At 47.4% G+C, this 59,091-nt stretch overlaps 1 protein-coding gene across 2 annotated transcripts; it reads right to left on the reverse strand.

Annotated features, from left to right (window-relative positions):
* Positions 1-4,631: 4,631 nt before the first annotated feature.
* Positions 4,632-25,106, reverse strand: LOC138662323 (properdin-like). 2 transcript variants are annotated; one of them, XM_069747817.1, is made up of 11 exons: positions 25,052-25,106; positions 18,006-23,247; positions 17,511-17,661; positions 15,494-15,648; positions 15,139-15,309; positions 13,212-13,409; positions 11,302-11,475; positions 10,236-10,424; positions 7,077-7,185; positions 6,009-6,159; positions 4,632-4,733 (listed from the first exon to the last, which is right to left on the reverse strand). In XM_069747817.1, the coding sequence occupies exons 2-10, from the start codon at positions 18,067-18,069 to the stop codon at positions 6,021-6,023; spliced, it is 1,350 nt and encodes a 449-aa protein (XP_069603918.1). In that variant the 5' UTR covers positions 18,070-23,247; positions 25,052-25,106; the 3' UTR covers positions 4,632-4,733; positions 6,009-6,020. The 2 variants fall into 2 exon arrangements, with proteins under 2 accessions (XP_069603918.1, XP_069603919.1); XM_069747818.1 differs by lacking the exon at positions 25,052-25,106 and having other exon boundaries at positions 6,020-6,159; positions 18,006-18,183.
* Between the last annotated feature and the right edge of the window lie 33,985 nt (positions 25,107-59,091).

The raw sequence follows: 59,091 nt of genomic DNA on the forward strand, positions 1-59,091 counted from the left end.
AACCGGATGTGTTGGGGCACAGGTTTCCAGAGGATGGGGGATATGCGAGAAAAGTCTTGGAGGCGATTGGGTGAGGAGAAAAATAAGTGTCGAGGAGAGAAGGAGGTCTTGGGAGGACCGGAGATTACGTGAGGGAAGATATTGAGAGATTAGTTCGGAAATATACGGTGGAGAAAGGTTATGGATGGCTTTGTAGGTCAGTGTTAGTAGTTTAAACGGGATATGCTGGGAAATTGGGAGCCAGTGAAGGGATTTGCAAAGAGGGGAAGCAAGAGTGCAGCGAGGAGAGAGATTAATTAGTCGGGCAGCAGAGTTATGGATGGACTAGAGGGGTGCGAGAGTGTTAGAAGGTAGGCCACTGAGGAGGATGTTGCAGTAGTCGAGGCGGGAGATGATCAGGGCATGCACAAGCATTTTGGTAGAGTGAGAGTTGAGGAAAGGATGGATTCTGGAAATATTTTTGAGCTGGAGGTGACAGGACGTGGCAAGAGCTTGGATGTGCGGTTTGAAGGACAGGGCAGAGTTGAGGGTTACTCCAAGGCAGCGGATTTCTGGGACAGGGGAAAGTGTGATTTCATTTATTTTGATAGATAGATCAGGTAGGGAAGATATGCGAGATGGAGGAAAGATAATTAGTTCACATTTGTCCATATTGAGCTTGAGGAAGCGAGAGGAAAAGAAGGAGGATATGGCTGATAGACACTCTGGGATTCTGGAGAGCAGAGAGGTGACGTCTGAGCCAGAGAGGTAGATCTGAGTGTCATCAGCATATAGATGGTACTGGAATCCATAGGAGAAGGGGTCCTTGAGGGACACCAACAGAGAGGGGACGAGATGAAGAGGTAGTATGGGAGTAGGAAGAGCTAAAAGTGCGGTTGGTAAGGTATGAGGAGATCCAGGACAGGGCAAGGTCTCAAGGTCTTTGACACCAAAGGAAGAGAGGATCTGTAGTAGGAGGCAGTGGTCAACTGTGTCAAAGGCAGAGGACAGGTCTAGAAGGAGGAGTATAGAGAATTGTCTGTTAGCTTTGGCTGTAAGTAAGTCATTAGTAATTTTGGTCAGGGCAGTCTCAGTGGAATATTGGGGACGGAAGCCAGATTGTAGGTTGTCGAAGAGAGAGTTATATGCAAAGTGAGAGGAAAGTTCAGCATGGACGTGCTGCTCAAGGAGTTTGGAAGCAAATGGGAGCAAAGATATGGGGCGATAGCTGGACATAGCGCTTGGGTCAAGTGATGGGTTTTTGAGGATAGGTGTGATTGTGGCATGTTTCAAAGCAGAGGGGAAGGTACTAGAAGTTAGTGATAGGTTGAAGAGATGGGTTAGGGATGGAATTAGTGTAGTGGTGAGGTTGGGAAGGAGGTGGGATGGGATGGGGTCAAGCGCACAAGTGGTGAGGTGTGATTTGTAGAGAAGATGAGCAAGCTCTCCTTCAGTGATTTTGGAGAGGGAAGTTATGGGGTTAGGGCATTGGTCTGGTATACAAGGGGTTGTGGTGGTTTGACAACAAAGACTTGCCTTGTTTAGTCTATCTTATTTTTGACGTGCATGGCAAAGTTCTCGGCAGAGATTAGGGAACTCGGAGCGGGCAGTGGTGGGTGGATGAGGGAGTTAAAAGTGTTGAACAACTGTTTGGGGTTGTGGGATAAGAAAGATACAAGGGATGTAAAGTAGGCCTGTTTAGCAGAGGGGAGAGCTGATTTGAATGCGAATGTTGCTTGTTTGAGTGCAGTGAAATCATCTTGCGAATGCGTTTTCTTCTAACGCCATTCTGCAATACTGGATACTTGCCGAAGCTTTTTAGTGATGTTATTGTGCCAGGGTTGTCTATTGATTAGTCGCACTCTGCTATGCATGACAGAGGTGACCGAGTCGATGGCTGATACAAGAGTGGCATTGTACAAACTAGTGGCAGTGTCTGTTGTTGTGAATTCTGCTTTTGGGCTCCCTCCGGTGGTTGTAGGTGGTAATGCAGTTGTCCCTGGGTTGCAGTCCTGGTCAGGTGTATCTGCTGATTGCAGTTCTGACTTGGGTATTTTGGTGTGCAGGATTCATTAGTCCTTGCCAGTTGTCCATGGTTGTTGGGAGGTGTTGGACCTCTGTCTGGTTCCTCCTGCCTTGCTGCCAAATCAGCAAAGATAAGTGTCTGGTTTTGTTTCTGTGGCACACATGCTGTGCGCTTGATAATTCAGTGCTATTCATTTGTTTTTTCTTGTCCAGCTTAGATTGTGTCAGTATTTTCTCAGTCTTGTTGGATTCTCAGGAGTTGCAGATATACTTCCACGTCTTTAGTTAGATGGTGGAATTTTTTGTATTATCTGCTGTGGATATTTTTGGAAGGGTTTTAATACTGACCGCTTAGTATTCTGTCCTATCCTTTCCTATTTAGCTAGAGTGGCCTCTTTTGCTAAATCCTGTTTTCTGCCTGCATGTGTCTTTCCTCTCCTACTCACAGTCAATATTCCTGGGGGGCTGCCTATCCTTTGGGGTTCTGCTCTGAGGCAAGGTAGAATTCCTATTTCCATCTATAGGGGTATTTAGTCCTCCGGCTGTGTCGAGGTGTCTAGGGTTTGTTAGGCACACCCCATGGCTACTTCTAGTTGCGGTGTTAGTTCAGGATTTGCGGTCAGTACAGTTTCCACCTACTCCAGAGAAAGTTTCATGCGGCTCCATGGTCACCGGATCATAACAGTCATGCCAGTGGTAGAATAGAGTCAGAGAGCATGTGGGTGTCTAGGTGTGTGAGGTTTCTGCGGTGACAGGTGAGGAGGACAGGGATGAGAAGGTGAGTAGATAGTGGTCAGATAGAGGGAGAGGGCAGGTTGTGAAGTTAGATAGGGGGCAGAGACGGATGAAGACCAGGTCTAATGTATGTCCGTTTCTGTGGGTGGCTGAGGAGGACCACTGAGTAAGTCCAAAAGATGAAGTAAGGGGCAGAAGTTTGTAGGCTGCTGACTGGTGGGTGTCAATGGGATATAACAGAGCAGTGTCCAGATTTGATAGAGTAGTGTTCAGATATAACGCAGCAATGCCCAGATATACAGCATTGTCCAGATATAATAGAGCGCTGTCTAGATATAATAGAGCAGTGCCCAGATATAATACCAGCAGTGCCAAGATATAATAGAGCAGTGTTCAGATATGATAGTGTCAGATATAATAGAGCAGAATCCAGATATAATAGAGCAGAGACCAGATATACATACAGAAGTGCCAGATATAACAGAGCAGTGTCCAGATATAACAGAGCAATGCCCAGATATAATAATAAAGTATCCAGATATAATAGACCAGTGCCCAGATATAATAGAGCAGTGCCCAGATATAATAGAGAAGTATCCATATATAATAGACCAGTGCCCAGATATAATAGAGCAGTGCCCAGATTTAATAGAGCAGTGCCCAGATATAATAGAGCAGTATACAGATATAATACAGCAGTGCCCAGATATAATAGAGCAGTGCCCAGATATAATAGAGCAGTATCCAGATATAATAGAGCAGTGCCCAGATATAATAGAGCAGTGCCCAGATATAATAGAGCAGTATCCAGATATAATAGAGCAGTGCCCAGATATAATAGAGCAGTGCCCAGATATAATAGAGCAGTATCCAGATATAATAGAGCAGTGCCCAGATATAATAGAGCAGTGCCCAGATATAATAGAGCAGTGTCCATATACGATAGAGCAGTGCCGAGTTATAACATAGCAGTGCTCAGATATAATACAGCAGTGCCCAGATGTACAGCATTGTCCAGATATAATAGAGTGGTGTCCTGATATAATAGAGCAGTGTCCATATATGATACAGCAGTGTTCTGATATGATAGAGCAGTGTCCAGATATAATAGAGCAGAGCCCATATACAATAGAGCAATCCTCAGACGTAATAGAGCAGTGTCCAGATATAATAGAGCAGTGCCCAGATATACTAGAGCAGTGTCCTGATATACAGTAATAGAGCAGTGTCCAGATGTGATAGAGCAGTGTCCAGATATAATACAGCAGCGCCAGATATAACAGAGCAGTGCCCAGATATAATAGGAGTGCCATATATAATACAGCAGTGCCCAGATATGATAGGGCAGTGCCCAGATATGACTACTGTGCTCAGATCTTACTTGATCACTAAGCAGATATATATGGTGCCAGCACACAGTTCTTGAGTTATTTCTCCCTTTTCGCTCCTGTGATGTTCACAGTCATTGGCACAGACACAAAGCTTTGTTACCTGATTAGATTATTTGGGTAAACAGACGACCGCAGGGTGCCAAGGACATGTCAGCACCGATGGGAGCAGGGGAGGGAAGTTATGGATGCCCTGAAACAAATGAAAAGTAAATAATACGTGACAACGTCTTTCTGATTTAAGGAGAGATTGTTATAAATTCAGATTTAGTGGCATCCTGCAAGTAGAAAAGGCCGGAAAGCTCAAGTTATAGCTGCAGTCAATGTTAAAGGCCAGGAGTAGTTGTCATGGGCACCATTACAAGTCTTGTACAGCAAAGACTAAAAAAAGACTACAAAAAGAATGAGTAAACTGGATATAATCCATTCGGGCTGACCGACCCCTGACCACCATGACTGGCCTTCAGGACCATTCCTAGTAGATACAAAAGACACAGAGCCGCATTTGTATAGGAAAATTATATTTATTCATCACATGAAGATTCCCGCACGGCTGGCATCCCAGTCACATAGGTATAGTAATGGCTGGAACAGGAAAAGGAAATGCTGAAAACAAAATACAAAAAGTATTAGCATAAGGAAGCTGTAGGACATTGGCCGGTAATTGGCTGAGTGATCGCTCCTGATCACCTCCACAATCAGTGAAGGGGTCTCCTGATTATAAGTGATCATATCCTTTACGTTGATTGGCAGGGAATGTGCAATGACCGTTTCTATGAAATCCGCGCAATTATTGCCTCATGTAAAATTAAGAAACTGAGCTCTGATCAGCACTTCATCACCCTTATACTGTCCCTTGCCCTACCTTTCATTGGTACATACAATTCCACTGCCATGCTGTGCTGAAATGATACAACCAGCTCGCTAAGCAAAAACAGGTTTGGTTGGTTTCACATTTGCGTTTAAAAACGCAGCGTTTTAAACGCATCCGCAAGTAGTGAAAAAAACGCATGTAAACGCGTACAAACGCTGCGTTTTTTCCTGCGTTTGCGCTTTTGGTACGCATGATGAGAAATTTCACAAGCTGGTTTTTGTTCATTCTGCTTCACAAACATCGGAATAAAAAGCGTCTTTATGTGTGTGACAGCTGCCAATCATAAAAATCCACTAGAAAACCCCTTATAAATAGAAATCAAACCCCCTTCATCAACTTTTAGTTACGGAAAAAATTAAAAAATTAAAAAAATATATTTATTTCCATTTTCCCGTTAGGGTTAGGGCTAGGGTTAGGGATAGGGTTAGGGTTAGGGCTAGGGTTAGGGCTAGGGTTAGGGATAGGGTTAGGGTTTGGATCCCTTTATCACCTTGATGGTGGGGGGTGGCTTATCAGTGTCTAGACTTGTTTTTCTCTATTGAAACGCATGCGTTCAAAAACGCAACCAAACGTATGTGCTGAAAAACACATGCGTTTACATAGACAGCAATACGTTATATTGACGCAATCGAACGCATGCGTTTTTTTGCGGGAAAAAAAACGCCTCTAGAAATTACTACATGTTGCATTTCCGCACCAAAACGCAAGCATCAAAAAAACGCATGCGTCGTCAAACGCGGCCAAACGTGTACAAAAAAACGCATGCATTTTTAATGTTAAATATAGGAAAAAAAACGCATGCGTTTATATGCGTTAAAACGCAGCGGCAAAAAACGCAAATGTGAAACCAGCCTTACAAACCCTAAAGACTGGTCCTAGACGTGAAAGGTAAACTGATTGTCCCATGAACTGTCCTCAATGTAACCAGCCAGGTGCCACCATGTCTATACATGTCCCTCAGCTGGTCCTCGTGCCCCATGGCCTATAAGTTATGGGTTCCTCCTCACCTCATATTCACCTCATTTGCACGGTGGAAGGTTTCGACATTCTGTTTTCTCCTCCACTTTCAGTCGTTCTCCCTTGATTGGATCACATTGCACTATGGGCTTGCCTGAGAAGGTCACCTCCACAAGCTCGGTAGCTCCTTGGACCATATCTCTGTAGAAGAAGACATGAGGGTCATCAGAGATAAAACATGAAGCTGCTGGGCCCCTATGAAAAATCTGTAACAGGACCCCAAATATCACACATTCTGGTCTCTACATATGGGGCAGAGGAACCGTTAGGCTAAAGTGGGATCCTAAAACTCTGTCGACCCTATAGTAATGTCCCTGAGAGTGAGGAACCAGCATCATAGAGGGGTAGACATGGTAGCCACCAGCATTATATACTAGCCACCAAATTATAGGACAGCTTTGGGCATGTATGCCAGTCTGGACAATTTTGATTTCTCCATTGTAGTTTCTCCCCCGTATACTGAGGAAGAGACGCCGGAAAATGAATTGCTTGCTTTTCTTCAACTGTGATCTTTTCCAAACTCACAACCTCCAGCACAGCAGGCAGAAACTATAGCACTGAGCCATGGTCTATACTGCATATAGGAGGAATTTCTCTGCCCAAAGATCTAAATAGGCTTCTTCTTTTCCAGTAATATTGTACTGCTATATAGAGATACATACAGTATCTGTATGCACATGCACATCTCTACATGCCTGTATAATAGGGGGAATAAATAGATTGTTTTCTTATAAAATGACTAAAAATAATAAAAAGTAATTACATTCACCTCTTGATACATGTTCTAAAAATAAATGTCATAAACCAGTAAATATTGCAGACATGTTTAATGTTCATTGTGATTGGTAAATGGTATAAAACATGGTATGAATTTTATTTTTCACTATTAAACCCATAAAGAAAGTTAGCAGAATGTAACGCTCCTGGTGTCTGTACTGATGGTGCTGCAGCCAATCACTGCACATACTGTATAGTAGTCATCCTATTAGATGTCTGCTTTATGTACTGCATTGATCACTGTACAATTTCATGGGGCGGATGGGAAGTAGTAAACTTACGGGTAATCAGTAAACTGTGGTAAACACTCCCTGGATCTTATTCGTTCAGACGATCCACATGGACGGGAGCAAAGTCCCCACTGGCTCCACTCCGACCACGCTCCGGGAACTGGAATACAAAAATACGCAAGAAGATACTGTATTAAGGAAATATAGTTTACAGTAAGTTGTGAGACTGCATGACTGACACATGGACCACCAACTACCATGTATGAGACCCAGTGGCGGATTATAATGAGGTCAATCTGAGAGGTAGCCCAGGGCCCAGTGGTGTGGGGGGGCCCTGGGCAACCGCTCAGATTGACCGCCGCCATCAGGGCATTACTGGCTCACTGAGCCCCTACCGGCGCTGCGGCAGTTTAACGCTATTGACGTGGGGGCGTGCGCCCACACGTCAATAGTTAACAGCCGCCAGCCAATTGAAGGCTGGCAGCTGAAGCCAGCTGCAGCGCGCACGTCTCCGATGTCTGATGTCATTGTCAGTCGCCAGCGAGTGCGCACTTCAGCAGCGTGGAGAGAGCTTCGCCGAAGGAGTGCGGACAGCTGAGGATAACTCGTTTTTTTTTTATTATTATTGCGAACGGCAATCCGTGGGGCCTGGGCCAGAATGCTGGACACACTGGGGGCAAGATGCTGGACACATTGGGGGCAATATGCTGGACACACTGGGGGCAATATGCTGGACACACTGGGGGCAATATGCTGGACACACTGGGGGCAGAATGCTGGACACACTGGGGGCAGAATGCTGGACACACTGGGGGCAGAATGCTGGACACACTGGGGCAGATTGCTGGACACACTGGGGGAAATATGCTGGAGACACTGGAGCAGATTGCTGGACACACACACTGAGGGTAGAATGTTGGACAAACTGGGGCAATATGCTGGACACTGGGGCAGAATGCTGGACACACTGAGGGCAATATGCTGGACACTGGGGGCAGATTGCTGGACACACTGGGGGCAGAATGCTGGACAATCTGGGGCAATATGCTGGGGACACTGGGGCAATATGCTGGAGACACTGGGGGCAGAATGCTGGAGACACTGGGGGCAATATGCTGGACACACTGGGGGCAATATGCTGGACACATTGAGGGCAATATGCTGGACACACTGGGGCAGAATGCTGGACACACTGGGGGCAGAATGCTGGACAAACTGGGGGCAATATGCTGGAGACACTGGGGCAGAATGCTGAAGGCACTGGGGCAGATTACTGGACACATTGGGGGCAATATGCTGGAGACCCTGGGGAAAATTCTGGACACACTGGTGGCAGAATGCTGGACAAACTGGGGGCAATATGCTGGACACACTGGGGGCAATATGCTGGACACACTGGGGGCAGATTGCTGGACACACTTGGGGCAGAATGCTGGACAAACTTGGGGCAATATGCTGGAGACACTGGGGCAATATGCTGGAGACACTGGGGGCAATAAGCTGGACACACTGGGGGCAATATGCTGGACACACTGGGGCAATATGCTGGACACACTGGGGCAGAATGCTGGATACACTGGGGGCAGAATGCTGGACAAACTGGGGGCAATATGCTGGAGACACTGAGGCAGAATGCTGGAGACACTGGGGCAGATTACTGGACACTCTGGGGGAATATGCTGGAGACACTGGGGCAGATTGCTGGACACAATGGGGCAGAATGCTGGACAAACTGGGGGCAATATGCTGGACACACTGGAGGCAATATGCTGGACACACTGGGGCAGAATGCTGGACACACTGGGGCAGAATGCTGAACATATTGGGGGCAGAGATGCTGGACACTGGGGGCAGAGATGCTGGACATTGGGGGCAGAGATGCTGGACACTGGGGCAGAGATGCTGGACAATGGGGGCAGAGATGCTGGACACACTGGGGGCAGAGATGCTGAACACACTGGGGGCATGATTGGAGACACGAGGCAGAATGAAAGACATGGGGTAGGATTGAAGACAGATCATGCGGGATCATGGGGCAGGATGGATACAATGGAGACTGATGGGGCAGGATGGGGAGATCATATGGGGCAGGATGGATACTCATGAGGGCAGGATGGGAGAACATATGGCTGGAGCCAGGAATGAGATACACGGGGCCAGGATGGGGGATATTATTTTTACCATAGGGACTAATTAAGGGATATTATTACTGCAGTGATGTATTTATTTTATTTTCTGAGGACACTGTTTTAAATGGGCGGGCGATCCTGTTACTGTGTACAGTGACACTATGTTGCCTTTTTTTTCTTCATGTGGTGTAATGTACAAGTTGGGAAAAATTAAGTAATGTGTTCTGCAAGCGGAGCTCGAGATAACTGTGTTATTTCCTGCAGAGACGAGCCCTGGCTGGAAGAAATGATGGCGGTCTGTGCTGGATGAAAAAAGAAGGACTTCACCTAGAGACGTCACCTATACACTGACACTATACACTGTATACTATATACAGAGTTCCTGTGTATAATGTCACCAGTGATCACTGTATTACCTCTACATGGACACTGCATACTAAGTACAGATCTCCTGTGAATACTGGCACTTATGGTGATAGTATTGTGTTTTGTTTTTCTTCTTCCTAACTGAAGGGTAAATTGACTAGATCAATGGATGTTTCACAGGTTATAGTTTCACACAGCAACTATATTTCTGGAATAATCTGGTTCAGGTATATGATGACCCCGTCGCATGACCCCGTCACATGGCCCCGTCACATGATCGGGGGGCCCACAGTGTCTGAACAGCCCGGGGCCCTGGCTACCCTTTATCCACCCTTGATGAGACCCCTCACACGTGCATATCTTAAAGAGAATGTGTAAAACCTCAATAATATAACTCCTTTTTATAAAATAACATTATATATTATGTTTCCTATTCACTCTTGTCTAATAAAACTGGGGGTCTTCTGTTTCTGAGACAGTCTTGATATTTTATAGTCACTTGCAGTACTACTTTTAAACACCAGACTTTCCATAGACATTAATGCAACAGCGCCCCCAGCTTTAAATACTGGCGAGTTCTGCTAAAATCATTGTGGCCTACCCCAAACAGGAACAGATTGTTATAAATGTGATCCAGGAGAGTTCTAGGAGAGACTAACACCTGGTATCAGAAGATTTCATGGCTTTAACCTGGAAGTTCGCAGAAGTCACTTACACATGCAGTTGGTGATGTTGTAGCAGTTGCGGCTTTCTCTGTATTTTCCTTCACACCATTTCCCGCCATCAGTGGTCTCGATACATTGACGACGTCTGGACTGAATTCCCACTTTTTTTTGGCACATAATTTCACCTTGAAGTCGGGTACACGGTGACCATTCCTGCCAATGCGACCACTGCCCATCGACTGCCGCAAACAGAAAAAGCTTCTATAAAAATACATGGAGGTCCGAAAATCCCCCTATTTACCCTGAAATACTCTGTGCCGCTGGGACACTGCTCCTTCTACTGTTAGCCTGTGATACTCCCCTTGTCCTCATTCCTCTCCACACATGAGGACACTTTCCCCGTCACGTGCAGCCCTGTGGTCACTCAAATCATCAAATATGGACAAGTCACTTCCCCCACAAGAGCAAAACACCACATTCCTGAAATAATCTGTGCTGCTGGGAAATTAGCCGCTTCCACTATATCCCTTCCTTACATAACAGCTGTGTTCTACATGCAACCTTTCCTTCCTAAAATCAGGATAATGTTCCCCATTTAGGAAACACAACCCTTTCCTAAAATACTCTGTGCTGCTGTAATATCTGCTGCTTCCTCTGTCTACTATGTTCCTTCCTTAAATAATGACGGTGTCTCACATGCAACCTCCCTTTACTAAAATTAGGTTCCCTCCCTTACAAGAAAAGCACACCAATATCCTGAAATACTCTGTGCTGCTGTGATATCTGCTTCTTCCACTATGCACCATTTCCCTTCCTTACATTATACCTTTTCTCACATGCGGCCCTCTCAATATGTATATCAAGTCACTGCCTCCTACAACATCCATATGCCACACTACTAAAATACTCTGTGCTGCTGTGACACCAGCACTATTCACTATGTCCCTCTCCTTTACATCCTCATTCTCTCCCTGTCTCATGCAACCCTTTACTAATATCAGGTCACTGTCTGTTACTAGATCAACACACTCTTCTTCTGCTGCCACCCTCATTGTCAGTTTCTGCTGAATGCAATGGACAAACCTCCCAAGAATTAAAGTTCCGACCGTCACTTACGAGGGCAAGGAACCTTTGTGTTGCAGATGGCATCTCGAGTGATAGACCCTGCACAATCTCTTCCTCCGTACTGCGGTGGAGGGGTGTCACATGACCTCTTCTCTTTAATCCGTCCAATGCCGCAGGTGACTGTACACTCCGAGTCTTTTTTCCAAGACCCCCAGCTGCCATCAACTACGGGAATATTAGAGGAACAAATCATCCAAACTCCAAAACGTGGCCACAGAGTGACTTATGGCCTTGAATACTGTAGTATTGATGGCACCAGTTTGGACACTGAGGCCACGTGCACACGTTGAGTATTTGGTCAGTATTTTCCCACAGTATTTGTAAGCCAAAACCAGGAGTGGAGCAGTAAAAGGAGTATAAAAGAAACACGTCACCACTTCTGTATTTATCACCCACTCCTGATTTAGCTTACAAATACTGAGGGGAAAAACTCACTAAATACTCAATGTGGGAATGTGGCCTAAAAGTAGATTTTTTTCGTGACCCTGACAGCTCCCAAATTGTGCTGCAACGCCAGTGCAGCGCCCCAGAGACCTGGTCGTTGCAGTAATGTCGCTCTGCCGCTAAGGAGGGTGATGTTATGTCTGATTGCACTAAAGGAGTTCATCTGACCAGGTATCACAAGCACACATTACACTTCACACTTCGGACAATAGGGGGAGCAAGAGGCACTATTTACTAGGTCACTCCTCACACTGGTAAAACTAGGGGTCGGATAGGAAGTTAGAACAGAAAGTAGCCTGGGAGAGCTCCAGGGAAGACCTGTCAGAGGTGGGTTCCTGACAGGGGCCTAGCAGAAAGGACTGATTGTTACAGAGCCGCGCCTGCACTACCTTGCGGCGGCATCTTAGAAAGGACACGAAGAGAAGGATACTGTGAAGCAGTGAGAAACGGGATCAGAGTACAAAAGAGATAGAGCCAGTAGGAGTCGTTCCCCGAGAACGGCAACATCCTACTGAAGCGCGTAGCCAGTGGCCGGAGCTCCGAGGAAATAACAGACTCTACGCATTACTTCAAACAGCGGCAGGACAGTTAACTACAGGTGGGCTGTCTAACTTAAATCACCTGAACGGACATAGGAGGCAATCGTGGGAGAGGGGCATCGCCAGGGTCCCAGAATAACTCCAGGTCTACCTGTCATACGGGTGCGTCCTAGCCACGTCATAGTGGGGGACAGAGAGAAAAGAGAGGACAGATATGACAGTTGTGAGGACTATCCCGTGGTGCTCAGTAGGGAAGGACTACAACACACAGGCGCTAGAAGGTAGACACTGATTTCCACCTGCAAAGGGAACTCTGGATGTGCCTTCGGACCGGCCGGTCTCAGCCAGCCCTGTTAGCAGTGCTCTGGATTGTGGATCCCGAAACCTTCAGTAAAAAGGTAAAGAAACTGCAACCCTGTGTCCTCGTTATTCCTCGCGGTCTGCACTACGCACTATCACCTTTTATTGGACACCACTTAGCAGGGTCACAGGCCGGGTCTAGCCACCGTGACAACCCGGACCGAGTACCCCGCGGCCCTGTGTCTGGGGGCACTCCACCCTTATCAGCAATATCTCTTTTATAGGCTCGAATACTTGGCCAGTCTATTTCCTGTGAGCCATAGTTGTCTTTATGGAGTTTGCTTTTCTGCCACCCAAAAGCTCTTTTCCTTCCTCTCTCAACACTCCTTGGTAGTCAAAGACCATGACCCTTAATTTTTAGTCTTTGAAGTTATACTCTTTTTTTTCCAGAAATTATGGGAGGTTCAAGAGTGACACAAGTGAAGGAGGAAGTAGCTAACTTCTCACTACTGGGTTTCAATAGAAATCTTTGTGGGTGGAAGCCCAGAACGTGACTACATATAGTGATAGTGATAGACATGGGATGGGGCAGCTCTTCCATATGCTGGGGTATCTTACCTGGACAGTAAGGAAGATCTGGACATGCTCGTTCCTCTTGCTTATTACCCTGGCAGGGGTCTCCTGGTGGGCGTTTGGATGGTGTAGGGTTGTTGCACTCTCGCTGACGTGACTGAACTGGAATATTCCCAGGTCCTTTGTTTCGACAATGAGAGGAACATTGACTCCAGGATTCCCAATTTCCCCATGAACCATGAGCTGAAGGAGGAACAAATGTCCATCAGGACCTCATAAAAGATATTTCAGAAGAACTTGGAATATCATGACTAGAGTTGAAAACTTTTTGATGGCAGAGGTGATGCCAGCATCCACTGGATTTTGTGGGCTGTTATGTTGTGAGCTCTAGAGAAAAGCTCTGGTTAACCCAAGAGTTAGGTAGATAGAGGGCAAATGTGGCTTACTGGGCCTATATATACTGTACCTGGAGCCTGTCATGGCTGGAACCCACACATCTGCAATGGCTATGGGACTCCAACTTGCTGATGTACCTTACCTTTGACTAGGTCGAATGACCTGACACCGAACAACTCCTATCTACAAGACCAGGGTCAATAAATCCAACTGAGGATCATTACCCTTGGAACAGAAAAGGTCCTATGCCAACTATGGTCCTGTCATTAAGAGATGAGAAAAGCATTGTGGCTCCAGAGGAAAAATCTCATGTTGGCTAAGAAGTCGCCACAACTTCTACACCACCCATGCCATGGGGATGCCGCGAGAGAGTAGGGCCAGAAGATCACGGAGTCTGGTTACATGTACATCTGTGCTGGTTAGAAATGCTTCACCTTTCTATTAGCAGTTCAACTTTTCCTTGCTCTGTTCTTGCAAGGGTTAATCAGTCCTGTTTGTCTCTTTAAGCTCTCCATCCTGAGTTGTCTCAGCTGTTCTGAGTTTATCACCTCCCTCTGGTTTAAATAGTCTCCTCTAAGCTTCATTTGTTGCCAGTGATATCTTGAAACTACCTGGTTTGGAGCTGGAAGAGTGAGCTGAGACAGGAGCAGGCATTTTTAATTGTTTCATGAGATATCTGCACGTACTTGGTTTATGTGTGTGCATCCCAATCTCTATTCTTAATTGGTTTGTCTCACTCTCTACTTCCATATTTCCCACTCGATTGTTTGACAGTGTTTTTGCATGACTGTGGCTTACTTTTATCCCTGTCTGTTTATCTTCTGTGTCTTTATGTTAGAGCAAGACTAGAATCCCTGCTATCCTACTCAATAATCAGGGTAGTACTTAGGGTAAGACAGAGGTAGGAACATGATCGCTGGATAGGATGAAATAACCCATCCAGGAATGCTAGGAAGCTTAGGGTGGCGCAGGGTAAGTTTCAAGGGTGATTGAATCCTTCCCTAGTGACACAGCTTTCTTCCCCTTCTGTCTTTTAGTGTGCCGTCTTGCTTCGGGTAGAAGCGTGACAATCCAACTTTGGTTCTACTCAAAACCCACTCAAGATTGTCCTCAAGAAAAACAAACTGAGGGTCATTACCTCCAAAGGTAGGAATGGAGAATCTCTTAATCCACCTATGGTTCTATCATAAAGAATCGAAAAGATAGGAGCATGGTGTCTCCAGGGGCAAAATCCCATTTTGATTAAGACGTACCTATCTCTTCTACATAACCATGGTCCTATCATAAAGGAGTATCGTGACTCCGGGTGCAGGAGCCATGTTGGCTAAAAGTCCACATCTCTATAACAACAACCACCCTGGTTTCACCCAAATTCAACTCCAGAATATTCTCAAGAAAACCAAACTGAGGGTCATTATCTGCAAGATATCTGGAAGAAATACCTGATCCAACTATGGTTGTATCATGAAGGAGTATGGTGGCTCTTGTGGCAGAATTCCATGTTGGCTAAGAAGATTCTTGGTTTCACCCAAACATGATATCAGGTTTCATGGTCACCTTATTGGGGGTCACTTACTTGGACAATCCTGATGAGTATCACATTGCTCTGCTTCTCCGCTCTTGCCAGTACATGTCCCGCCACAATAAGGTGCTGGATTGTTGCATTTTCTACTTCTCATCATTTCTCCTTTACCACAAGTAACAGAACATCTTGACCACGATGACCACATTGACCAACCCCCGATCACTGAACAATACAGGATTTTGTTAGGCAATGGAATCAGACACTATCACACATAAAAGGCTTAGATACACCAGCTCACCAAAGCTATCATATATGATATACTTACATACACCAACTCATTGTTACTTTATCCCCAGAGAGAATTGTACATCGCCTATGATAATATATACAGTACACACATGGTCACCTGCGCAGCATTCTTGTAAACTGCAGGATCTCACTTCCAGAGCTTCTCCCTGACAATGACCTTGTCCTACACAGGTTCTTTGTCTCTTCTGAACACCTTCCTTACATGACACAGAACAAGGGCTCCAGTTGCCCCACTCCGACCAACCAGCAGAGCTGAAAAAGTATAAGAATATAAAACTACTAGATGGTGGCCCGATTCTAACGTATTGGGTATTCTAGAATATTTAGGTAGTATATAGCACAGGCTATATACTATATTGCACAGTGATGGAGTATATAATACAACCGACGTAGTATATAACATAGCTACGTAGTATATAACAGACCTACATAGTATGTAACACAGCGTACGTAGTATATAGCAGAGCTACGTAGTATATAACACAGCCACGTAGTATATAACATAGCCACATAGTGTATTGCACAGGTATGTAGTATATTGGTCAGCCACGTAGTATATAGCAGAGACATGTAGTATGTAACATAGCCACGTAGTATATTGTAGAGCCACGTAGTATATTGCACAGGCACGTAGTATGTTGCACAGCCACGTAGTATATAACACAGTCACGTAGTGTATTGCACAGCTATGTAGTATATTGGTCAGCGACGTAGTATATAGCAGAGCCACAGTTAATAGCTGCGTTAACGGAGTGCGTTACACCGCGGTCCGTTAACGCTGGCATTAACCCTGTGTGAGCGCTCAGCGCTGACTGCAGGGCAGTAAAGCAGCGGCCATTTTGCTGCCAGACTATGGCCATCGCTGATTGGTCGTGGCAATGGTCGTGGGCGTTTTGCCACGACCAATCAGCGACTTGGATTTCCATGACAGATAGAGGCCGCGACTAATGAATATCCATGACAGACAGACAGACGGAAGTGACCCTTAGACAATTATATAGTAGATAATACTGCCCCTATGTACAAGGATATAACTACTATAATACTGCCCCTATGTATAAGAATATAACTACTATAATACTGCCCCTATGTCCAAGAATATAACTACTATAATACTGCCCCTATGTATAAGAATATAACTACTATAATACTGCCCCTATGTACAAGAATATAACTACTATAATACTGCTCCTATGTACAAGAATATAACTACTATAATACTGCCCCTATGTCCAAGAATATAACTACTATAATACTGCCCCTATGTATAAGAATATAACTACTATAATACTGCCCCTATGTACAAGAATATAACTACTATAATACTGCCCCTATGTACAAGAATATAACTACTATAATACTGTTCCCTATGTACAAGAATATAACTACTATAATACTGTTCCCTATGTACAAGAATATAACTACTAGAATACTGCCCCTATGTATAAGAATATAACTACTATAATACTGCTCCTATGTACAAGAATATAATTACTATAATACTGCCCCTATATACAAGAATATAACTACTATAATACTGCCCTATGTACAAGAATATAACTTCTAAAACACTGCCCCTATGTATAAGAATATAACTACTATAATACTGCCACTATGTACAAGAATATAACTACTATAATACTGCCGCTATGTACAAGAATATAACTACTATAATACTGCCCCCTATGTGCAAGAATATAACTACTATAATACTGCCACTATGTACAAGAATATAACTACTATAATACTGCCCCTATGTACAAGAATATAACTACTATAATACTGCCCCCTATGTGCAAGAATATAACTACTATAATACTGCCCCCATGTACAAGAATATAACTACTATAACACTGCCCCTACATACAAGAATATAACTACTATAATACTGCCACTATGTACAAGAATATAACTACTATAATACTGCCCCTATGTACAAGAATATAACTACTATAACACTGCCCCTACATACAAGAATATAACTACTATAATACTGCCACTATGTACAAGAATATAACTACTATAACACTGCCCCCTATGTACAAGAATATAACTACTATAATACCGTCCTCTATTATAGATGTGGTCCCTCTGGCAGCACAGGATTTTCTCACCGGCAGGATTGGCATTCAGACTGGGGGTCCCTCTTGAAGCCATATTTGCTGTTCAGGCAGCAGTCTATTTGTGGGATTCCATCCCCCAGAAAATCATCGCACTGTAGAGTTTTCTCATTGAATTCAGCAAAGCAGAGGATGTTGTATGATTCTAGAGAAATGTGGATGATAGGTATGGTAGTTATTGGCGCACAGTGTTCTGACCCAACAAGCCTGAGCTGAGGTTTTGTTACAGTGTATCACATCTGTCCCCTTTCTGACAATGTATCAATTCGGACCCTGGACTGACTTCTCTGAGAAGAATGAGGTCAGTCTTCTGCCCCTGGATCCAAACAAGAATGATTCACTGACAGCAGAAATGTAGCAAATTGTGAGGAATTGAAACCCAAAGTATATTAATAAGTTGCAGAACTTTTCATTGAATAGAGATTTTTATAGATAAAGCAATTGCTTAACATGCAATTCCCCCGTGTAGACATAGAGGGTTACACTTACTGGCAGCTCGTGCGGAGAACAGTCCTGCTGCACCAAATATGAGAAGGAGAGGAAGGGGCGACATGTTCAGGGATGCTGCGGGGCGCGGTGCTCCAGGCGTTTGTTGGTCCCTATATCTGGTTCTTTACTGTTGTAAGTGGTACAGACTACTTTTGTGCCCATTCCTCTGACAACCCCTGCCGCCAACCACCATTTATACCCCCCGGGGCCCCCTCCCCACCCCTTTCTTGGCTCCGGCACACAATGCCTGCACCTTCCGTAACATTAGCTGCTTAATCTCTAAATCTACATGTATGTGCTTTTGTGGATGCAGTTCTACTATGGTGAAGCTGGCATACAAAGGTGGCATAGAGAGAGAGCTGGTAAATGAGGGCATTTCCTGGAGACAATATGCAAATATTTTACCGCTATAGACAATGTGCTGCGTACACCTGAAAAAAGGATCAAATTAGGGATCTGTGGGAGCTGGTACATGCCCACCTGTGTCCAAGGTTAGCAGAGGTTGGGGGCATCACCCTTATGCCCCTCTGCTTCCTATGAAGACACCATTATTATAAATGGTTGGTGGGGACCCTGATGTAAGAGGGCGGTGCTGTTATGGACAATAAGAAACACGCTGTCACTTTAAGAGGCTGCATCCCCTTGTCTGTTGTAATGGTACTACCGCCGGTTTGTTAAAGACTTCGCAAAGGTGGCAGGTCCTCTCAATGAGTTGCTCAGGGGGACCGCTGGAGTGCCGAAGACCCAGCGCATCCCCTGGTCACAGGGACAACACGAGGCCTTCCAGGCTATAAAGAATGCCCTTACTTCGGCCCCGATTTTGGCCTACGCAGACCTTGATCAACCGTTCCTGTTGTACACCGATGGTAGCCTTCATGGACTCGGTGCAGTACTTTCTCAGATACAGGATGGACATGAGAGAGTTATCGGGTATGCTAGCAGGTCCCTGCGAGACAGCGAAAGAAACCCTCATAATTACAGCTCCTTCCGGTTAGAGCTCCTGGCCCTGGTGTGGGCCATGATAGAAAAGTTTGCAGGCTTCCTGACAGGAACCAAAATTCAAGTTCGAACAGACAATAATCCCCTGGCCCACCTTGAGAATGCTAAACGGGGGGCCTTAGAACAACGGTGGATGGCTCGCCTGGCCAAGTTCAACTTTACCATCCGTTATCGCTCTGCTACCGAAAACGCAAATGCGGATGGGCTGTCAAGAGTGCCTGTGGAGACTCCAGTGGGGGATCTTGATGAGCAACTCGAAGAGGAGGAAACCCCAGACTTCAATAAGTTCAAGCCCCCAATGGTTGTGGCCCAGTCAAGAAGGGAGGCCTGTGCATTACCCCGGTCCCTGGGGAGAACCAATGAGGAATGGGGACACGTTCAGGATGAAGACGAAGGGCTGAGACAGATGAAATGGTGGGTAACGCAAAAGAGGAAGCCTGGCAAACAAGAGAGAGATAATCTGGACTCTGAAATGAGGAGTGTGTTGCACCAGTGGGAAAGACTGGAAGTGCGAGAGTCAGAACTATATCGTAAGAGGAAACAGCCAAAAGATATGGAAGTAAGGTGGCAAGTGGTCATCCCAGGAAGAATGGCTCAAGAAATAGCTAAAGAAGCCCACGAATTCGGAGCGCACTTCGGCCCCACAAAGACCTAACAATAGTTGCAGCGGTATGTGTATTGCCGCTGGTTGGAGCTTGTGGTGGAAGAGGTTTGCCGGCAGTGTCGAGTATGTGACCTCATTAAGAGTACTGAACAGAGGGCACCCATCCAGACCATACAAACTAAGGAACCGTTGGAAGTCTTGATGATCGACTATCTCCTCGTGGGACACTCGGCCCGGGGGCTGCAATACTGTTTGGTGATGACCGATCATTTCTCTAAGTTCGCAGTAGTCACTCCGACTAGAGACCAGACTGCGGAATCGGCGGCGCGAGCCATCTGTCAAGACTTCATCCGGGTGTATGGGTGCCCAAAGCGCATCCACTCCGACCAAGGCGCATGCTTCCAAGGCAAGGTGATGGAAGAATTGTATCGCATGTATGGCATCGAGCGGTCCCGGACCACCCCTTACCATCCTCAAGGCAATAGAGCTTGCGAACGTTTCAACAGAACCTTGCTTCAGATGCTGAGGACATTGGAGGAGGATAAGAAGGTGTGTTGGCCAGACTATCTGCCAGAATTGGTCTGGACCTACAACAATCGGGTCCACTCCACCACGGGTTATACCCCCTATCTACTGTTGTTTGGAAGAGCTGGACGAGAGATCATTGAGCTGAATTTGGAACAGCCAGAGGAGCTGTTGGAGCGAAATGTCATCTCATGGGTGAAAGAGCATCGGCAACGTTTGCAAACGATACGGCGGTTGGCGGGTCAGCAACTTCAAGAAAAAGAACATACGGCCTGCAAACCGACTCAAGAGTTACCGCACCAACCTGGAGACCGGGTATTGGTCAGACAGAAATGCCCTAAAGGAAAACTAAGTGAGAGATGGGAAGTACAGCCGTACAAGGTTATCGAGCGAGTGTATGCTAACGGCCCTGTCTACAAGGTACAGATTGAAGATGGGGCATCCGCCCCTAGAGTACTATATGAACTATAGAAATATGCTGCGGCCTTGCCAGTCTGAAGTCTGTTCTATGCCATTGTCGCCTGGAGGTGCCACTCCACTTCCTGAATCTGTCATGCCTGATGACCAAATCGATGATGAGTGGTGGACCATCCCTGACACAGTAGGGGGTCCTCAGCTGCCCAGAGACGGTAATCTCATGGATGTACCAGTACCGCCATGCGAGGATGAGACCAGACAAGAGCGCACAATGTCCCCTGCAACAAGTGTTCCTCTGGAAGATAGTCAAGCCTTGCCTGAAAGCCAAGAGCTTTGGAGATCCCAGAGGTCTAATGCAGGGGTTCCACCAGTCCGATATGTAGAACAGTGTGCTCTGTTTTTACACCTTTGTTGCCTCCTCCATTACACTTTTACCCTGATGCTGTGATGGCCGAGGATGACCATCATTAAGAAGGGAGGCATGTAAGAGGGTGGTGCTGTTATGGACAATAAGAAACACGCTGTCACTTTAAGAGGCTGCATCCCCTTGTCTGGTGTGATGGTATGTTCTGCTGTTCTCCCCTGCTCTTATGTTTGCTATGAACTGGTCGGGGCTGTGTGCAGGGGTGGAGCTGAAGCAGCGTGTGGAGGGAAAGTTTCAGAGGGAACTGAGAGAACTTTTTGCTGTCCTGTCTGCAAGGAAGAGTCGTTGGCTGCAAGAAAGATTACACAGCTTGAGACGAACTGCGTTTGCTAAATAGACTTTCCCGGTTACAGCAAAGGGTGGCTGTTCTGTGCTGGTTTGTGAAGCCACGAAGATACTGAGAACGGGACTTACGGTTTCCAGGAGCAAGGAGAAGACCACGCTTTGCAGAGCTGACAGGAATCCGTGCGCACCACCGTTTTGGACTTCGGGGGCCCCCTGGGACTGTACCTGTGTCCCCAACATCACCGTGAGTTTGTTCCTGTTTGGTGCACCTGTTAGGGCCTAGTGCAGGCTTCAGTAGTTAGAGCACGGTAGCCGTGTGGCCTGCGTAGTAAAGGCCAGGGAGGTTATATGCAGAGTAGCCTTGATATATGTTTTATTGTGTAAAGTTGCTTGTGAGACAGATTCTGAGTTTGTAATTGTTGAAGCACTGTGCTATTTTACAGACAAGATAACTCATGTGCATTATCTTTTGCTATTGTAACCCCGTTTGCACCTTCCTTGTCCCTTCCATTCCCTGTCTCCAAATAAATCTATCCTTTGTTGTTTGCACCTCATCTTGTGTACAGTAGTCTTCCTGCACCGTGGTGGTCCCCAGGCCATCGCTTCACTGACACAACCAGCAGAAGTCTGAATGCAGCTCTCGATGTAACTAGAGGATATTACCTGCTTTGCAATCAGTAGATGCCCATGGATTTACAGCTAGGTATCAACAAGTCATGTGACTGTGGTGGGCTCCATGGTGGCCACTGAACTGCTTCCCTAGGCCCACCTGACACATGCTGCCACAGCTCCCTGTGCATTCAATACTAACTGTACCCATCCATGGCATTAGCTCCCTCTAGAGGTGCCTGCAGGCAGCAAGTATTCTATCAATACCCAAAGTCAGAAAAATCTGCTCCACTTGTAAGGGGAGTACTAGACCCAAAGTGGATGAAAGATACACCTGGTGTAATGCTGGGGCTAAAAGGGGTTAATCGGCCATGACAGGTTGATAATGAGCAGCTAAACGGCTGCTTTCCATATCTCCATCCTTGGGTGTGTTTCACTTGGTAAAATGAGACCTGTTTGTCTCACACATGTCTGTGTGTATGGAGGTGTGCAGATCTCCTGGATTGAGTGCCTTTTCTAAAGGCCTAAGAAGCTGGACTCTAAGCCAGGCAGGCTAACCAGCACCATCAGGGGTGGATTAAGGGTAGCCAGGGCCCCGGGCTGTTCACACACTGTGGGCCCCCCCGGTCATGTGACGGGGGTCATGTGACGGGGGTCATGAGATGGGGGTCATGAGACGGGGGTCATGAGACGGGGGTCATGAGATGGGGGTCATGATATACCCGAACCAGATTATTCCAGAAAAATGGCCGGGCCCTACTCTACTGTAACCTATTAAATATTTGTTAAAATCTGCAATACAATTTAGGTATATCTTGACCAATAATATCACATACAAGGAACAAATACAACCGCACCGTGACCAGACCACAAATTACAACCACAGTGATCGAATAATATCACATACAAGGAACAAATATCACCGCACATGACCAGACCACAAATTACAACCACAGTGATCGAATAATATCACATACAAGGAACAAATACCACTGCACCATGTCAAGACCACATATTACCACTTGGTGACCAAATAGCACATACAAGGGACAAATACCACAACACCATTTCCAGACCACATATTACCACCACATAGTGACTGAGTACCACAATACTGATCAGTAATAAAAAAACAAAAAACACAATACTATCACCATAAGTGCCAGTATTCACAGGAGATCTGTACTTAGTATGCAGTGTCTGTGTAGAGGTAATACAGTGATCACTGGTGACATTGTACACAGGACCGCTGTATATAGTATATAGTGTATAGTGTCAGTGTATAGGCAACACTGACTCATCAGTGATGTCTCTAGGTGAACTCCTTCATCTTTCATCCAGCACAGACTGCCATCATTTCTTCCAGCCAGGACTCGTTTCTGCAGGAAATAACACAGTTATCTCAAGCTCCACTTGCAGAACACATTACTTAATTTTTCACAACTTCTACATTACACCACATGAAGATAAAAAGGCGATATAGTGTCACTCTGCACAATAACAGGACCGCCCCCCCCCATTTAAAACAGTATACTCAAAAAATAAAATAAATACATCACTGCAGTAATAATATCCCTTAATTAGCCCCTATGGTAATAATATTCCTATAACCCTGGCTCCGTTTATCTAATTCCTGGCTCCAGCCATATGTTCTCCCATGCATGTGGAATATTTGAAGGTGGGTCACCCTATTATACCTACGATGTACGGCTTGCCCAAAGTGCATAAGGGTACTACACCTCCTCCAATGCGTCCTATTATATCCGGGATGGGTTCCCTTATGGAACATTTAAGTCAATGGGTGGACTCTTTGTTGCAGCCTCTTGTCATGAGAGTTCCAGGATTTCTGAGAGACTCAAGGGATGTTTTGCACCAACTTTCTAATACTGTATGGAGTGACAGTTTTCATTGGATAGGCTGTGATGTCATCTCTCTTTATACATGTATTCCACAGAATATTGTCATTCAAGCGCTTGAATTTCATCTGCACAAATATAGCAATTATACTATTGATTTGTGCAATTACATTATGCAAGCTATCTATTTTCTGATGACTCACAATTATTTTTCTTTTGACCAACAGTTTTTTCTCCAATGCAAAGGAGTCTCTATGGGAGGTAAACATTCACCATCCGTGGCCAATTTGGTCATGTCATATTGGGAGGAATTGTTTCTATACTCGGACTGTAATCCGTTTTTGTTGGATATATTCTGGTATGGCAGATACATCGATGATATGCTCCTTATTTGGAGTGGCGATGTATCTGCCATACCGGAACTATTGAGTTATTTTAATTCCAATTAATTCAATCTTCGTTTTACCTGTAACACTGATTCACATGTAATTTCTTTTTTAGATCTGACGTTGCGTGGTATTGTAGGTGATGTTATCACCACTTCCACATATTGTAAACCATTGTCAGGTAACAGCATCTTGCATGCGTCTAGTAGCCATCCTGGACATACTATTAAGTCTATACCAGTAGGTGAATTAACCAGGATAACTAGAAACTGCAATGATGCTGGTATTCTCAGGCAAGAAATTGATTCGTGCTGCAAGGGACTATAAAAAAGAGGCTACACTAATTGGTCGCTTGATAGAGCTAAAAATATAGTGAAAAGGAAAAAACGGAGCGATATGCTCTTGCCAAAAGATAAGGAGAGGAATTCTAATCAAAATCAAAAGATATTTTGCTCTATTAAATACAGTCCTCAATATAATAGTATTAAATCTCTTCTTCTAAAAAACATTCCTATTCTATATGAGGACGAAATTCTTTCCAAGATTTTGTCTTCAGGGTGTCAAGTGGTTGCAAAGAAGGCCACCACTTTATCTGACATTCTTTCTCCCAGTTTTTTCAATTCTGGTAATGTCTCTCGCACCTGGTTATATCATACAGGTTTTTACCGCTGCGGTGCCCCTAGATGCCGAACATGTGCTCACTCTGTTGTTGCACATTCTTTTCATGATAGCGACAACAGACAGGAATATAGAATTCAGCAACTTATTAATTGTAACAGCAGAAATGTGGTATATATGATAACATGCACAAAATGCAAACTGAGTTATATAGGTTGCACTACTCGTACGCTTAAGATCCGTATTTCTGAGCATATTACTGACATTGTTGTCTCTACTGATAGTAATCGCTCCATGTCTTATGCCTCTAAGCATTTTATTACCTGTCACCAGAGGAGCACAGCATTTTTCCGGGTTGTCGGCATTGAGAAGCTTGCGATGTCAGCCAGAGGAGGAGACTTCAAAAGACGCTTAATGACGCGTGAAGCTTACTGGATGTTCTGCCTTAACACTTGCTATCCTGCGGGCTTGAATGCTCGCAAAGAAATCATGTTCCACTATTAAGATATCAACATTGTTTAGCTTGCATGTAATGTTTGATGCACTTGTATGTTAATTTTCCTCTTTTTCTGTTATTTTGATGTTTTTATTGTGTAAATTCACCTATGTGTCAGGTGATAGGTTTACTCACTGTGATTTGTCACAGCTGCTATTTAACCATACTGTCATGCATAGTGAGCAGCTTTGAAAAAGAACTCATTGTTCGAAACGCGTAGCCTGCTGCTACTCATTCTCCTGTGAACCATGTCATTGGACTTTGGATTTTATCCTCAATAAATCTTGATATTTTTGGAAGCTGGATTTTTTTTCCTGTTTGCCTTATCGTTCCACGTGATGACTGCACGGTATCCGGGCTTCCCCACAACATATGCCTAATAGGTGAGCTGGTTTTTCACTATTTTTCCTTATATGTTCAACCATCCTGCACTCATGAGTATCCATTCTACACCATATGATCTCCCCATCCTGCCCCATCTGTCTCCATCGTATCCATCCTGCCCCATGATCCAATCCTGCCCCATGTCTCCAATCATGCCCCGTGTCTACATTCTGCCCATGCCTCCAGTCCTGCCCCCAGTGTGTCCAGCATATTACCCCCAGTGTGTCCAGCATATTACCCCCAGTGTGTCCATCAATCTGCCCCAGTATGTCCAGCATATTGCCCCCAGACAGTGTGTCCAGCAATCTGCCCCAGTGTGTCCAGCATATTACCACCAGTGTGTCCAGCAATCTGGCCCAGTGTCTCCAGCATTGCCCCAGTGTGTCCAGCAATCATCTGCCCCAGTGTATCCAGCATTGCCCCAGTGTGTCCAGCAATCATCTGCCCCAGTGTCTCCAGCAATCTGCCCCAGTGTCTCCAGCAATCTGCCCCAGTGTCTCCAGCAATCTGCCCCAGTGTCTCCAGCAATCTGCCCCAGTGTCTCCAGCAATCTGCCCCAGTGTCTCCAGCAATCTTCCCCACTGTCTCCAGCAATCTGCCCCACTGTCTCCAGCATTGCCCCCCAGTGTGTCCTCCAGCATTGCCCCCCAGTGTGTCCTCCAGCAATCTGCCCCACTGTCTCCAGCATTGCCCCCCAGTGTGTCCTCCAGCATTGCCCCCCAGTGTGTCCTCCAGCAATCTGCCCCACTGTCTCCAGCATTGCCCCCAGTGTGTCCTCCAATCTGCCCCAGTGTCTCCAGCATTGCCCCCCCCAGTGTGTCCTCCAATCTGCCTCACTGTCTCCAGCATTCTGCCCCACTGACTCCAGCAATCTGCCCCACTGTCTCCAGCAATCTGCCCCACTGTCTCCAGCATTGCCCCCAGTGTGTCCTCCAATCTGCCCCAGTGTCTCCAGCATTGCCCCCCCCCCCCAGTGTGTCCTCCAATCTGCCTCACTGTCTCCAGCATTCTGCCCCACTGTCTCCAGCAATCTGCCCCACTGTCTCCAGCAATCTGCCCCACTGTCTCCAGCAATCTGCCCCACTGTCTCCAGCATTGCCCCCAGTGTGTCCTCCAGCATTGCCCCCCAGTGTGTCCTCCAGCAATCTGCCCCACTGTCTCCAGCATTGCCCCACTGTCTCCAGCATTGCCCCCAGTGTGTCCTCCAATCTGCCTCAGTGTCTCCAGCATTGCCCCCCCAGTGTGTCCTCCAATCTGCCTCACTGTCTCCAGCATTCTGCCCCACTGTCTCCAGCAATCTGCCCCACTGTCTCCAGCAATCTGCCCCACTGTCTCCAGCAATCTGCCCCACTGTGTCCTCCAGCATTGCCCCCCCAGTGTCCTCCAAACTGCCCCACTGTCTCCAGCATTGCCCCCAGTGTGTCCTCCAATCTGCCCCAGTGTCTCCAGCATTGCCCTTAGTGTGTCCTCCAATCTGCCCCAGTGTCTCCAGCATTGCCCCCCAGTGTGTCCTCTAATCTGCCCTGCTGTCTCCATCATTGCCCCCAGTGTGTCCTCCAATCTGCCCCAGTGTCTCCAGCATTGCCCCCCAGTGTGTCCTCCAGCATTGCCCCCCAGTGTGTCCTCCAGCAATGCCCCCCAGTGTGTCCACCGATAACTGATCCAAAAAAAACAAAAAAACAAGCAGTCTCCTCACCTGTCCGCGCTCCAGGTGGCGAGCTCCCTGCAGCAGCGCACACTCGCCGGCGACTGACAATGACGTCAGACGCCGGCGACGTGTGCGCTGCGGCCGACATCAGCTGCCAGCCTCCAATTGGCTGGCGGCTGTTGTTGTTAACTATTGACGTGCGGGCGCGCGCCCGCACATCAATAGGAAACCGCCGCAGCGCCGGAAGGGACCCGGTGAGCAGATGAGAAGGGGCCCGATGCGGGCCCCCTCTCTCTGCCCACTGGGTCCGGGGGGCACATAAACGCCGCCCGGCGGGCAGTCACAGAGGATTATTATCAGAGGGTTAATCTGCGGTAGCCCAGGGCCCCCCCAGACCACTGGGCCCTGGGCTACCGCCCATATTGACCCTCTGATAATCCGCCCCTGAGCACCATTGTATGGACTTTTTTTCTTTATGTTTCACTTTGTGCAGGACAAGGGCTGTATTGGAGTTTCCTGTAATGTGGTCTATGAGGACTGAAATAAACCAGCCGGACTATAAAAATAGAAACGGTTCCTGTGATACCTCATATCCCTTCCAAGTGAGTGGCATTGTTATAATATTTACAAATATATCGTCAGGATTTGAACCCAGTAGTTCTTGTGCACGAGGCGGCAGCTCTCCCCTCTGAGATATTCAGCTCTCTGGAAAGCTCATAATCAGATACTAGTACCTGTGTTGTTCCTGATGTCTCCATCCTGAGTTCCTGATTGGCTCACCCTGTGATCTCCTGATTGAGCACCCTACTTAAAGGGAACCTGTCACCCCCAAAATCGAGGGTGAGGTAAGCCCACCAGCATCAGGGGCTTATCTACAGCATTCTGGAATGCTGTAGATAAGCCCCCGATGTGTCCTAGGCCTCTCTGACCTTTCCTGGCGTCTGCGCACTGCAGTACTTTGCTCTGCCCTCAACAGGGCAGACAAAGTACGCCTGCGCCGGAGCTGCAGCGTGAAGACTAGAAGAGGACATCATCCTATGAAGATGGGAGGCCCCGGACCGGACCGGACCGGACCGTGACGCCCATCGGATCGGACCGACCACCCAGGTGAGTATAATCTAACCTCTTTTTCTCATCTTTAGGTTAAGGTACCGTCACACTCAGCGACGCTGCAGCGATATAGACAAAGAGCAGACCTAAATTAGATCGCTGGAGCGTCGCTGTTTAGGTCGCTGTAGAGACGTCAAACACAGCAACTCCAGAACGATGCAGGAGCGATCCAGCCTTTAGTTTAGCTTCTTCCCACCTGCTGTTTATCCTCAAGAGCCTACTGCTTCTCCATGCACTGACCTCTGGCTATATTCTGACTACATTACCTGCTTATCCTCCCAACTACACTGCTGCTCCATGTACCGACCTCTAGCTATATCCCGACTATATTACCTACTTATCCTCCCAACTACACTGCTGCTCCATGGCAGGGCCGCCATCAGGGCATTACAGCCGTGACTGGCGTATGGGGCCTGGTGAGCAGAGGGGGCCCTCTTACCTGCTCACCGGGCCCCTACCGGCAGCCGCAGGCTGAACCGGGCCCTTAGTGGCGGCCGGCGCTACAGCTGTACGCTATTGACGTGCGGGCCCGCGCCCGCACGTCAATAGTTAACAGCCGCCAGCCGCAGCGTGCAGGTCGCTGGCGTCTGACGTCATTGTCAGTCGCCAGCGAGTGCACGGTGCAGCTGCGTGGAGAGAGCAGGAGCGCGGCAGGTAAGCAGAACTTTTTTTATTTTTTTATTGAGAGCGGCGATCCGGGGGGGTGGGCCCAGGGCAGTAAAGCTGGACACAGGAGGGGGGGCAGAAAGCTGGATACAGGGGGGGCAGAAAGCTGGACACAGGGGGGGCAGAAAGCTGGACACAGAGGGGGCAGTAAAGCTGGACACAGGGGGGGCAGAAAGCTGGACACGGGGCAGTAAAGCTGGACACAGGGGGGGCAGAAAGCTGGGCAGAGATGGGGCAGAGTGCTGGACAGAGATGGGGCAGAGTGCTGGACAGAGATGGGGCAGAGTGCTGGACAGAGATGGGGCAGAGTGCTGGACAGAGATGGGGCAGAGTGCTGGACAGAGATGGGGCAGAGTGCTGGACAGAGATGGGGCAGAGTGCTGGACAGAGATGGGGCAGAGTGCTGGACAGAGATGGGGCAGAGTGCTGGACAGAGATGGGGCAGAGTGCTGGACAGAGATGGGGCAGAGTGCTGGACAGAGATGGGGCAGAGTGCTGGACAGAGATGGGGCAGAGTGCTGGACAGAGATGGGGCAGAGTGCTTGGCAGAGATGAGGCAGAGTGCTGGGCAGAGTGCTGGGCAGAGATGGGGCAGAGTGCTGTGCAGAGTGCTGGGCAGAGATGGGGCAGAGTGCTGGACAGAGATGGGGCAGAGTGCTGGACAGAGATGGGGCAGAGTGCTGGACAGAGATGGGGCAGAGTGCTGGACACTGATGGGGCAGAGTGCTGGACACTGATGGGGCAGAGTGCTGGACACTGATGGGGCAGAGTGCTGGACAGAGATGGGGCAGGATTGGACACAGATGGGGCAGAGTGCTGGACACAGATGGGGCAGGATTGGACACAGATGGGGCAGAGTGCTGGACAGGGATGGGGCAGAGTGCTGGACAGGGATGGGGCAGAGTGCTGGACAGAGATGGGGCAGATTGCTGGACAGAGATGGGGCAGAGTGCTGGACAGAGATGGGGCAGAGTGCTGGACAGAGATGGGGCAGAGTGCTGGACAGAGATGGGGCAGAGTGCTGGACAGAGATGAGGCAGGATTGGAAACAGATGGGGCAGAGTGCTGGACACAGACGGGGCAGGATTGGACACAGACGGGGCAGAGTGCTGGACACAGATGGGGCAGGATTGGACACAGATGGGGCAGAGTGCTGGACACAGATGGGGCAGGATTGGACACAGATGGAGCAGGATTGGACACAGATGGGGCAGGATTGGACACAGATGGGGCAGAGTGCTGGACACAGATGGGGCAGAGTGCTGGACACAGATGGGGCAGAGTGCTGGACACAGATGGGGCAGAGTGCGGGACACAGATGGGGCAGAGTGCTGGACAGATGGGGCAGAGTGCTGGACACAGATGGGGCAGAGTGCTGGACACAGATGGGGCAGAGTGCTGGACACAGATGGGGCAGGATTGGACACAGATGGGGCAGAGTGCTGAACACAGATGGGGCAGAGTGCTGGACACAGATGGGGCAGAGTGCTGGACACAGATGGGGCAGAGTGCTGGACACAGATGGGGCAGAGTGCTGGACACAGATGGGGCAGAGTGCTGGACACAGATGGGGCAGAGTGCTGGACACAGATGGGGCAGAGTGCTGGACACAGATGGGGCAGAGTGCTGGACACAGATGGGGCAGAGTGCTGGACACAGATGGGGCAGGATTGGAAACAGATGGGGCAGAATGGAGACAGATGGGGCAAGATTGGAGACAGATGGGGCAGGATGGATACGATGGAGACAGATGGGGCAGGATGGGGAGATCATATGGGGCAGAATGGATACTCATGAGGGCAGGATGGGAGAACATATGGCTGGAGCCTGGAATGAGACACACGGTGGCCAGCATGGCGAATATTACCATAGGGGCTAATTAAGGGATATTATTATTGCAGTGATGTATTTATTTTATTTTTTGAGTATACTGTTTTAAATGGGGGGGCGGTCCTGTTACTGTGTAGAGTGATACTATGTTGCCTTCTTCATGTGGTGTAATGTAGAAGTTGGGAAAATTAAGTAATGTGTTCTACAAGAGGAACTCGAGATAACTGTTTTATTTCCTGCAGAGACGAGTCCTGGCTGGATGAAGTGATGGCGGTCTGTGCTGGATGAAAGATGAAGGACTTCACCTAGAGACGTCACTGGTGAGTCAGTGTTACCTATACACTGACACTATACACTGTATACTATATACAGAGGTCCTGTGTACAATGTCACCAGTGATCACTGTATTACCTATACATTATATACAGAGCTCCTGTGTATAATGTCACTGGTGATCACTGTATTACCTGTACACAGACACTGCTTACTAATTACAGATCTCCTGTGCATAATGGCACTGATGGTGATAGTATTGTGGGTTTTTTTTTATTACTGATCAGTATTGTAGTATTCAGTCATTTGTGGTTATATGCGGTCTGGTCATGGTGTAGCGGTATTTGTTCCTTGTATTTTATATTATTCGATCACTGTGGTGGTAATATGTCATCTGGTCATAGTGCTGTGGTATTTGTTCCTTGTATGTAGTATTATAGGTCATTTTAAAAATTGAAAAATAAATAAAAATATACCTAAATTGTATTGCATATTTTAACAAATATTTAGTAGGTTACAGTAGAGTAGGGCCCGGCCAAAAGTGTCTACCGTGTTATGGTGGCGGCTTAAAAAATCTTTTGGCCAAAACAAAAGCTGCCGGCTATATGTGTGATCTGGTGATGGGAACTGTTAATGTGTGATAGGTGAGAAGTGGAGTTTTTCCAAGAGAGAGCGGTGGGACTGTGGACAGTTCGTGGGGTGGAGCCTGGAGGCGGGGCTGGGGTGGAGCCTGGGCGGAGTTTCAAGGGGGCCCCGAAAATTTTGCCAGTATGGGGCCCCAAAATTTCTAGTGGCAGCCCTGCTCCATGGGAGCATGGTGGCGCAGTGGTTAGCACAGCAGCCTTGCAGCGCTGGAGTCCTGGGCTCAAACCCCACCAAGGACAACATCTACAAAGAGTTTGTATGTTCTCTCCATGTTTGCGTGGGTTTCCTCCCACATTCCAAAGACATACTGATAGGGAACCTAGATTGTGAGCCCCAACGGGGGGACAGCAATGATAATATGTGCAACCTGTAAAGCGCTACAGAATATGTTAGCGCTATATAAAAATAAAGAATATTATTATTATGTACCGACCTCTGGCTAATTCCTGACTACGATTCCCACTTATTCTCCCAACTACACTGCTGCTACCGTGCACCGACCTCTGGCTATTTCCTGACTATGGTTCCCGCCAGGGGTGGATTATAATGAGGTCAATCTGGGCGGCAGCCCAGGGCCCAATGGTGTGGGGGGGGGGGCCCTGGGCAACCGCTCAGATTGACCGCCGCCATCAGGGCATTACTGCCCTGACTGGCGTATGGGCCTGGTGGGCAGAGGGGGCCCACATCGGGCCCGGTCTCATCTGCTCACCTGGCGCCTACCAGCGCTGCAGCAGTTTAACGCTTTTGACGAGCGGGCCAGCGCACGTCAATAGTTAACAGCCGTCAGCCAATTGGAGGCTGGCAGCTGAAGTCAGCCGCAGCGCGCACGTCGCCGGCATCTGATGTCATTGTCAGTCGCCGACGAGTGCGCGCTTCAGCAGCATGGAGGGAGCTTCGCTGCTGGAGCATGGACAGGTGAGGAGAACTAGTTTTGTTTTTGTTTGTGAACGGCAATCTGGGGGCCAGAATGCTGGAGACACTGGGGGCAATATGCTGGACACACTTGGGGCAATATGCTGGACACACTTGGGGCAATATGCTGGACACACTGGGGGCAGGATGCTAGACACACTGGGGGCAGATTGCTGGACACACTGGGGGCAGAATGCTGGACACACTGGGGGCAATATGCTGGACACACTGGGGGCAGAGATGCTCGACACACTGGGGGAAGAATGCTGGACACACTGAGGGCAGAATTCTTGAGACACTGGGGCAGAATGCTGGACACACTGGGGACAATATGCTGGAGACACTGGGGCAGATTGCTGGACACACTGGGGGCAATATGCTAGACACACTGGGGGCAGAATGCTGGACACACTGGGGGCAGAATGCTGGACACACTGGGGCAGAATGCTGGACACACTGGGGGCAGAATGCTGGACACACTGGGGGCAGAATGCTGGACACACTGGGGGCAGAATGCTGGACACACTGGGGGCAATATGCTGGACACACTGGGGCAATATGCTGGACACACTGGGGGCAATATGCTGGAGGCACTGGGGGCAGCATGCTGGACACTTGGGGCCCCGGGCAGAGATGCTGCACATAGGGCAGAGATGCTAGACACTGGGGCAGAGATGCTGGACTCTGGGGGCAGAGACGCTGGACACACTGGGGGCAGGACTGGACACAGATGGGGCAGGATTGGAGACCTGGGAAGAATGTAGATACGGGGCATGATTGGAGACACGGGGCAGAATGAAAGACATTGGACAGGATTGGAGACAGATCGTGCAGGATCATGGGGCAGGATGGATATGATGGAGACTGATGGGACAGGATGGGGAGATCATATGGGGCAGGATTGGATACTCATGAGGGCAGGATGGGAGAGCATATGGCTGATGCCAGGAATGAGATACATAGGGGCTAGGATGGGGAATATTATTACCATAGGGGCTAATTAAGGGATATTATTACTGCAGTCATGTATTCATTTTACTTTTTGAGGATACTGTTTTAACCCCTATCTGACCTCGGACGGGATAGTACGTCCGAGGTCAGATCCCCTGCGTTGATGCAAAGCCGGGACATGTCAGCTGTTTTGAACAGCTGACATGTGCCCGTAATAGGCGCGGGCAGAATCGCGATCTGCCCGCACCTATTAACTAGTTAAATGCCGCTGTCAAACGCAGACAGCGGCATTTAACTACCGCTTCCGGCCGGGCGGCCGGAAATGACGTCATCGCCGACCCCCGTCACATGATCGGGGGTCGGCGATGCGTCTCCATTGTAACCATAGAGGTCCTTGAGACCTCTATGGTTACTGATCGCCGGTGGCTGTCAGCGCCACCCTGTGGTCGGCGCTCACAGCACACCTGCATTTCTGCTACATAGCAGCGATCAGCAGATCGCTGCTATGTAGCAGAGGCGATCGAGTTGTGCCTGCTTCTAGCCTCCCATGGAGGCTATTGAAGCATGGCAAAAGTGAAAAAAAAAGTTGAAAAAAATGTTAAAAAAATAAAAAAAAATATAAAAGTTTAAATCACCCCCTTTCGCCCCAATCAAAATAAATCCATAAAAAAAATATCAAATCTACACATATTTGGTATCGCCGCGCTCAGAATCGCCCGATCTATCAATTAAAAAAAAGCATTAACCTGATCGCTAAACAGCGTAGCGGGAAAAAATTCGAAATGCCAGAATTACGTTTTTTGGTCACCGCGACATTGCATTAAAATGCAATAACAGGCGATCAAAAGAACGTATCTGCACCGAAATGCTATCATTAAAAACGTCATCTCGGCACGCAAAAAATAAGCCCCAACCGACCCCAGGTCACAAAAAATGGAGACGCTACAAGTATCAGAAAATGGCGCAATTTTTTTTTTTTTTTTTTTTTTTTAAGCAAAGTTTGGAATTTTTTTTCACCACTCAGATAAAAAATAACCTAGTGATGTTAGGTGTCTATGAACTCGTAATGACCTGGAGAATCATAATAGCAGGTCAGTTTTAGCATTTAGTGAACCTAGCAAAAAAGCCAAACAAAAAACAAGTGTGGGACTGCACTTTTTTTGCAATTTCACCGCACTTGGAATTTTTTTCCCGTTTTCTAGTACACGACATGCTAAAACCAATGATGTCGTTCAAAAGTACAACTTGTCCCGCAAAAAATAAGCCCTCACATGGCCAAATTGACAGAAAAATAAAAAAGTTATGGCTCTGGGAAGGAGGGGAGCGAAAAACAAACACGGAAAAACAAAAAATCCCAAGGTCATGAAGGGGTTTAATAGGGGGTAAGTAAAGTGTTCTGCAAGCGGAGCTCAAGATAACTGTGTTATTTCCTGCAGAGACGAGTCCTGGCTGGAAGAAATGATGGCGGTCTGTGCTGGATGAAAGATGAAGGACTTCACCTAGTGAGTAAGTGTGCTACCTATTCACTGACACTATACACTGTATACTGTATACAGAGCTCCTGTGTATAATGTCATCAGTGATCACTGTATTACCTCTACACAGACACTGCATACTAAGTACAGATCTCCTGTGAATACTGGCACTTATGGTGATGGTATTGTGTTTTTTTTTGTTTTTTCTTCTTCCTAACTGAAGAGTAAATTGACTAGATCAATGGATGTTTGACAGGTTATAGTTTCACACAGCAACTATTTTTCTGGAATAATCTGGTTCAGGTATATGATGACCCCGTCGCATGACCCCATCACAGGACCCCGTTACATGACCAGGAGGCCCACAGTGTCTGAACAGCCCGGGGCCCTGGCTATCCTTAATCCATCCCTGGTTCCCGCTTATCCTCCCAACCATACCGCTGCTACCGTGCTCCGACCTCTGGCTATATCCTGACTATATTACCTACTTATTCTCCCAATTACACTGCTGCTCCGTTTACCGACCTCTGGCTATTTCCAGACTATGTTACCTACTTATCCTCCCAATTACACTGCTGCTCTGTGTACCGACCTCTGGCTATACCCTAACGATGCTATCTGCCGATGCTGCCCCTAGTGGTTGCAATATCACTACTCCAACTCAGGTCAGTCCATAACATACTGTATATACTCAGCACTCCATATTAGGATGTAGGGAGTGAAGTTTATTAAGCACAGTACATCTAGTGCAGGTAGAGACCATTCTGCCTCCCTTCGTCTTCAGCACCCCTGTGATTCCTGTCTCTTCTTATAGGTAAATCCGGACGATTTTACACTCCGTCTTCTCCTCCATCTTGGCATCTCTCCATTGATGAGACAACATTTCATTTTAAGATTTCCTGCTCTTTCGGATTATTCAAAGGGGTTGTCCCAATTTAGCAAGTGATAATTTTCTGATGGCTGGGGGGCCCTGTGCTGAGTTGTTCCCCACAAATGCCAAAAACAAAGCTCTGAAGTGACCCATTTGTAGTGATGACCTCACATGTGTACCTCCACTGTGTTCATTGCCTATGGGAGACAGGCGAGTCAGTAGGTGGAGGGAAAGTACTTAAAAGGGTGTTTCTTACTTTTTGGTTAAAAATCATTCTTGCAATTGGGTTTTATTGAAAGTGTTACATTATTTTCCTTTTATAGCCTCTGTGTGTTGCACGGTTTATTGCTGGCTGCAGGATGAGTTAAGCGTGGAACCATCAGTGAGCTCGCTGTGATGGTTGTCCAATTGATGAGTGGTAACGCCTCTCAGTCTGATTTATGACAACAGATCATATCAAAGTTGAATGCACAGGGACACAAAGAACCTGTAAAAGCCAAACGGACCAAATCTTGGGCTACATGGTGACTTTGGCCACAACAGCCGTCACGCGAACCAAGTTCCCTCGGTGTGGCTTCTGCATCGCCGCGCTATAGCAATGAACGGGGTTGAATTGTGATAACTGCTCCACCGCAACAGCGACAAGCAGGTTGCAAAAAATCCAACTAAGTTTGATTTTTTGCAACTTGAAATCAAGTTGAAAAAAGTATTTTAAGATCCAGATACATGCATTTAAGTAAAAAAAATGTCCATGGATATGTGGCGCCCCAGGGTCCTGGTCATCACAGTAGCATTGCTTTCCTCACTGGGAGAGTGATGTTACACCTGGAAGCGATGAAGGACAACTCTTATCAGGTAACCACCATACACACAACATGTTCACACTCCAGGCCACAAGGGGGAGCTTTTGATCCTATTTACTAGGTGACTCCCCTGCATATGGATATGTATTGTGGTTTTGGAGGGAAAGTTAGTTCAGTTTGTGCCAGGAAGCAGACTGGAGCAGTCTGAGGCAGGAAGAAGGTCTAAAGGGGCCATGTGGTCTGAAGTACCACAGCTCCTGGAAAGAGACATGCAGAAAGCCGAACATTGTGCAGTGAGCGTGAAGGAGAGTGTAGCACAGGAGAGGATATATCAAGGGAGACCAGCTATGAGCAGGCTGTCTCCCTCTGAGGTGCAGATAACCGGTAGCCGGACCACCAAGGTTGTAAGTGCCTCTACGACTTACAGCAGAAACTGGCAGGACAGCTGAACTGCAAGTTACCTGTCCGCCTTAATACCCAAGAGGCACGGTGACACCTATAGAGCCCGGGGCATGCTAGAGTCCCTGTAAAAAGGCTCAAGTCACCAGTCATATGGGTTATGTCCTATCCTATATGGGGGACAGAGAGAACTGTGAGGACCTTATGTGAAGCCATAGGCAGTAAGGGATTACAACACCACCACACTAGAGGAAGGCTTTTAACTCCACCTGGTAAAGGGGACTCTGGATTCACTTCCAAGCCGGCCGGACCCTGCCTACCCTGTTATCTGGTACCCTGGACTGTGGCTGCCTGAAGTCTTTAGTAAACCAGGTAAAGAGAATGCAAACCTGTGTCCTCGTTTCTTACTGCGCCATTCACCACCTTCCATATATACACCGGGAGCCCTGGGGACACAGTTCACCTGTGGGAAGGTATACCATCTAGCTGCCATAACATCACCCCAGCGGACCCAAAAAGCAGCGTCGGCCCCCACTGACCCAATACCACAGGTGGCGTCACGAACATAAACTTTATTCAAATTTCCCCTTTACATGGGCGCCTAGGGCCACAGACCGGGTCGCCCCCGTGACATCCCCCTGTGAACACTGGACCCGGTACAGGGTACCCCACGGCCCTGGCAGGCGACTCAGATATGGAAAACTTCTTAAAGATGTGTGGGGCCTCAAAATAAATTTCATTTCTAGATCAAATGGGGCCATTGGGGCTACTTAATATGGGCTTGTAGACTTTATTGGTTCACTACATATACCTTCTGTAGTGGGAATGGTGGAATCACTGTGCCATGGTCCGAGAAGAGCCTGGAGGGGCGTGACTAGGTGAGCACCTGACTCTTCACTAGAGCCCCTGATGGTGGGGTTAGGCTTGGCTTCCAATGAACACCAGGTGATTCTCCAAGACAGACCACGGACGCACGGACACTGACCCCCAAGGGACTGGTAGCGGGAATGGCCCGCAGGAAGGGACAGCAGATGCAGGCCGGTACTTAAGGAACACAGGGACCATAGATACAGACGGTTTCGGCTGATATACAGATAGGCACTGGCTCATGCAGTCTGGTCTGGCAGGTATACAGAAGAGCACCGGTAGGTGCGGACTGGACCAGCTGATGTACAGAAGAGGAGTAGCAGGTGCGGACTGGACCGGCTGATGTATGGACGAGTACTAACTGGTGCAGAATGGACCAGATGATATACGGATGAGAACTGGCAGGTGTGTACTGGACCAGCTGTTGTACAGATGAGCACTGGCAGGTGCTAACTGGACCGGCGGAAACTGAGATAAACAAGCAAGTACGGGCAGACAGGTACAGGACAGGTAGACTTAAGGGTACTGGGGACCTGACAACTAGCAAGTGTGATAAGGGCTAACTAACCATGTTGCTCAGCCACCTCCATGCTGGAGAAAGTGCCTTAAATAGTAGGTGTCCCCGAGCAATTGGCTGAGGACACTTTAGAACGGTGCGTGCGGCACCTCGAAGAAAGAGGGAGCACGCACGCCCTAAGCACAGTGCCCGGGAATCTGCACACCATAAGTGCACCCCGAGCGTCAACAGACATGGAGGAAGAAGGAATTGTGGAACGGGGGCCACGGTGGTGAGTAAGCCTGCATCTCTGCTGGGGAAGAGGGGCGCTATGCCTTCTCAGGTAAAGAATCAAGGGATGACCTTGTTGCATGGCTCTCAGTTTCAAAAAGAAACCAAACCAAACACTACGTGGTAGAGCCCTCTACACATGTTGACCGTAGAATCATCAGTGGTCTAAGTCTATGAGATCTTCAGAAGAGGCAAAAATGAAGCTTGAGAGGCCAAAAATATAAGAGGCTTTTCAAAAAAGGTCTCAGATAAGAACATTTTAGAAAAAAAAGTTTACAAATAGAAATGGGACCTCTTGGCAAGAATTTCAGTAGGACCTTCTCCTCTTGTTGGATCATACCATTACCCCATACTTTGTCAAGTCTCATAAAACTTTTGCCCATCTCCTGGAAAAGGGGGAGACCTCAGGAACACCTGGAAAATTTGACCAATCTTATAAAATCTTCCAGAACCCGAGCTTGAAGCCAAGTATGGATTTACCTTAGAACTCTTAAGGCAGGTCCAGTAGCGTACATCCTTCCATTGGTCCTTCATGCTTGAACACTTTACTCTGCTCCCCAAAGCCGGCAATGCAAAAAGGTATTATTCTGATTAAGCAGGTTCTTCTTCTCCGAGATCCCCCAGCGAAGCTGCAGCCTAGAACCTCATGTGATCTCAAGAAGGACAAATACAATGGATCCAAAATTTTTATCAAGTTTATCAAGTTTTACATCAGCGGGCAAACAATTCACAAGAAACTCGTCTATTACCAAATACTTCAGCCATGTTTATGCGCCATACACCGTCCGTGATAGCTTAAACTTCGATCAGTTCTGGTCTCTACAGGATGGGACCAAGAAGCGAGAGACCAGATGAGCACTGGGATAGGGGCTGCTGGAGAGGAGTATCATTTATTTTATTATTTTAGAGTGGCCTAAAAAAATAATTTCTGGAAGACCCTATAATCAGTAAGTCCTATTGACCCTGTAATACTATATTCTGCTGGAAAAATAGAAGCAAAAAAAAGAAAATCAGGTTCCGGCTAAGAGGAAGTCCCCACCACCGCAACGCTAGTGCTTGTTTTATTATTCCCTGCTGCCATCGTCCTCGACTGCACATCCGGGAGGTATCTGATCGGGGCACTCGCCTTACTCCCCTTAGGTTTTTTGTTAGCAGCGGGTTAATCAGCGTGATGTCCCCAACGAGCAACAGAGAATGTTCATTTATTAAGAATCGAGAACGTCCAGCTTACAACATGAGAACAGAATCAAATTGGTTTCTGAGAGAGAGAGAGATCTGCTGTTACCTTTCAGCTTCAGCTACACACAAGAAATGTGCTCACAGGGAAGGGGGAGGAGGAACATCCTGTCTGTAAATGAGGACTCCTTTTTTTTTTTACTTTGTTGACATGTGAACAATATGCATGCAGATATATAAATCACATCCTATTAAACAATAGTTGTTGCAATACATACAGATCAATATGCATTAGGCCAACACCCCCACTCAACAACTACTTATTCTGTCAGTCCCATAGTGGTTCTCAATTCTTGGAACCTAGGTCGTGGCAATGGCTTGGTCAAAATATCAGCTAACATTTTATCAGTTTCACAATAAACAAATTGAATTACGCCACGATCTATTAAATCACGTAGATGATGACATCTGACGTCGATGTGCTTAGTTCTAGCACTGATCTTTTCACTGCATGCAAGTTTAATGCATCCTTGGTTGTCCTCATATATCACCGTTGGCTGAGTTAACGGTTTACCAAGATCATCCATCAGTTGTCTTAGCCAAATGATCTCCTGACTTGCATAGGCTGCGGATACATACTCAGCTTCTGTAGATGACAAAGCAACAGACACTTGTTTTCTACTACACCAGGAGATTGAACTTTCTCCAAGTTTAAATATGTATCCGCTTGTGGATTTACGATCTTGCGAATCACCAGCCCAATCTGAGTCAACATAGCCGGTGAGTTTTAGATTTCCTGCTGCAGATATTTTTAAATTTACACCTTGTGTCCCTTTTAAATATTGGAGAACTCTTTTAACGGCATTCCAGTCCTTTTGGCGCAGTTTCTCCACATATCTGCACAATATTCCAACTGCTGTTGTAATATCCGGTCGAGTCATAGTTGATATATATAGAAGTGCCCCCACTGCCTGTCGATATTTCTCGTTGTTAGGCAACAGGTCATCTTCCAGTTTCAGGTAGGATTATTCCATTGGCATTGATACACCTTTGGCCTCCGTCATTCCGAACTGATCCAAAATTGAATTAATCTTTGCACTTTGATTTAAAAGAAAACTTCCATCTTCCTCTCTCTGGATGTGGATTCCTAGATAATATGTCACATTTCCTAGGTCTTTCGTTTCAAAATGCTGGTTCAAAATGTTAGTAATTTTGCCAATTTCAGCTTCTTCTTGATGAACTATAATTACATCGTCCACATATAAGAGAATATATATCCATTTTCCATCTGTATATCTCGTGTACAGGCATGGATCCGCTTGACCTCTTTTAAATCCTTCTTCTAACAAGACTTTGTTCATTTTATTTTTTTTGTTTATTATCTCGCCGATTGCTTAAGACCATAAAGAGATTTTTGTAGTTTGCAAACAAGATTCTGTTCACCTTCCTTTACATAACCTTCAGGTTGAGTCATGTATAAGTCCTCCTCAATGTCACCATTTAAAAATGCAGTTTTGATATCCAAATGTCTGACAAACATCCTTTGTACTGCAGCTACCGCCAACAATGCTCTAAATGTTGTCTGCTTAGCGACCGGGGAAAAAGTAGCATCATAGTCTTTGCCATATTTTTGAGAATATCCTTTTGTGACCAACCTCGCTTTAAATCTGTGGATTTTACCTTCAGAATCATATTTGGTTTTAAATACCCATTTGCACTTAATTGCCTTTTTATCCTGTGGTAACTCAGTGAGTTTCCAAGTTTGAAGTTAATGAAGCGAGTTCATTTCTTCATTCGCGGCATTGATCCACTTTGTTCTTTCATGGGCGGGTAGTTTCTGCATTTCATCCCATGACTGTGGTTCTGACTCAGGCAGTGTCTTCACAATGTAGGATAAACATTTAGCTGGTATTCCTTTGTTTGATCTTGAAGACCTTCCAATTTCAGGATCACTTAGGCCTTTTGTTGTTCCTTCAGTGGTTGAAGTCCAGCCAGACTTCTACATTCTTTTCTTCGTTGTCTTGTAATTGTGATTGTTGTTGTTGCTTCATCTGGACTACTGGCATAATGTCATAAAACTTGGGTGACACGAAGTTTTCATCAAACACTACATCTTTACTTATTGTGACCTTGTTTGTCTCTGGGTGTAAAATTCTATAACCTTTCTGGGTTTCACTGTAGCCTACCAGGATGCCTTCCTTGGCATGAGATTCCCACTTAGTTCATTTTTCTTTGGGAACATGTGCAAATGCTTTACTTCCGAAAATCCTTATGTGTTGTAGTTTTGGTTTTGTACCATTCCATTGTTCAAATGGAGTTTTCTCAGTCGCTTTACTTGGTAGTCTGTTCTGAAGATAACAAGCCGTCATAATAGCTTCGCCCCAATATACAGTCATGGCCAAAAGTATTGACACCCCTGCAATTCTGTCAGATAATACTCATTTTCTTCCTGAAAATGATTGCAAACACAAATTATTTGGTATTATTATCTTCATTTAATTTGTCTTAAATGAAAAAAACACAAAAGAGAATGAAGCAAAAAGCAAAACATTGATCATTTCACACAAAACTCTAAAAATGGGCCAGACAAAAGTATTGGCACCCTCAGCCTAATACTTGGTTTCACAACCTTTAGCCAAAATAACTGCGACTAACCGCTTCCGGTAACCATCAATGAGTTTCTAACAATGCTCTGCTGGAATTTTAGACCATTCTTCTTTGGCAAACTGCTCCAGGTCCCTGATATTTGAAGGGTGCCTTCTCCAAACAGCCATTTTTAGATCTCTCTACAGGTGTTCTATGGGATTCAGGTCTGGACTCATTGCTGGCCTCCTTAGAAGTCTCCAGTGCTTTCTCTCAAACCATTTTCTAGTGCTTTTTGAAGTGTGTTTTAGGTCATTGTCCTGCTGGAAGACCCATGACCTCTGAGGGAGACCCAGCTTTCTCACACTGGGCCCTACATTATACTGCAAAATTTGTTGGTAGTCTTCAGACTTCATAATGCCATGCACACGGTCAAGCAGTCCAGTGCCAGAGGCGGCAAAGCAATCCCAAAACATCAGGGAACCTCCGCCATGCTTGACTGTAGGAACTGTAGCCCCCCCCCCATGCTGATACATTCTTAGTACCAGCACTGTACCTGACAGCTGCCTGCCTTCAGTATACGGAAGACACGCCCACATTGCACGCTGAGGGGGCATGCAATGTCTGCTGCAGAGCAGTCAGGAAGGAGCATCTTTTTCCAGTCAGTGAGAGAGGAGCAGGACACAGTGGTGTAAGTACAGCTCACACTTCTACTCTACTCTGCTGCTCTCCTGATAAGACCCAGCAGGATTCCTGTGCTGTATCTAAGGGTACCGTCACACAGTGGCACTTTTGTCGCTACAACGGTACGATTCGTGACGTTCCAGCGATATCCATACGATAGCAGATCGTTTGGAACATTCTTTCGTCGCTGGATCTCCCGCTGTCATCGCTGGATCGGAGTGTGTGACACCGATCTAGCGATGCGTTCGCTTGTAACCAGGGTAAACATCGGGTTACTAAGCGCAGGGCCACGCTTAGTAACCCGATGTTTACCCTGGTTACCAGCGTAAATGTAAAAAAAAACAAACAGTACATACTTACATTCCGGTGTCCGTCAGGTCCCTTGCCGTCTGCTTCCCGCACTCACTGACTGCCGGCCGTAAAGTGAAAGCACAGCACAGCGGTGACGTTACCGCTGTGCTGTGCTTTCACTTTACCGCCGGCAGTCAGTGAGTGCGGGAAGCAGACGGCAAGGGACAGACACCGGAATGTAAGTATGTACTGTTTGGTTTTTTTTACGCTGGTAACCAGGGTAAACATCGGGTTACTAAGGGCGGTCCTGCGCTTAGTAACCCGATGTTTACCCTGGTTACCCGGGGACCTCGGCATCGTTGGTCGCTGGAGAGCTGTCTGTGTGACAGCTCTCCAGCGACCACACTACGACTTACCAACGATCACGGCCAGGTCGTATCGCTGGTCGTGATCGTTGGTAAATCGTATAGTGTGACGGTACCCTAAGGCACTGAAGATTTATGGCGGCTGGTCACTAATGTGCACTCATAGACATGACCCTGGCTGCAGGACCCCACAGATGAGGATATACGGTATGTCTCTTTCCTATATATACCATATATGAGAAAGAGTCAAATATCCTCATGTGTGGGGTCCTGCAGCCAGGGTCACGTCTATGAGTGCACATTACTGACCAGTCTTGTCAGTATATATACATATCTATATATAATTGTCTAAGGGTCACTTCCGTCTGTCTGTCTGTCCTTCTGTCACGGTTATTCATTCACTGATTGGTCTCGGCAGCTGCCTGTCATGGCTGCCGCGACCAATCAGCGACGGGCACAGTCCGGAAGAAAATGGCCGCGCCTTACTCCCCGCAGTCAGTGCCTGTCACCCGCATACTCCCCTCCGGTCACGGCTAACACAGGGTTAATGCCGGCAGTAACGGACCGCGTTATGCTGCGGGTAACGCACTCCGTTACCGCCGCTATTAACCCTGTGTGTCCCCAACTTTTTACTATTGACGCTGCCTATGCGGCATCAATAGTAAAAAAATGTAATGTGAAAAATAATTAAAAAAAAAAACCTGCTATACTCACCCTCCGTAGTTGCTCGCGCCAGCCGCCATCTTCCACTGCAGTTTCCGGTGGCAAAGACGGAATGGCAGAAGGACCTGCCATGACATCATGGTCATGTGACCGCGACGTCATCACAGGCCCTGCACGCCTGCGCTAGAAAGACCTGCCATGACGTCACGGTCATGTGACCGTGACATCATCACAGGTCCTGCGCCCATACTAACGCTGGGACCGGAAGCTGCCGTGGACTACAAGGGGCCCTCAGAAAGGTGAGTATATGTTTATTTTTTCACCTGTCACAAACCTGGCTGGGCAATATACTACGTGGCTCTGTGCTGTATACTATGTGGCTCTGTGCTGTATACTACTTCGCTGTGCAATATACTACGTGGCTCTGTGCTGTATACTACGTCACTCGGCAATATACTACATCACTGGGCAATATACTACGTTACTGGCCAATATATTACATGGCTCTGTGCTGTATACTACGTTGCTGTGCGATATACTACGTGACTGGGCAATATACTACGTGGGCTGTGCAATATACTACGTGGACATGCATATTCTAGAATACCCGACACACACACACACACACACTGGTCTGATAAGACCCCAACCCATATATATGTTCTATCCTGTAGCCTGGGTCAGGATCCTATCAGACCAGTGTGTGAGGAATATGAAATATCATAAGTAGTTTTCTTGCTAGCCTGCGTGGGCTAAGCCCCCCTTCTTGGAGGGATGCTGCAACAGTTGGGAGCTTCAAATCCCTTCCCTTTCATTCAGCCAAGAGCTGCTTTGCCAGTGTATGGGGGAAGAGAGGTTTTATTGCCGAATGGAATTTACGACTAGCATTTCCTGTGTAAGCTCTTGTTCAGCTATGTGAAGTAGAAACTTCAAAATTCCTGAAAGATTCTTTGTTTAGTTTTTGTTAGATATTAGGCAAACGATTTAAGCTAGAAATACGAAAATATATATTCTTATTCTCACTCGGTGTATCTACACATCCCGCGAAACACGGGCTTCTAACTCCATCTGGTAAAGAAGTAGGGTTTTCTCTGTAAATATGTATCCCAGATAGGACATATTTGATCTCATTAGAATGCTCACGTTAATCCGAGATGAATGATAGGTTTGGTCTGACTCTGTCATGTGTTGTAGCGAAGTTATAGCAAGTAGATAAATTTAAGATTGAAGTACTCAGAATGTAGAGAGAGGAGGGTCTGGATAAGCCAGCCCTTCTGTGATGTCAAAGCCTTAAGGTATTAAGTTGTGGCACACATCCCCAGCTCAGGGCTTCTGCTGGATTTCTTCTTCTGGACTCTTTGTCCTATTTTTCTGGAAGAGCTGAGTACATCCCATGGACTGGGATGTATGGAAACTGCACTAGCCTGGGGTGCCCGCCATGCTTTTAACATGTGAGTGTTATCTTTTCTCTTTTATTCCCTTTATGTTATAATTACCCATGTACATATTTGCAATTGTCTCATTTGTAACATCTTTATAAACTATTTTTGATAAAGCACTGCCTAAGTATTTTTATGGGATATAATATTTCATATTAGTTCGTTCATCCATGCTCTAAACGTACCCTGTCTCTTGAAGAGAATTACGCTACTGTGTTGGGTTAGCTTCGGACCCGTTTAATCGAAGCTGGTGGCAGCGAGAAGTGTGCAGACTTTTGGGTTATGTTGTAGCGGCTGCGGCATTAATAATTATTGTTCCTGCCGGAGTGGGAGTAGTTATCGCGTCGTTGCAGCGTGCCCAATAGCCAGTACATAGCAGGCAGCCTTTCTGGCGACTAATTACCCAGGGTGCAGTACCTAATCTGACCTGAGAGTAAGGGGGCGCCAGAGAGCTGCAAGTGTTAAGTGGAACTGTAAGCGGGATATACATAAATCCCTGCAGTTTGTGGTATATTGAAAGCAGTGGGATACCTAGAATAAGCCCCTGCTGTAAACTAAGAGGTCAATAGCCTTGTGTGTGGTTTTTCATCACATCGTGGAGTGGAGGGATAACTAAGATAAGCCCCCCTGCACATGTGATAGCCGTCTGTTGGCCTAAAGTCACCTCAATCCGTGACGTAGGGGTGACGGTCACGGTGTGAATCCTGACAGATTGGTGACAGCGGTCAGGGGAATCGTGACAATTGGTGGCAAGGCGGTGGGATATTAGAGCATTAGTGATTTGGTTTGAGTAATCATTCCTCTCACTAAAAACTTGCAGAAAGTTCTTGCGAGGACTCTGCGCAAATAAGTTTGGAGAACGAACTCAGTGTTTTATTAGTCTTGAGACAATTGCGTACTGGTAATTATCCCCTCCCTTTCTCTTCGTTTTTCTATCCTATCTTTTATTTGGCAACCATGGTTGTGCTGGGAGAAACCTTTTATGAGCAGCAGACCAGAGACACCCTTGTTGCCTTATGCAAGACACAGCACATTGACTTTGCAAGCAAAAACAAAGCCCAACTGGTCGCAGATCTGGTGCAATGGGAAGCCGCTCGAGACCGCTCTCAGAGCGCAGAGAAGCCAGCACGAGCAGAGGTGCTGCAGCAGAGGTCCAACCACTGAATGCCGGCCCTGTTAGCAATCCGGGCGAATTGGACCCCCACTTGCAGGCGGCCTTGAAAGAATTCCCCATTGACGACCATGAGGGACGTCGGCAGCTGATTCAGCAATACTGGCAGGAGGCCCAGGCCCAGCAAGCTGAGAGAGAGGCCCAAGCTGAGAGAGAGAGGCCCGAGCTGAGCGTGAGGCCCAGGCCCAACGAGCCGAGCGGCAAGCGGAGCGGGAGTACTAGCTGCAGTTAGCCCAACTGCAAATGCAGGGGTTGTCCCAGACCAACCGTGAGCCCAGCAGCGCTCAGACACCGAAGCCCCGGCCTGATCACTTCCCTGTTATGGAGAAGGACGGAGACTTGGACACTTTTCTGCGGGCCTTTGAGAAAGCCTGCAGACAGTACCGGCTGCCTACAGATGAATGGGCCCGATACCTGACACCAGGGCTGAGAGGTAAAGCTCTGGAGGCGTTTGCTGCCCTCCCTCAAGAACAAGATGGTGACTATGAGTCCATCAAGCAGGCTCTGATAGCCAAGTACCAGCTTACACCCAAGGTGTACTGTAGAAAGTTCCGGACCCTCCAACGTGGCCCACATGACAGTTACAGTGATGTGGTGCATGGACTGGGGACCCACTTTGACCAGTGGACCCAAGGACTGTCAGTGACCACATTTGCCCAGCTGCGAGACCTGATGATCAAAGACCAGTTCTTTCATCTTTGCCCAGCTGAGGTGCGACAGTTCGTGATGGACAGAGAACCCAAAGACGTGACGAAAGCAGCGCAGATTGCCTATGCCTATGAGGCCAACCGTAGATCGGAAGCGTGGAAGCCAGTCACCACCAGCTGGAGAGGGGGTAAGCCTGCAACCAACGCCAGTATCCCTGCCAGCCAACACACCAGAGGTCCTGGCCCCGTGGCCAACAGCACCAGACCTACCACCGAACCTCGCAAGTGTTTCACCTGCCATCAGACTGGTCATATCAGTCTCTCCTGCCCAACCAAGCAGAAGAACCCCCCAGCCAAGGCCCCAGGGCCTAATGCAGCAGTTCTTTTGGTGGGTGGTGTGGTTGGGAGGGTGTGTGACAACGTACAGCCTGTCACTGTGGGGGGCCATGTTGCTACAGGCCTCAAGGACACCGGGGCTGAACGAACCCTCATCCGACCCGAACTGGCGGCCCCTGAAGAAATCATTCCGGGGAAAACCCTAACTGTCACTGGGATTGGGGGCATCAGCTGTCCCTTACCGATGGCCCGGGTTTTTATTGATTGGGGTGCTGGGAGCGGGGTGAAGGAAGTGGGGCTGTCGGATAATTTGCCCACTGATGTTTTGTTGGGGACTGATTTGGGGAGGTTGGTTGCCCACTGCGTCACTGATACCCCTCCCCAATCTACTAATGAGGGTAAAGTTAACCCTGATGATGATCATGATGGGAAATCGCATGTGTTACCTGACCATGCTTTATCTTGTAATGATGCATCTATTAACCATTTTTTTCCTAGGATTGATGGTGAAAATGTTGTACCTGTGCCAGCTGAACCTGATAATGATTTTTCTGTGAAGGTTAATGTGTCCATAGGTACAGGCGTGCCCAGCCACGTCGCTCTGCGGAGTGAGACGGCTGAGGAACCCCTAACAGGGGCAAGTGTCGGTGCTACAGGAAATGGGGAGATGCATGGGAACCGTGAGGAAGGTGATGCCATGAAAGTGACCAGTGCCACCGAGGAAGGTAACTGGCCCATAAGTAGCACTGCCCCTGAAGTGTTGGGGGGTGGATGGGGAGGTAGAGCCCATAGCAGCGCCGGCTGATGGGACTGTAGAAACCCCCGGGGAGACAGCCTACGTAGCTGCTGTCACCCGCAGTCAGAGTGCCCGGAACGCAGATAACTGTCAGCCTTCCGGACCCTCCTCAGTCATCACTGTGACTGAACCAGAGGTGGACCCAGAGCAGATCCAAGAGGGTTCCCGTGGGGAAGGGACCCTGACATCGCTTCTGGCTTCCCCTAGCCAGGAGTTTCAGGCCGCTCTGCACACAGATGCGAGCCTAGAGAGTTTGAGACAACTTGCCGGGACGCACTTCTCCGAGGCTGATAAGGAGAAGGTGTTCTGGGAACAAGGAAGGTTGTACCTGGAGACAGTACCCGGAGAATCACAAAAGGAGTGGTTGAGGGAAAGACAGCTGGTCGTCCCACAGCAATTCCGGGGTTAGTTGTTGCGGATTGCCCATGAGATCCCGCTAGCTGGACACTTGGGGATCAGCAAAACTAAGGCCCGGCTGTCTCAACACTTCTATTGGCCTAAGATGGGAACAGATGTGTCAAACTACTGCCGCTCCTGTATCAGTTGTCAAAGAGTGGGGAAGGCGGGGCCTGCTCTTAAGGCTCCCCTGATCCCTTTGCCAGTGATAGAGGAGCCTTTCCAGAGAATTGCGGTGGACATTGTGGGCCCGCTGGCCGTCCCCAGCAGTTCTGGAAAGCAATACATCCTTACTGTGGTAGACTATGCTACCCGGTACCCAGAGGCAGTAGCTCTGTCGTCAACTAGGGCAGATAAGGTGGCGGATGCCCTGTTGGCCATCTTTTCCCGTGTAGGATTTCCCAGGGAAATGCTTACTGATCAAGGGACCCAATTTATGTCTCGCCTAATGGAGGCTCTCTGTAAGAGAATGCAGGTGAAGCACTTGGTATCGAGTGCGTATCACCCACAGACCAATGGCTTGTGTGAACGCTTCAATGGTACCCTCAAACAGATGCTACACATGCTGGTTGAGACTCAATGGCACCTGCTGTTCGCTTACCGAGAGGTTCCGCAGGCTTCGACGGGGTTCTCCCCCTTCGAGCTCCTGTACGGCAGGCGAGTCCGGGGACCCCTTGGGTTGGTAAGAGAATCCTGGGAAGAGGAGCTGAACCCTTCTGAAGTGTCCATAGTGGAGTATGTCATGCGCTTCCGTGACAAGATGCAGACCTTGACGCAGTTGGTGCATGACAACATGACGCAGGCTCAGGCTAATCAGAAGCACTGGTACGACCAGAACGCCCGGGAGCGGACCTACCACGTGGGTCAAAAGGTGTGGGTGCTGGTCCCCGTACCAACGGATAAGCTTCAGGCAGCCTGGGAGGGCCCGTACGTCGTCCACCAACAGCTCAACCCGGTCACTTACGTGGTCACGCTTGACCACGCTCGGGGTCGGCGAAAGGCCTTTCACGTCAACATGATGAAGGCTCATCACGAACGTGAACCTTTCGTCCTACCGGTCTGCAGCTTGCCCGAAGACGGTGAGGAAGACACCCTCCTGGACTTGCTGGCCCAAGCCAAGGCCAATGGGTCCATCGAGGACGTGGAGGTAAGCGCCTCGTTAACTGAACCCCAGCGGGTGCAGTTGCAAACCACACTGGAACCCTTCCGGGTCGTGTTCTCCAACCGACCTGGGAGGACTGAGTTAGCAGTCCACGAGGTGGACACCGGGAATCACGCCCCACTATGGCGAACACCCTATCGAATCTCTGACCAGGTGCAGCAGATTATGCGCCAAGAGATCGATGAGATGTTACAGCTGGGGGTGATTCGACGGTCAAAGAGCGTGTGGGCATCACCTGTAGTTCTCGTGCCAAAGAAGGACCGGACCACCCGGTTCTGCGAGGACTACAGGGGGCTCAACGCCATTACAGCCTCTGACGCGCACCCCATGCCACGCATCGAGGAGCTGCTTGAGAAGTTAGCTGGCGCAGATTACCTAACAATAATGGATCTGAGTCGAGGATACTGGCAGATTCCCCTGAGCCCCGAGGCGCAGGAGAAGTCCGCCTTTATCACACCCTTTGGACTGTACGAGTCCACGGTCATGCCCTTCGGCATGAAGAATGCCCCTGCCACTTTCCAGCGGATGGTCAACCTCCTGCTTCAGGGACTGGAGAAGTACGCCGTGGCGTACTTGGATGACATTGCCATCTTCAGTTCCTCCTGGGAGGAACACCTGCAGCATCTCGAGGAGGTGCTCAGGCGAATTCACCACGCAGGCCTGACTATCAAGCCGGGTAGGTGCCAGATGGGCATGAGTGAGGTTCACTACCTGGGAAACCGGGTAGGCGAAGGCACCATGGAGCCAGAGCATGGCAATGGTGATGGGTTGGCCCACCAGGGTGAACCTGCTGAGGTGCGCATGGAGGAGAACCATCAGGTCCTGCCTCCCTAGCGCACACCTGAAGGGGGAGGTGTGAGGAATATGAAATATCATAAGTAGTTTTCTTGCTAGCCTGCGTGGGCTAAGCCCCCCTTCTTGGAGGGATGCTGCAACAGTTGGGAGCTTCAAATCCCTTCCCTTTCATTCAGCCAAGAGCTGCTTTGCCAGTGTATGGGGGAAGAGAGGTTTTATTGCCGAATGGAATTTACGACTGGCATTTCCTGTGTAAGCTCTTGTTCAGCTATGTGAAGTAGAAACTTCAAAATTCCTGAAAGATTCTTTGTTTAGTTTTTGTTAGATATTAGGCAAACGATTTAAGCTAGAAATACGAAAATATATATTCTTATTCTCACTCGGTGTATCTACACATCCCGCGAAACACGGGCTTCTAACTCCATCTGGTAAAGAAGTAGGGTTTTCTCTGTAAATATGTATCCCAGATAGGACATATTTGATCTCATTAGAATGCTCACGTTAATCCGAGATGAATGATAGGTTTGGTCTGACTCTGTCATGTGTTGTTGCGAAGTTATAGCAAGTAGATAAATTTAAGATTGAAGTACTCAGAATGTAGAGAGAGGAGGGTCTGGATAAGCCAGCCCTTCTGTGATGTCAAAGCCTTAAGGTATTAAGTTGTGGCACACATCCCCAGCTCAGGGCTTCTGCTGGATTTCTTCTTCTGGACTCTTTGTCCTATTTTTCTGGAAGAGCTGAGTACATCCCATGGACTGGGATGTATGGAAACTGCACTAGCCTGGGGTGCCCGCCATGCTTTTAACATGTGAGTGTTATCTTTTCTCTTTTATTCCCTTTATGTTATAATTACCCATGTACATATTTGCAATTGTCTCATTTGTAACATCTTTATAAACTATTTTTGATAAAGCACTGCCTGAGTATTTTTATGGGATATAATATTTCATATTAGTTCGTTCATCCATGCTCTAAACGTACCCTGTCTCTTGAAGAGAATTACGCTACTGTGTTGGGTTAGCTTCGGACCCGTTTAATCGAAGCTGGTGGCAGCGAGAAGTGTGCAGACTTTTGGGTTATGTTGTAGCGGCTGCGGCGTTAATAATTATTGTTCCTGCCTGAGTGGGAGTAGTTATCGCGTCGTTGCAGCGTGCCCAATAGCCAGTACATAGCAGGCAGCCTTTCTGGCGACTAATTACCCAGGGTGCAGTACCTAATCTGACCTGAGAGTAAGGGGGCGCCAGAGAGCTGCAAGTGTTAAGTGGAACTGTAAGCGGGATATACATAAATCCCTGCAGTTTGTGGTATATTGAAAGCAGTGGGATACCTAGAATAAGCCCCTGCTGTAAACTAAGAGGTCAATAGCCTTGTGTGTGTTGTTTCATCACATTGTAGCAGTGGAGGGATAACTAAGATAAGCCCCCCTGCACATGTGATAGCCGTCTGTTGGCCTAAAGTCACCTCAATCCGTGACGTAGGGGTGACGGTCACGGTGTGAATCCTGACCAATTGGTGACAGCGGTCAGGGGAATCGTGACACAGTGTCTGCATGATTTCATATCAGTAAATCTAAGGTGGTAAACACGAGATATGAAAAATAAAAGGTAAAACCTTTAAAAAAAAATAGTTGAGGATGAATATATATTTACTATATGGAGACCCGATGCTATCGCATCGGGAGGGCAGTAATGTCACGATGGGGCAGTCTTTGCAGCGTTGAGAATCTCTCCCCCCCCCATGTGCTCACCCACCTATCCACTCTCTCTTTCCCCCGTCTGTGCTCTCTTCTTTGACCTGTCTACCCCATGTGCTATGCGCTCCTCTTGTACAAAGATGGCGGCGGTCAGTGATTCATTCGGCTGATCCTGGCAGTGGCATGTTTGCAACGGTGTTCCGCTGGTGGTAACGCACAAGAGGATGAGTATAAAGTGTGTGTGTGTGTGTGTACTGTCTACGGCGTATACAGTGTGTGTGGGTGTGTGGTGCGTACGGCGTATACAGTGTGTGTGGTGTGACAGTGTTCCACTGGTAGTACCGCGCAAGAGGCTGGTACCATAAGCAGTTTCCAAATTGAGACACCCATCACTTGAGTGTCCCAATATGGAGGTCGGTGAACTTCCGCCTCTTAGAATTCTGGGATCCGGACACATCTGGACGGAACAGGATCTGAAGATATTACAAGGTAAGTATATATTATGATAAATAGCCAGACAGATGAAAATAGAAACAGCAAGTAGGTGCATATAGAAAATCACATATGGGTGCGGGTCCATTTACATATACTCAGTCTAGACTACAAGATCGCCAAGGGGGAGAGGAGGAAAAAGGAACAGAAGAGCCAGGGGGTGTACTTTTTTCTTTAGATGGGTAATATTCTACCTCCCCCTCTTTTTTCTGATTCCCTCATTTCCGTTTCCCTCTTTGGGGTCTTGTCCAGACAAGAGTATTCCTTTAGGGTTACCTAAACACATTCAGGGAGCTATACCCATATGATGGCCTCTATACACACCCACTGGCAGTTTCTTCTATTTATGTCTTTGTCATATATTTCACGGCTGTGCAAGTATCAGCCCCCAGAGAGGGACAGACAGTGACCAGAATCCAAGGAGTGGGAGCTACAGCGGGTTCCATTATACAGCGTGGAAGCTAATGCGGGGGTCATTATACAGTGTGACAGCTAATGGAGGGGTCATTATAAAGTGTGGCAGATAATGTGGGGGGCCGTTACACAGCGTGGGACCTAAGGCAGGAGTGTGGGAGCTAACGCAGGGGTCACTATACAGTTTGAAGGTTGCTGTCGGGCCATCATACAGTGTAGGGGCCTATATACAGTGTGGGGACTACTGTGGGGGCCTGTAAAGAGTTTGAAGCTACTGTGAGAGCACAAAGGAGACATTGTACTATGTAAGGGCACAGTGGTGGCATTACTATGTGATGCAGTATAAGGAGCATTGCATTTGTACCACACAGCAGGAGCGGTAATAGGGACACATACGGCAGCAGTTCAGTATTGGGGTATCAGGGGCAGTAATAGGGGCACATACGGCAGCAGCTCAGTATTGGGGTATCAGGGGCAGTAATAGGGACACATACGGCAGCAGCGGCTCAGTATTGGGGTATCAGGGGCAGTAATAGGGACACATACGGCAGCAGCGGCTCAGTATTGGGGTATCAGGGGCAGTAATAGGGACACATACGGCAGCAGCGGCTCAGTATTGGGGTATCAGGGGCACTAATAGGGACACATACATCAGCAGCGGCTCAGTATTGTGGTATCAGGGGCAGTAATAGGGACACATACATCAGCAGCAGCGGCTCAGTATTGGGGTATCAGGGGCAGTAATAGGGACACATACATCAGCAGCAGCGGCTCAGTATTGGGGTATCAGGGGCAGTAATAGGGACCCATACGGCAGCAGCTCAGTATTGGGGTATCAGGTGCAGTAATAGGGACACATACAGCAGCAGCGGCTCAGTATTTGGGTATCAGGTGCAGTAATAGGGACACATACGGCAGCAGCGGCTCAGTATTGGGGTATCAGGGGCAGTAATAGGGACACATACGGCAGCAGCTCAGTATTGGGGTATCAGGTGCAGTAATAGGGACACATACAGCAGCAGCGGCTCAGTATTGGGGTATCAGGTGCAGTAATAGGGACACATACGGCAGCAGCGGCTCAGTATTGGGGTAACAGGGGCAGTAATAGGGACACATATGGCAGCAGCGGCTCAGTATTGAGGTATCAGGTGCAGTAATAGGGACACATACGGCAGCAGCGGCTCAGTATTGGGGTATCAGGGGCAGTAATAGGGACACATACGGCAGCAGCGGCTCAGCATTGGGGTATCAGGTGCAGTAATAGGGACACATACGGCTGCAGCGGCTCAGTATTGGGGTATCAGCAGGATGGGGAGTTTGTGCAAATTGGGAATAGATAGTGATGGCTGGAATATGAGAAGTGAAACGTGTCTTTGTTGTAATTTCTGCAGCTGAGTCCTGGGTGGAGAAGTCGCCATGTCGGTCTGGACCAGATGGAAAAGTGAACGATTCCATCAGAAAGAACGTCAGTGGTAAGTCACCATCTGTAACTGTGCTGTAATCACTTGTATGCTTTGTAGGACTGGTATCTACCTCTATATGGTCACAATATGGTGGTAATATCAGTATTGGTCTTGTGGAGATGTTTTTTTTTTAGTTGCAGCAGGATCATCTGCTGAGGTTCTCCTACGTCCACTATTAGGGTGCATCACCTTAGCTGTAATCAGAGGTTAGGGGCCCACTCAGATGTCTCGCCCCCCCTGGGCTGAAACCCTAGCTACGCCTCTGCATTGATGGTTACCGGAAGCGGTTGGTCGCAGTTATTTTGGCTAAAGGTTGTGCAACCAAGTATTAGACTGAGGGTGCCAATACTTTTGTCTGGCCCATTTTTGGAGTTTTGTGTGAAATGATCAATGTTTTTCTTTTTGCTTCATTCTCTTTTGTGTTTTTTCATTTAAGACAAATTAAATGAAGATAATAATACCAAAGAATTTGTGTTCGCAACCATTTTCAGGAAGAAACTGAGTATTATCTGACAGAATTGCAGGGGTGTCAATACTTTTGGCCATGACTGTACTGTAGGCAAATTTGCATCAAATAACATACTCCTTGCGCTTTCACAGAGTGTCCGGTTCCTTCTTTCTGCTACACCATTTTGCTCAGGGTTGTATGGTACAGTAGTTTGAAATATGATTCCATTTTTCTTTAAAATGCTCTGTGTTTCATTACTTGTATACTCAGTTCCATTATCTGCACGTAAAGTTTTTGGCATTCTTCCAAACTTGTTGTGTACTTCAGCTAGATATATTCCAAGTTTCTCTGGAACTTCATTTTTGCTGTGAAGTAAATAGACAACTGTATATCTTGAATTGTCATCAATAAATATAATAAAATATCTCTTCTTTCCAGGGGTCTGAGTACGCATTGGACCACAGATATCCGTGTGTACTAAATTCTAGTGGTTGTTCTGTTCTTGTAGTACTTTTCTTAGGAAAGGCCTTTCTGGACATTTTCCCTTTGATACAGCTGGAACACCTCATTGTCTGATTACATGAATCAATTGTAATATTATCAGCTAATTGTTCTTGAAATAACTTTCTTATTGCTTCCGGGTCTCTATGCGCAAGCCGCCTGTGCCATACATGACTACAGTTCTTGTGCAGTTCTTGCTTAGCTGTACATACACACTCTTTACATTTCAACTGATACAGTTCATCTCTGATTTTTCATTTTGATAATGTGTGACCCTCCTTTGAGATGATGCAGCTATCTTCCTTAAATGTAACTTCATTACCTTGTTTTGTGAGCTTTTTCACAGATAATAGATTACTTTCAAGACTAGGCACATACAGGTCCTTCTCAAAAAATTAGCATATAGTGTTAAATTTCATTATTTACCATAATGTAATGATTACAATTAAACTTTCATATATTATAGATTCATTATCCACCAACTGAAATTTGTCACGTCTTTTATTGTTTTAATACTGATTATTTTGGCATAAACCCTCCTGATAACCCAAAAAACCTGTCTCAATAAATTAGCATATCAAGAAAAGGTTCTCTAACGACCTATTACCCTAATCTTCTGAATCAACTAATTAACTCTAAACACATGCAAAAGATACCTGAGGCTTTTATAAACTCCCTGCCTGGTTCATTACTCAAAACCCCCATCATGGGTAAGACTAGCGACCTGACAGATGTCAAGAAGGCCATCATTGACACCCTCAAGCAAGAGGGTAAGACCCAGAAAGAAATTTCTCAACAAATAGGCTGTTCCCAGAGTGCTGTATCAAGGCACCTCAATGGTAAGTCTGTTGGAAGGAAACAATGTGGCAGAAAACGCTGTACAACGAGAAGAGGAGACCGGACCCTGAGGAAGATTGTGGAGAAGGACCGATTCCAGACCTTGGGGAACCTGAGGAAGCAGTGGACTGAGTCTGGTGTGGAAACATCCAGAGCCACCGTGCACAGGCGTGTGCAGGAAATGGGCTACAGGTGCCGAAATGGGCTACAGAGAAGCAGCACTGGACTGTTGCTAGGTGGTCCCAAGTACTTTTTTCTGATGAAAGCAAATTTTGCATGTCATTCGGAAATCAAGGTGCCAGAGTCTGGAGGAAGACTGGGGAGAAGGAAATGCCAAAATGCCTGAAGTCCAGTGTCAAGTACCCACAGTCAGTGATGGTGTGGGGTGCCATGTCAGCTGCTGGTGTTGGTCCACTGTGTTTCATCAAGGGCAGGGTCAATGCAGCTAGCTATCAGGAGATTTTGGAGCACTTCATGCTTCCATCGGCTGAAATGCTTTATGGAGATGAAGATTTCATTTTTCAGCACGACCTGGCACCTGCTCACAGTGCCAAAACCACTGGTAAATGGTTTACTGACCATGGTATTACTGTGCTCAATTGGCCTGCCAACTCTCCTGACCTGAACCCCATAGAGAATCTGTGGGATATTGTGAAGAGAAAGTTGAGAGACGCAAGACCCAACACTCTGGATGAGCTTAAGGCCGCTATTGAAGCATCCTGGGCCTCCATAACATCTCAGCAGTGTCACAGGCTGATTGCCTCCATGCCACGCCGAATTGAAGCAGTCATTTCTGCCAAAGGATTCCCGACCAAGTATTGAGTGCATAACTGAACATTATTATTTGATGGTTTTTTTGTTTGTTATTAAAAAACACTTTTATTTGATTGGATGGGTGAAATATGCTAATTTATTGAGACAGGTTTTTTGAGTTATCAGGAGTTGTATGCCAAAATCATCAGTATTAAAACAATAAAAGACGTGACAAATTTCAGTTGGTGGATAATGAATCTATAATATATGAAAGTTTAATTGTAATCATTACATTATGGTAAATAATGAAATTTAACACTATATGCTAATTTTTTGAGAAGGACCTGTATAGTACATCCTTTACATGGATCCTTCTACTTTGTGTTGCAGAGATATTACAATCAATATAACCGTCTCCTATGCCTTCTGAGTGCATGCACTGACCGTTTGCCATTATCACTTTCTCTGACTTATTTTGGTTAAGCTTAGTAAAGAAGTCTCTGTCATTGGTCATGTGACTGGTTGCACCAGAATCTATACACCATGCATGCTTTGATTTAAATCATACCTCCCAACCGTCCCGGATCCAGCGGGACTGTCCTGATTTTGACAGTCAGCCCCGCGATCCCGGGCAGGACATTAATTGTCCCGCACTGGTTGGGAGGTATGTGATATCACCCAGTCAGCTGAGAGCTCCGAGTCCCTGCACCCGGCCTGCCTGCACAGCAGCAAACCACATGATGGCTGCTCTGTGCACAGGACCTGTGATGAGGTCACAGGATGGGCGGAGTCAGGGGGTCACATGATCGGGAGGAGGACCTCCGTGTACAGGACTTTGCTGGTTGCCATGGCGCCGGAGGAGGGTAAGGCAGCGTATGTGTGAGGTCAGGAGGTGTTTACAGTGTGGATGTAGCAGAGCCGTGTGTGTACGAGGTGTATGGATCAGGGCAGCGTGTGAAAGGTGTATGGAGCGGAGTCGTGTGTGTACGAGGTGTACGGAGCCGTGTGTACGAGGTGTACGGAGCACAGCCGCGTGTGTACAAGGTGTACGGAGCACAGTCGCGTGGGTGAAAGGTGTACGGAGCGGAGTTGTGTGTACGAGGTGTACGGAGCACAGCCGCGTGTGTACGAGGTGTACGGA

Source organism: Ranitomeya imitator, chromosome 2 (genome assembly GCF_032444005.1).
Source record: "Ranitomeya imitator isolate aRanImi1 chromosome 2, aRanImi1.pri, whole genome shotgun sequence".
Taxonomy (NCBI): domain Eukaryota; kingdom Metazoa; phylum Chordata; class Amphibia; order Anura; family Dendrobatidae; genus Ranitomeya; species Ranitomeya imitator.

Bases quoted from the DNA above. Each gene is read 5' to 3' on its own strand.
- LOC138662323 (XM_069747817.1), bottom strand. From the start codon at position 18,069: ATGTCGCCCCTTCCTCTCCTTCTCATATTTGGTGCAGCAGGACTGTTC. The intron at 13,410-15,138 runs GTAAGTGACCCC...TTCCTCCTTCAG, and splicing joins TACTCATCAGGATTGTCCAA to CTCATGGTTCATGGGGAAAT. The intron at 7,186-10,235 runs GTAAGTGACTTC...TTTGTATTCCAG, and splicing joins CAACATCACCAACTGCATGT to TTCCCGGAGCGTGGTCGGAG.